The sequence below is a fragment of the Monodelphis domestica genome, chromosome 5 (genome assembly GCF_027887165.1).
Source record: "Monodelphis domestica isolate mMonDom1 chromosome 5, mMonDom1.pri, whole genome shotgun sequence".
Classification (NCBI taxonomy): Eukaryota; Metazoa; Chordata; class Mammalia; order Didelphimorphia; family Didelphidae; genus Monodelphis; species Monodelphis domestica.
In genome coordinates this window covers 125,640,229-125,712,317 of record NC_077231.1, presented here as the reverse complement: position 1 = coordinate 125,712,317, position 72,089 = coordinate 125,640,229, and the positions used below count along the sequence as shown (strand labels likewise).

General features: G+C 37.0%; 2 protein-coding genes across 3 annotated transcripts in view; one reads left to right on the top strand and one right to left on the bottom strand.

The window, feature by feature from the left end:
- The window catches only part of PDE6H (phosphodiesterase 6H), an 18,993-nt gene extending 12,594 nt beyond the window's left edge, over positions 1 to 6,399 (bottom strand). Inside the window, exon 1 of the mRNA XM_001363864.4 lies at positions 6,262 to 6,399. The gene's annotated coding sequence lies outside the window, so the exon portion shown is untranslated. The remainder of the gene's footprint in view (positions 1 to 6,261) is intronic.
- Positions 6,400 to 36,850: 30,451 nt separating this feature from the next.
- Positions 36,851 to 66,503, top strand: ARHGDIB (Rho GDP dissociation inhibitor beta). 2 transcript variants are annotated; one of them, XM_001363951.4, is made up of 8 exons: positions 36,851 to 36,930; positions 38,562 to 38,621; positions 46,003 to 46,090; positions 52,125 to 52,311; positions 53,073 to 53,156; positions 56,846 to 56,922; positions 64,741 to 64,804; positions 65,683 to 66,503. In XM_001363951.4, the coding sequence occupies exons 3-8, from the start codon at positions 46,082 to 46,084 to the stop codon at positions 65,880 to 65,882; spliced, it is 621 nt and encodes a 206-aa protein (XP_001363988.2). In that variant the 5' UTR covers positions 36,851 to 36,930; positions 38,562 to 38,621; positions 46,003 to 46,081; the 3' UTR covers positions 65,883 to 66,503. The 2 variants fall into 2 exon arrangements, with proteins under 2 accessions (XP_001363988.2, XP_007503669.1); XM_007503607.2 differs by lacking the exon at positions 46,003 to 46,090.
- Positions 66,504 to 72,089: the final 5,586 nt, after the last annotated feature.

Below are 72,089 nucleotides of genomic sequence, written 5' to 3'. Positions count from 1 at the left end.
CTAATCCAAGAAAATTCCAGCACCTAAAATACAGATTCAGTTATGACATAATTTTTTTCCCCTTTTTGGTCCAGATTTTTAATTTCATTGATATGAAATTGCTGGTCAGGAAATTTCCTTTACTAATGCAGATCAGCAGCTATTCTGTGACATATTGTCTTAAAGAGTTGTCTGGGTTACCAAAAAGTTAGGTGTTATGTCTATAATCATATAGCCAGTATTTAGTAGGGGTAGGACTTGAGCACAGGGTTTCCTGACTCCAGTTTGTTCTTTATGTATTATTCTATACTGTCTCTCAAGATGAAACTTAATAGGGACAAGTATAAAGTCTTACACTTGGTAAAATTTCATGCTAAAGATTAAAATATAAGGGTGTGATTTTCGATAGCATTTTATTTAAAAATTTTTTTTAATTAAATAGATTATGCACTTCATATTAGTCAATAACAAGATAGAGCACCTAACTAAATAAGCTCTTACACTACATTATGAGATGTAAAATTTTTAGAGCTAGTGAAATAGTAGAGTAGTTTTTCTCTTCACTGCCCTGGAAAGTCCATGTCAGTTGTGTCTAATTTAGAGAAGTATGCTTTGAGAAGGGAAAATGATCAACATTATAGCATACGAAAGAAAATGATCAAGATGGTGACATATCTTAAAATCATGCCAGGTGAGGATTGATTGAAATTGAGGAGTTTAAGATGGAGGAGACAGGGGGGACATGAGAGCTGAACTAAAATATTTGAAGGGCCATCATGCGCAAGAGGCTCCACATTTGTTCTCCTTGGCTCCAAGAGGGAAAACATTCTATCTCTATGTTCATAGAAAATTGCTTCTAGAAAATAAAAACCATGCAAGACCATCCTCTTCAACACTGTCTACATCTTCTCTCATATACCATATTACTTCTTGTTTTGTGCTGCCAGGAATAGAATCTTTGGCACCATCTGTAAACAACCTCTCCTCTTCTTTACTCTGCCAAATTTATCAACCAATATGAATTAGGGTGGTTTTTGTGTACTGGCCTCCAAATAATTCTCCTTTCTTTTTCTAGTTCAGTTCCTGACTTCTCCTTTTCAACTCCTACCTTTATATGAGGAGATTTGAACATCTATGCTATTGCTCCCTCAACCCTCCTAGTTCTTTTAGGCTCCTTAATTCCCACAACCTATTTCTGCAAGTCCATTTTGGCTATCACAGGCTTGGTCATAGTCTCAAATCTTGCTATCAACCTCACATGTTCTACTTCCATAGTTAAAAAAAAAAAAGTAAACCACACCCAGACATATTCCTTTATTGGATCATGACCTTCCAACTCTTTATACCTTACCCCTCCTAAAAGTCTTTTTCATCCTCATCATGATTTCCAATCACTTTCCCCCTCCATATGTTCCCAGGGCATTAGCCCTGTTCTAATTTCACTTTCCTTCTTTTCCAACCAAAATCAGTTTTTTTCTCTCTACTTTGAAACCTTCTGGCACCTTTTCCTTTTTATAACTTGCCAAAATCCACTCCTGGATTGCTTTTATCTTATACCTCCTCTACTTCTACTCACATGGAAGAAGTAATGCAACCAAGTTTACTGAGGTCATTACAGATTTGTTATTTGCCTTATTGGGTATTCCCTGCAGCAAGGAAATCCTTTTATTCCTCCCTAATCTATTGCCCTAAACAAAACTCACTTTCTCTGAACATTTTCTCTGAACGTTCTGCTGAACATTCCTATTTCTGTCAAGGATACCACCATTCCAGCCTCTCAGAGTCATAAAGTTGGTGTTATCCTCAATTCCTCACTCTCAAATCTTGCCATTTCTATCTCTATAACTTCTCTCACTCATTCAATTTTCACTGTGTGGACAGTCATCACTTTAGCTCAAGTTCCCACCACCTCTCTCCTAGACAAGGACAACTCTTTCCTTGAACTCCCTGCCTCCTGTGTCTCCTGACCCTAGTCCATCTTCCTCATAACTGCCAAAGTGATCTTTCTTTAAGAATAGATCTGATTATATTATTCTATTCAGTAAACTTCAGTAGTTTCCCATTACCTTTAGAATCAAAAGCAACCTCTTTAGTTGGACTTCCAAAGCAATTCACCACCTGTTCTGGGATCATGATATTTTAATACCCTTTTTTTTTCATTCTTAAAGCCCAGTCAGGTTGGCTAACTTTCTGTTCTTCCCATAAGTACTCCCTTGCCCATCTCTGTGCCTTTAAAAATGATATCCATAATGCCTGGAATGCATTCCTTCCTCATCTCTGAATCCCTTGTGTCCCTTAAGACTCAATTCAAGCAGTACCTTCCATAAACCTTTTTCTGGTTCTCCTAACTGCTAATGCCTTCCCTCTCTAACTACCTTGTATTTGTTTTGCTTTTATTCTCTCCACATTTATTCCATATAAATACACACATATTTGCCTCATTTGAATGTAAACACCTTGAGAGCAGAGCTGTTTCCATTTTTTTCTTTGACAATCTTTCCTGTCCATAGCACAGTATCTGTCACATATCATTATATTAATAAATGTTTGCTTTATTGACATTTGCAATGTGTGGAAAATTAAGATAGGCTTATTTAAGTTTAATGTAAGGAAAAACTTCCTAAAAATTAGAATTGTCTACAGGTGAAATGGGTCAGCTTGAAGAATAGTAAACTCTTCTTTTTGAAGGTGTGTGTTGTGACTGCAATTTATGTAGGGATACGAGAGCAGAAAGGATATTGGACCCTCTTCTTAGTACTGCTGTTCTCACCACATAGTAAATACTAGCATGACATGACCAAAGGAGAGATAGATGGAAGATAAAATTCTGTCTAGTGGAAAGCCATGGATCACAGCACTTGAGTGTTTCTCTTGATTCCTATTTTCAAAAGGCAATGCCTTAGTTGGGAAATGAGAGAAGCACCGAGGAACCAAACGCAGGGTCTGTATCTCAGCTCTAAATCAGGGGTCACAAGACTAGATTCTTCTTATACCTGAACCCTTCTGCAAAGATTTCCTGACCCTATCACCTTAAGACACAAAGTTATAAAACCACAGATTGACTCTGGTAAATGCTTCAGGGAGCAAGCCCATTTCTTGTACTGCTGAAAAAAATGGGAACTCCAATTCCTCTCCTAACCAAGTATCATCATTTTGCTCACCACATCACTAGACAAAACTCTTGTTTTCAGCAGCTCTGTTGTAGGAATGAACAAAGACATGAGAAACAGCAATGGTAGCACAGGGCAGCTTGGTGACCATACATCCTAAGAACAATACTTGTGACAGAGCCATCACTTGAGTCTATCTCCAATTTGATAAAAATCCAAAGGAAATCTAGGAACTCCCAGATCTTTGAGGGAAATTTGATTTTAATTCCTTCAATCCTTTCAGAATGGCAGAGAATTTTTCAACTACTCCAGCCCTTCTGAGAGTTCTGAAATATGGAGAGGCCCCTAGTCAGACTTGTTAGCCTAAACTACATCAGTGACTCCAAGATACTCTAAACAGGGGGATATGGGACAAGAGCATAAGCCAGAATCCTCCTTAATTGTTCACAACAGGATGCCATTGCTAAGAGGCCCTACCTAGTTAAACACATAAAGAGTTAAGAGTCAAGACATGATCATCAACTATCTATCAAAAAAGATAATTTCTACTTTCTTCCTCTTCTCTAAATTCTATTTCCGTTGGCTCTTCAAATAGTGACCATGATGTTATTGTTTTTTTACTTTATAATTATACTTCCCCATTTTCTTATGTTTTAAAATTTTGCTATAAAACTTGGATGGTGAACCTTCCTGGATATGAATTTGACATCTCCATTTCATAAGGCAATTCATTAATTACTATTGAAAGAATTAGGTTTGGAGACTCAGGAGCAGAGCCAAATTAATCTCTGAATCTTCTCTCAAGGTAAAAGGCAGTCACCTGGGGTGGTCAAGTAATCTCTTAATCCACTGATGTCAAATTGAACTGCTGATCTTCTTTGGAAAATCTTTTTTCAAGGAAGAGCCAATGTACAATGTAATCTTCTCTGCCTTATGATTCAGGTCTATCAGTCAGAGGCATCAGGGAACAATTGAGATTTCTTGTCATGCAATGCTCCCTTGGTCATGCCCCCAAATCATCTTAAAGATTCTGGAGCAACTCCCTATATAATAAGCATCAAAACTGGCAATAGCACTTCAAATAGAAATATAACTATGCTTTCTAGCTAATTAACCTCATTTCCTCATGAAGCCACAAAGAGTTCTCTATTGCCTGCTTTGAACAATGACTACCCAAGTTGTCACTCCTCTTTCCTTTTCTGAGATAAATTAGGTATAGAAAAAAAATAATAACACATGGGAAGGGGGGAAGGGGGACATCAGCACAGAGTCACTATATACTCAGCTAAGGAATAGAATTTTATATTTTGCAAACCACAATGTAAGGGAAGTTGATTTTTTAAATAGTGTAATGTAGAGACAAAGAATTGCTCTTGTATAATTCTAATAATCCTGGGTACCAGTTTCTATTCCTGGTACCATAAATGCAGAGATAGATTCAAGATTCTCTTACGTTCTCAATGAGGAAAAGAGGAATGTAGGAGGAGAGGTAAAATCTTGTCCATTGAAGGGTGGTAGGGAGCTGAAAATGTCACTTGGGGTTATTATACTCACTTTGTGAGAACCAAACACACTCAATAAATAACTGGAGAAAAGTCCCAAACCAATAGCCACTAAACAAAAACAAACAAAATCAGGAAGAAACTGACTCTAGAAGGGAACAAGCAAACCTTTTAAATTCAGAGAGAGAAAGTTCAGCCCCACCATAATGTATTCCATTTCATTTCTCCTCTCTCTTCCTTTCCATACTCACTTCAGACTCTTAAACAACCATTCTGATGGTAATAGGAAAGTTCAGCCATATAATGATATGATTTACTATAGAACAGAAGTGAGAAAAAAGGCAAGTTATCCTTCATTCTACCTAAGTTTGGTAAGTTAGGCAATAAAAGGTCCTCATGAGGAACTCAAATAAACATGGGGAGACTTATGTGAACTGATGTGGAATGAAGCAAAACAGATCCAATGCTTCAATTATAATAGCCAAAGATTAATCCAAACACAAGATGAGAAAATAATTGCAATAAACATTTATTAAGTACCTACTATGTGCCAGGCCCTATGCCAAGTACCAGGGATACAAAAAGAAGCAAAAAAACAGACCCTGCCTCCAAGAAGCTTACTATCTTCCATTGGTCTTTACAGAAGAGACAGAACATGAGCATAGAGTTTTTCATGTCAGCTTTGATTAATATGTTGGTTAGTTTTGCTAAAATTTTTCTCTTTTTCATCTTTGCATTACAATTTGGATAAGGGAAGGAGACTGATATATTTGGAAATGAAGGTAATATGAAAGGAAATTCTATAAATAACATTAAGTATATGTATATGTATGTATATATATACATATATATATATATATATATATACTTGGATATATACACAGTAGCTACAATTGTGTACATGAAAAGAACATTAAAATCAAGCTGCTTATAAATGAATGAAACAAACAATTTGGGCCCCAGAGAAGATTGAGGAAGTACTTCCTTCCTTTTGATAAAGACTATCAGAGGATTCCACACACTAGCAGAAAGTAATTTAATAAGCATATATTAAAGGCTTACTATATGCCAGGTACTTTGTTAAAACACTGGACATAAAGCCACTTTATAAATGACTTTTCTAATTCACATGGGGAAGGGATATAATAAGCATTTGACATACATAGTACTTACTCTATACTGAGCGAAGTGCCTTATAAATATCATCTTATTTGATCCATATAACAATTTTGAGAGATGTTGTTATTCCCATTTTACAGTTGAAAAAACTGAGACAAATGGAGGTTAAGGGACTTGCCCAAGTTCACATCACTAGTAAGTGTCTGAGGCCAAATTTAAACTCAGATCTCCAGCTGCCATTTTACTACTAGAAGAGTTCATTTGGTTGGTGGGAAGCAGGATTTGGAAATCACTATGATATAGAAACAAAAGACCTCAATAAAAGTAAAGGAATGAAAAAGACGAAAATAAAATTTCCTTATTATCAAGCAAGAAAAGATGGTAGAGATACACTTTAAGGATATATTTTCATAATACTGAGGACAAAATGGTCCCATTTTTCACAGATTGTCTTTGTTTTTCTATAAGGTTTTTAAACCATCTCCCTCTCTATTTCCTCCAAATCCTGTTCAAGCAAATACTCTAAAGCTTCATTCCTGAGAGATACTCACAATACTAAATGGTGTTCCTGGAAGTCATCTGATTGCTTCTTCCCTCTGAATGTGAAAAGGCTATTTGAGACCAGCTTCATCCGATTGAAATACCCTCATGCTTGCTGCCTAATCAGTACATCATAGGCTCAGAGCCCTGTGGCCAGCTGTTGAGTAGAATCAAGAAGTGGGATCCTAATTCAGCCTGAAATAGGTTTAGGGGATTACAGATAATACTCTTGCCTAAATGAGTTCTTTCCCTAAAAGGGAATATTTATTGATTCCATGTAAGAACATGAACATATCACCTCTGTTTCATGTTGGTTCATTAGTAACCAAAGGACAGATTTTGCTTCTAGAGCCTTCCTTTCTTCCCTCCCCTTCTTTTCAGAAAGTCTAGGGAGAGAGATCTGGAGCAGGGCATGCTCTGACAGCCAAAGAATTTAGGCATTGAGTCAAGGACAGGCATTGAGTCAAGGACAGTGGAGAGTTTGATTTTTCTTTCTCCTTCTCAACTTAACTCAGCAAACACATATCAACCTTCCATTTTGTCCAAGGCACTAATCAATAAGGCATGAGTTTGTTTTGTAAATCACAAGGGCAAAGCCAAAAACACTACCTCCTACCAGACCAAGACAACAAAAAATCAGGAGATATACCTCAGGAGGAGAATCCTCTGAGAACTGATAAATAAGTAACTGGTTTGTTTGCCGATTATTGCTGGCTCCTCCAAAACTCAAGAGATGATGGGAAAACATCCAGGCAAAGATTCCCTAGCTTCTAAGGTCTGTTACATAAGCCTAAAGTACTTCCAGCTGAAAAAAAAAGATCCTAGTTTCATTTGAACATACTTTTATATTTTTCCAAGTGTTTTTACATGCATTTTCTCATTGGAGTCCCACAATGGTTCCATGAATGAGATCATCATCATCATAGAGCTACTCTATAATGGAAATCAAATAAGTCTTTTTTTCCCTTCATGCACTAGGGGCTTTATAGATAAGAAGTGAAATACTTTGGTATATGACTGATAACACAAAATATAAGGAAAGATAAATATACAGGGCCTGTGCACAAGGACCTACGGAGAGGGTTGTTCTTAAGGCTGCACTGTAATAGTCTTTCATGCCTCTTTATATGTTCCATCTCTCCCTTCCCTTTTTTCTCAATGCAAGCCTCTTTTTTACCCCTTAATTTTTTTGCATATTATATCCTAATCAGCTTATTTTCACACCCTCTATGTATACTTCTCATAACTGCTCTAATACTAATTTTAAGAATAACAAATATCTTTCAATGTAGGAATATACATGGTTTGACCTTATTGAATCCCTTCAGTTCTCTCTTTCTTATTTACCATTTTTGGCTTCTCTTGGGTCTTGTGTTTGGGCATCAGATTTTCTGTTTAGGTCCAGTCTTTTCATCAGAAATACTTAGAAATCTTCTATTTTATTAAATGACTGTTTTTCCCCCTGAAAGAAGATTCTCAGTTTTGCTGGGTAGGCGATTCTGGGTTGTAAACCTAGTTCTTTTGCCTTTTGGAATATCATATTCCAAGCCTTCCAATTCTTTAATGTGGAGGCTGCTAAGACCTATGTTATTCTGATTGTAGCTCTACAGTATTTGAATTGTTTCTTTTTTACTCTTGCATCATTTTATCCTTGACTTGGAACCTCTTAAATTTAGCTATAATATTCCTGAGAGTTGTCATTTGCAGATTTATTTCAGAAGATGATCTATGGATTTTTAAAATTTCTATTTTTACCTTCTTATTCAAGAATATCAGAATAACTTTTCTTTGATAATTTCTTGTATTATAATATCCAGAGAGTTTTGGTTGTTTTTGTCTTTGTTTTTTTATCAAGGCTTTCAGGTAGTTCAATTATTCTTAAATTATCTCTCCTTGATCTATTTTCTATATTGATTGTTTTTGCAGTAACATATTCCACTTTTTCTTTTCTTTTTTTCCTTCTTTTAATTTTTTTATTGTTTTTTGATGTCTTATGAAAATCATTAACTTCCAGTTGTCCAATTCTAATTTTTAAGGAATGATTTTCTTACACGAGCTTTTGAATCTTTTTTTTTTTAATTTGGTTAATTCTGCTGTTATTTTGTTCTACCATTGCATTCATTTCTCTTCCCCATTTTCCCTCTCTTAATTGGATTTTGAAATCCATTTTGAGTTCTTCCTGAGCCTGAAACCAATTTATATTTTTCTTTGAATTTTTGTGTGCAGCTGCTTTGTTTTCACTGTTCCCTTCAACATCTGTACCTTATTCTTCTTTGTCTCCATAAAAATTTTCTATGGTTTAGTGTTTTTTTAATGTTTGTTCATTTTCCAAGCCAAGCCTTTCCTTGACTTTCACTTTTATCTTAAAGGTAGTTTAATAAAGTGTCCCTTTTACTCTGAGAGCACAGCCTTAGCTCTATTTATGGGTTTCTGCAAGCTTCAGTTCTTCCAAGGTGGTATGATGGCCTGTGGTCTAGGAGCTCTGAAAGCCATCCCCACCCACTACTGATTCAATCACCACTGGAACTGCTTACAGAGCTCAGAGCTACCCTCTGTGGGGCTCAATGTAGCATTAAGAACAGACAGGGACTTTTGGTCTCACTATGAGTCTGATCAGGTCAGCTACCCTATGGACTGCTTTGAACTGGGGCTCTGGGCCTCTCTCTGGGCTTATATGGCCCTGACTTTCCATGGACTACTTCACACTAGAGTTTAAATCCTCCCTCCAGACTTGGGCTAGGGCTCCCAACTTCACTCTGGGCTTACACAGACCAAGCATGCCTAGTACTGCCTTGTGCTGAGCTTCAAGTCCTAACTAAAGGTTTGAGCTTGGGCTCTGGGCCTCCATCTAGGCTTATACAGACCAGGTATGCCATGTGGACTGCCTCATACTGGGATTCAGGACCTTATGGCAGGCGTGGGTGGGCCTCCAAACATTAAGGAGTGGGCCTGGGGTACACTGCTATTAGCTTAGACAGGGTCTCAGGGTCTCTTCATTGGCTTGGGCCCAGGTGATGGGGTAGGGCTTGCTGTTGGCTTGCACTGGTATTCCTTGGTATGGCCTTCTGTGGGCTGCACCCCATTCTCACTCCAAGGAACCAGACTTTCTCTGCCTAACTTTCAAGTTCTCTGCATGAAAGTTGCCTCACTTTGTCTTTTTGATAGTTCTTTCATCCCAATATTCATTGTGAGACATTATTTTAAGGTTGGTTGGAGAAGATTCTCATAGTGATTCTAGCTTTCCCTGCTTCTCCATTATCTTGACTCAACCCCCCCCCCCAAATGAAATTCCAAAATATGGTTATTTAAGTAATATGAAGGGCAATTTATATTTTTGTAAGTATTCTTCCATTTCACTTAAATTGTCAGTTTTACTGTCATGTAATTAGGCAAGATAACTCCTAATAATTGCTTTAATATCATCATCATTGGAAACATATTCATCTTTTTTATATAAGTAATTTGATTTTCTTCTTTCTTGTTTAAAATAAAAATAACCAGTGATTTATCTATCTTTTTTGTGTTTTGAAGAATAAAACTAGCTCCTAGAAACTTGAATTAAGAAGAAAAATAGAGTAAATTATACCACATAAAGAGGTACATGGTGCAGTGGGGGAGGAGGGGGTAAGAATACTACTATAAGAAGGGAAGGAAGAAAGTGCTAATAGGTAATACTTTAACCTTACTTTCAGTGGAACCAGTCCTGAGAGGGAAGAGCAGTCAGATCTATTGGGGTATAGAATTCTATCTTAACCTACAGAGAAGTTAAGAGGAAAAACCAAGGGGGGATAGGGCAAGGAATATTAAAAGGGAGGGAAATATAGGGGGGAATTTAATAGACCTTAAAGAAAAATAATAAGGGAATAAGAAGGGAGGGGGTAATAAGGAATGTAAAATAAGGGTAGGGATTAGGGGAACTGATTAAAAGCAAAATGCTGGTATAGAAGGAAATAGTGAAAGAAGAAAGGACAGGACTAAAAGAAGAAATCAAAATGATGAGGAATACACAGGCAGTAATCATAACTTTGAATGCGAACAGGATGAATTCACCCGTAAAATGGAAGTAGATAGCAGAGTGGATTAGAAATAAAATCCTACTCTGTTGTCTACAAGAAACACACATGATGCAGGTAGACACACAGGGTAAGGTAAGAGGCTGGAGAAAAATTTATTGGGTGTTAACTGAGAATAAGAAGGCAGGAGTCTCAATCATGATATCTGACAAAGTCAAAGTAAAAATAGATCTGATTAAAAGAGGTAGAGAAGGTAAAAAAAAACAACTCCTAGTTTTATTAGTTCATTTTTAAAATTTTTAATTGTATTACTCTCTCCTTTGATTTTCAGGATTTCCATTTTAGAATTTAATTGAGGATTTAAAATTTTATTCTTTCTCTATATTCCCCCCCCCCCCATTGCTTGTTTAATTAACTGATCTGTTCTTTCTGTCTTTTACTGATGTACACATTCAGACTTATAAATTTTCTCCTTAATATTGCTTTGGCTGCATCCTACAAATTTTGGTATGTTGTCTCATTGTTATCATTACCTTTAATGAAATGATTGTTTCTTTGATTTGTTCTTTGGTTCACTCATTATTTAGGATTTGATGACTTACTTTCCAATTAATTTTTTTAACCCTTATCTTCCATCTTCAGATCAATACCAAGAACTGATTCTAAGGCAAAAGAATGGTATGGGCTAAGCAATAAGGGTTAAGTGACTTGCCCAGGATCACATAGGTGGGAAATTTTTGAGGCTAGATTTGAACTCAGGACCTCCTATCTCTAGATCCAACTACCTCTTCCAAATAATTTTTAATCTATGCTTCCTTGGATCATTATTTAATGTAATTTTATTTTACTATTATCTGAACAGGACACATTTAATATTTCTTCTTTCTTGCATTTCATTGTAAGGATTTTATGCTCTTTCCCTTCACGTCTCAGTAAAAGTCCAACCCTTTGCAAGAAGCCTTTCTCAATCCTCCTTAATCTTAGTGCCTTCCATCTGAGACTTCCTCCAATTTATCCTGCACGTTTTCTTATTTGTACATAGTTTTGTGTGTTATCTCTCCCATTAGACTATGAGCTCCTTATGAGCAAGGATTTTTTTTCTCTGTTCTTTGTACCCCCTGCCCTGAACATGCTACTTGGCTTAAAGTAAATATTTAAAGATTAGCTGACTGGCTAACAACTTCATATTTCAAATAATTAACACTTTGCATTAGGAAGCCATTGTAGCCACCCTCCATAAATAAAGAGTAGATTGTACTGATTTACTAAAATGAGAAATCAGAGTTACATGGCAGGCTATAAAAACCTGGACAATAATCAGACATTTTGATCTCTTAAATATTTCTGTCAATATCTTCTTGCAGTCATTGTGTCATAGGTCAAGAGCTGGAAAGGATTTTAGAGGCCCTCTAGTCCAAACTCCTCATTTTACAGATGAAAGAACTGAGGCCAAGGAGGCTAAAGGGCACAGATAACAAGCAACAAAGGCGGAATTTGAGCCAAGGTCTTCTGACTCCAAGACTCAGTGCTCTTTTCCTCATGCCTTTTTTAAACAAGTATCTTCAATTTCCCTACCCCTCTATATGCTTCTAAATGAAATTTCCTGATATGCCAGTCTTCATGGAAATGTTGGTACTGTATTTTCCCAGACCACAATTTTCTCTAGCATAAACCTCCAGACAATACCACCATCCCCTAAAGGTTAGTGTGGAGTTACTTCTTTCCCACTTGGAAAGAATCTTGTATGAGAGATGAGAAGATCTGGGTTCTAGTTCAGGCTCTGCAACTAATGTCTTTGACTTTGGGCTTTCTTATCTATGAAGTGAGTGGCTCAGACTTAATAATATCTAGAGTCCTCTGAATTTAAAGTTGGATGATCTATCACTTAATCAACAAGCATTTTTTAAACAACTATTTGGCAGGCATTATGATGGGCTCTGGGGACACAAATGAAAAATGAGACAGTCCCAGAAATCAAGGAGTTTATATATTCTGCTAAAATTTTGTCCATTTTTATCTACAGAACAAAATATTGTGTAAAGGGGTCACTAAAATTGGTCAGTAAAATTTTAAATAAGGTGGCACTGGAACTGAAGCTCAAAGGACTCAATCAATCAACAATCAAATCAATAAGCATTAAATAATGCTCATTGGGCTAGGCTCTGGGAGCACAGATGGAAAAGTGGAGTCCCTGCCCACAAGGAGCTTATATTCTACTAAAATATTATGCATTTTAATCATATACCAAACAAAATAAGTCATATTTGAAGGAGAGAGGACTAAAAAAAACAACAACAGGAAAATCAGAGAAGACCTCTTGAATAAGGTGGCATTTGAACTAGGATTTGAAGGAATCAATTCAATAAGTATTTGCTAAGGAAGTCAGGTTGCCCAGTGGATAAAGCCAGTCTTAGAGGGGAGTTCTGGATTCATATATGACCTCAAGACCCTTCCTAACTATATGATCTTGGACAAGTCACTTAAGCCCCATGTGCCTAGCCTTTTATTGCTCTTCTGCCTTGGAATGGATATTTAGCATCAATTCTCAAGACAGAAAGTAAGGGTTTAAAATGCCAGGCATTTTGCTAAACATTCAAGATACAAAGAAGAGAACAAAATAGTTACTGCCCTCAATGAACTTACCTTTTCAGGTACTCTATGTTCTTCTCTTAATATGTATGTTTTGTTGCCTGGCAGCCCATTTGCCTGTCAAGGTAAGAGCCAGGTACAGGCCTAGAGACGGGAGGTCCTAGGTTCAAATCTGGCTTCAGCCACTTCCTAGCTGTGTCACCCTGGGCAAGTCACTTGACCCCCATTGCCTAAGCCCTTACTGCTCTTCTGCCTTGGAGCCAATACACAGTATTGACTCCAAGACGGAAGGTAAGGGTTTAAAAAAAAAAAGTAAGAGCCAGGTAAATTCCAACTCAGATGTGATTTGTGTAGTTCTGGACAAATCGTGGTATCACTTTGCTTTAATTCACTTATCTCCAAAATCAGGCATGTCTGCTTTGTGATAAACACGATGCCAAGTTTCAGGGACAAATGCCAAAGTGAAAGTCCTAAATCTCAAGCACCTTATGTTGTCCTGGGGGTGACACAACATGTTCACAGAGAAGTACACACAATCAGTACAAAGTGAATGGGAGAGGGTGCACTCTTTGGGGGAGATCAAGAAATGCTTCTTACTACAGAAGGTCACCTAAGGGGCAGAGGGAGAAAGGAGAGATTGAATTCTAGGCAGGAGGCACATAGCCTGAGCATAAACACAAACGTCAGAAGTGGAATGCTATTTACAGAGAATAGCAAGTAATCTACTTGGAAGATAGAGTGCATGCAGGGCTGTGTCATTTATAATAAACCTGAAAAAGTCTGGATCCAAATTGTAAAAGGCTTAAATTCCAAAAATAGGAGTTTGTATTTTCTTCCAGAGGCAAGAGGGACCAACCAGTAATTCTTTACAATAGTAACAATAATAAGAATTAATCTTTATATAGAGCTTTAAAGTTTTGCAAAATACTTTATGTGTGTTATTTCACTTAATACTCACAACAATGCTATTATTATCTCCATTTTAGGAAACTGAGGTTCAGTGATTTGCCCAGGGTCATACACCTAATAAATTTCAGAGCTAGGGTTTTCATATCAGTGCTTCCTGACTTGTAGTCCAACACTAATTCTTCACCCCATATACTGACTAAAAGAAAATATATTGAGTTCCATTTTTAAAACATTGTGTTTGAGATATCTATGAGCTATGCAGAGGAAGATATTCATCATGAAGAACTGGAGGTCAAAAGAGAGTGAAGGAAAAGTTATCTCGATGGAGACAAGAGTTAGATCCATAAGCATTGATGAGATCCCAGGAGAAACAGAAAGAAAAGAAAAGACTTTCTGGACCATTTGGCGGAGGGCAGATCCTAGTAGTACATCATGAATAAGAAAGAGAGTACAGTTGTTTTGCCTATAAAAGAGAATAAGAAAACTCTTTCTGGAAAGATTTCTGAGAAATTTCAGAAATTAAGAGAAAAGAAAGTATCCTGAAAGAGAGACTTATCAAATATAAAAGATAGGGAAGGATGAAGATTGAATTCGGGATCTATGTTCTTCCATTTAGTTAGGAAAACAGAATTAACTAGCTAAGGGAAAGAAGTCAGTTGGGGCCAGGAATTAAGTTATTAGCACATTAGATGTTTTAGAAGCTTCTTAGACAGGTGGTAAATCTCCAGGCTTCTCTCAGTGTTTCAGAAAAGCCAACAATGTATTCTTAAAACACCAGGAAGAAGAAAAGCAGCGTCACATTTTGTTCAGACCTTGAACTCAAACTGAACTGACCTACTCAAATTTACCAGTGCAAAATGTAGTTTGGAGAAGATCATCAAGTGGAAATTTTTGGGAGCAAATAAATGTTAAATAATGAAGCTTGGTTCAAAAGAAAGAGGAGAAAATATGTTCCCCTCCTTTCTTTTCAGTGATGGAGAACCATGGGTGGTGGAACTTTGCATATACTGTCAATTTCAGGTTGACAATCTGTTGGTTAGTTGTACTGTACTGACTTTTTTCCCTTTCTTTTTTTGATCTTTCAAGGGACTGCTTTTATGAGGAAAGGAAAGAAAGGGACATGTTTAGAAATGAAGGTAATGTAAAAAAGATTATCAATATGTTTAAAAGAGTTAATGAAACGTGTGAAGATGTTTAAACTGTTTCCAATCTCATTTATTTCTTTCTTTAACCACTCTTAATTCCACCATGAAACTTAGAGAAGATAAAATATCTTATACATCGATGGTTATTAAATGTTCAGTGGACATATCCCCAGGCTAACAGACCTATCTGAATCTATGTGCAAAAACTTAATATAGACCAGCATAAATATCCTTAATGTCTAATACAGTAAACACATACAAATATGGAAACTTGTAACAATTATCTTTAATTTCTTTTCCTCTTAGAATTGATGAACTGATCTTCCCTTTCCACTTACTTATCTCTTTAGGCAAATTATGTCAATTAGAGAAAGGCGAGAGTGGGAGAGAGGGTTTAAGAAGGCAGGGAGATAGAGAATGTGGAAATAAGGCTCTGAGGGAGACTCAACAAGAGAAGAAAGAAGAGTCAATGACCCACTTTGAATGTCAGGCCAAAAACCAGGTTTTAGATTTTTTTTGTTTCTTTGGTAGCTCTCAGTTGGTTTCATTTTCATCTTCTCCCACCATGCATTTCCTTAGTATGTAAATGCTCATACATTTATGTCTAATTTAAGTGTCTATTTCTCAATGTGGGCGGAGAGAGTTTCCATACTATAAGTCCCTGACACTCATAAAATCAGTCTCTACTGCAGAAAAATGATTTATTACTATGTGCCTAAAGCTATCCCCAGCACTGTAAGAAGCACAGCAATGGTTCTTGCCTTCCAGAAAACTATCATCTAGTATAGGAGATACTTGAAATAATCAGTGAATAACATAAGACAGACTTTCATGCTAGATTTTGTGATAGAAATTCAAAGGGGAGGAAGAGCAATATAAGCTGGAGTAGCCATAGAAGGATATTGAGTAGCCAAGGATGAGATGGGATCTGAACTCTGTAGTTGTTTTAAATTCAGTTCAGTCAGGGCACTCTAAAACTTCATCGCCTTAAGGAACGAGGAATGATTGAAGGGGCATTTTTTTCATTCCTCCATGATTTCATCATCCATTGATACAAGTTGCAACTCCTCTATACTTTAATAGGCAGTCTTTATGAGTTACTACAACTGGGAGAAGCTGTCATGAATCAGCCAAACATGTGGTATATATCTGCTTTGAGTTTAGCATTTGATGCTCTGACTTTGTTTACTGCTTATTTCAAGTATATTGCTATAATTGGACAATAGACCTGTTGCCCATCCTCAGGCCTTTCTATCTTGCTATGACTTTCCAGAATTGTATTCTGTGGCTTCTAAGTCCTGAATATCATCTCTTAACCCAATGAATCATGTGCCCTGAATTAATTCAAATCACACACCTCAGATGAACTATATCCAAGAGGACCAAATTAGCAATCATGGTGACTGAGTCACTGTTATCACAACTGCATGATAATGAAGAATGGGAGAAATACTGCAGGTTGGAGAATACTACATGTTGTCTTTTTCCCCCCAAAGAAAGGAAGAGAATAGTCTGCTAATAAACTTATCTTTGATTCCTATAAAAAATCTAGGACATTCTATTTAAGGACTGATTAGTGTACATTGATAAAAGACAACAGTGATCACAAAGACCCAGCATCATTTCATCAAGGACAGGTTCTGCAGCAGTAATCTTATTTAAGGGCCATGAAGTAGCCAGCTCCTACTGTCTTGTCAAAGCCAATTATTACATTTTCAGTGTGAGCATTTACATCTAAATCACCAAACTATCAGGGCTTAATTTATTGTTTGTTTGATTGTCTAGTCTTGAGAACATAATGGAGAAAATTTAGTAATGGAGAAATAAACTTTAAAGTTTCTTTCAAGTTTTCAGAGATCCAGTCGTAAAACACTGACTAGATGCTTGCCTTATTTACTTTTTTTCTCTTTTTACCACTTGTCTAGACAAGTGAATCAGGGAAATGTTCTAGTTAGCTTACCTACATTTTAGCAAAACATTTAATAAAGTATTTCATACTACTCTTGTGAAAAGATGAATAGATGGAGCATAGATAATATTAAAACTAGATGTATCTGGAAATGGTTGAATAGGAAAACTCAGAGGTATCAATTGTTTAATATCAGCTCAAAAGATATTCAGTGGAGTGCTCTAGGAATCTGTATTCATCTCTTCATTATTTAAATATGTTATCAATGACTTGGACAAAGGTTTTGATGCCATGTTAATCAAGGGCTTACATTACACAAAGCTAGAAGGGATCATTAATATACTGGATGGCAGAATTTGCAGCAGCAGCAGCAGCAGTATTTGAATACCTAACTATTCCGGATCCTTTGTATTAACTCACAGTTATTCATTCTCAAAACAAAATTGGCTTCCATAGTTTTATGGCTATAACAATGGACTAATCAGTAGGTTACTACATCAAAATGCACAAGGAAAATTCAGGGAAAGATTGATTGCCCTAAAAATTGGATTATCTGATAACTGTCACTTGCAATCCATTCTATAATAATCTAACCAAAGACATGACCCACATACAAGGGCTATACAGAATAAATCAGCCATATTTATATAAACACTCAAGGCATCTTCACCATTCTTTCAATTGCAATGATAAAACTTAACAACTCAGAACAGGAGTCTGTTCCCAGGAAGAACTTTCCTACAACTTCACATCCGTAAAGATCTGGTTCTTGATAAAATCCTTCTTTTAGAAATATTTATTCTTATTAACATATGGACTCAACAACATAACATAGCAACACTGTACCAGTATTAGGTGGGCTGTTATACAAATATATGCCATTTGGGGGCAAGACAGTCTCTCTTCTGTAATCAGTATCATCTCAGGATAATTATATCCCATTAGAATGGCATTCTTCAACCTCCATTTCACTTATAAGGTGAAAAGCTCATCTACCAACTGGATACCAATTTTCCTATAACAATACAATAGCAAAAGTAGCAGAAATATTGTTTGAAGAATGACTCATGTATGTCTACTCCCTGAAAAAAACTATTTTAAAAATATAGCAAAATATAGTTTTATGTATATGCATATCTTTTTGTTAAATAATGTTTTCTCTAATACAGAGAGGGGGGAGGGTAGGAGATACCTGGGAATTTTAATGTAACAAATTGATTCTTTTTAAAAGAATATTTGGGAGATCAGAGCCTTAGAAATGTCTGAGTGAAAACAATGGGTTATATTGTTGAGTTCTGATTCCTTCAATTAACATCGACATATACCCACAAGACCTCCCCTCTTCTGAAATTTCCTATTACCATAGAGGGTGCCATCATTGTCCCAGTCACCCAGGATTTCAATTTAGGAGTCATCCTCAATCTTTCACTCTCTTTAACCATCAAAGTAGACAACTTCTTTCCAGGTCCTATTGATTTGACCTTCATAACAACTCTCTGGAGATCCACCTTTTCTCCTCTGACATTTGCACCATTCTGGGATGGAACTTTATCGCCTTGCACTTAGTCTCGACTCTCAATAGATTGCTCCTGTTCTCTCTGTTTTTCTCTCCTCACTCCAATCCATCCTCCACTCACTTCTCACACTGATGCTCCTAAATTGCAAGTCTGATTTTGTTGTCCTCTATTCAACCAACACCGGGGACTATTACATCCAGGATAAAATGTAATATGGCCTCTTTCTACCTTTCCAGTCTTCTTCGCCTTACTCTACCTACCACCTACTCCCTACTCCTCTGCTTTCTGCTGACATTGGCTTTCTTGCTGTTCCTCACAAAAGCATTCAATCTCTTCACTCTGGATATTTTCCTGGCTACTCCCTGTCCCTCCTCCCTTTACCCCCCCCTACCATATTTGGAATTCTTTTAGATACAAATTCTAATTTGTATCTCCTAACCTCCCTGGCTTTCTTCAAATCCAGCTAAAACTTGCTTTCTATAGGAAATTTTCCTGATTCCCCTTAATTTTAATTCTTCTTTCTAACTTAAGTAGTATTTATCTTTTTTTTTGTATCTACTTGTTTGCTTGTCTTTCTCTGTCCTCAACATTCTAATGAAATTGTTTTATTTTTGTTTTCTGCCTTTCTTTGAATCCCCAAGGCTTGGCACAGTGTGTAGTAGATTTATTGTTGTTCAGTCATTTTCAGTCATATTTGACTTTACCTAATACCATTTAGGGTTTTCTTGGCAAAGATGATGGAGGGGTTTCTCATGTCCTCCTCCTTTTTATTTTATAGATGAAGAAGCTAAGGCAATCAAGTTAAATGCATGCGCAGAGACACATAGGTATAAAATGTCTAATGACAGATTTGAACTCAGATCTTTTTGACAAGTCCAGCACTCTATCTAATGTGTCACCTAGCTGCCCCAAATTGGCAAAATGGGTTTTTAATACATGCTTGGTGACTGTATGTAGAATTGTAGACATTTATTAAAAATGAAGTTCTATAAATGTTCTTATCAGTTGTAAAAGAGAGAATATACATGCATGCAAAGGACATCATCTGTCAGTCAAAATGAACATTCCTTTTGGAATGTTACCAGGAAAACTGTTGGAGTCAAGCCAATGGTGAACTGGGTTTCTAAGCTTTTGGGCTTTGGCTGGTGGCTGATGGTGGAGAAGAACCTATTTCTATCTCTGATACTTATCTGGCTGATTGTATGTGTGTATAAATATATATAATTTAATGTGTATATATAATTACATATATATAATTTTATATGTATGTGTGTATAAATATACAAATTTTATATATTTATATATGCTGTTAGATGTATACTGCCCTGCCAATCCCCATCTTGGTTTGGAGTAAGATGGCACATTTTATAGGAAGTGATTGGAGCAAAGTGTGATCTATGAAGTTGGTAATCTCTGTGTGGTAATATGGACCCAAACACAGGCTTCTTCACCCTAGACTAGAAGCCTAGAGCTGTTTTCAATGAATCAAGCTCTAATTTTACAAGCATAATAAATACCAGAAAATGTCAGGAGTATTCTGTCTGATACATCAAAGGATATTTGTGGATGCCTGATGGGTCAAATTCTGTTTATAGGAAACATATGACCTCTCTGATGTCAAATTGAAAAAGTTAATATTATCCAAACATTCCTGATTTCTCTTAATGGCCCATTATGAATGAATTAAACATAAATCTGTCCAAACTTTTCTTAAAATTTCAGCTGAAAATTACTGAAGGATGTGCCAAAAGGGCTCAGAAATGACATAGTATATGCCTGTGTGGGAACTTTAGGAGAAGATGGAAATGACAAAAATGGACATTAGGATGGAGATGGCCCATTTCTAGTCCTGTGGACAGTCAATCAATCAATCATTCAGTACACATTATGCTAAGGATTGTATGAGGAGCCAGGTCCGTGTCCTCAAGGACACATATAAGCAGGAATATGCTGGTAAATATTTAGCAGTTAGCTCTCAAAGAATGTACCCAAAACACCCTTTTAATTTTAATCTGCATTATTAACATTTTCTCCATCACTTTCTGAATCATAATCAACAAAATAATAACTCAAGCCCTGACTTGTAGCATTTGCTGATTTCTGAGGTGCAAATATTTATAATGAAAATTTAACAAGTGACAGTCCTAAACCAGCTGGAGATAGCACAAACTTATATCTTTGGATATGTTTATTTATTTATTTATTTATTTATCTATTTGTTTGTTTGTTTATTTATTTATTTAATATATATATATTTTTTTTATAATAAAATATTTATTATTTATACAAAATAATTCCAAGACCATTGTGAGACTGGGGAGGCACTAGAAGTTGGGGGATGAGAAATAAGAGAATCTTCATGTAGGATATGACAAGAAGTGAACCTTGTAAAAAATTAAGATTCTACATTGTCCAGGGGATGCAGAGGGGTAATAAGATTGAGGTGTGGTAGGTAGGATGAGACAAAACACCTGCGCAGGGTCAGGAGGGCTAGAGGTGCTGATAGCAACCAAAAGCACTTTATTGAAAGTTATATCTACTTTTAAAGGGGGAGAAAGCAAGCTGGGGATTTTGCACATTTCCATTTACACAATGAAGGTAAATAATTGGTAAAGTGATACAATGAATCCATTTACCTCATCAGGTCTACTCAGTGATTTCTATAACAAGTCTAGTTTAGATAACAGTGCATTCATCAGTGATTTTGTAGTTACATCCAGGACAAGCAGGAGGGGAGAAAAGGAAAGGTTTGTGGCCTCAGGGTGAGCAGTGAGCTACATGCCTAATTTCAGCTGGTTTTGTGGCCTCAGTTTTACTGAGGGTCTGTGCCCCCAGAGCTTTGCTCAATGAGTTCTCAAGCTTTGCCCTCCTATACTACATCATGTGAAAATTAGCTGGAACAAAATAAAATAATTAAGCATTGTTAGATTTAAAATAGTTTTGAGCATTAAATTGTTGTAGATAAGAGAGTGGGAGCCATAAACTGTGATAATTAAATGTTTGGGAGCAAGGGAAATATATATATATATCAATTATGACCACTGAAATATGTTTTCTACTGTGTCTTGGGATTATATAAATATAAGATGGTCGCCAGGGAATATATTCCCAATTTATGAATATGCCCAAGCCAACTGGGTTTTATAGAGAAATTTAATTTATAATACACTGATTAATCAATAGAAAAAGAGAGAAAGTAAGAAAGGAATAAGAATGAATAAATCAGTCAGTTGGTTTTATCACTCACCCAAGATCTCTCTAGGTAAGGCTTCTCATGCCAACCTCAGGCTCCACCTTCAAGAGAGCCTTCTTTCAAGAAATGTTTCTGGAGAATTCTCCTCCTGACTCCTCCTGAGTTCTCCTTCCACAGCCTCCTTCAAGACCTCTCCAGGAGCTCTCCCTCCAGGAGCTCTCTCCTCTCAGACCTCCTTCAGAGCATCCTCCTCAGAGCAAAACCTCCTCCTCCTCTCTGTCCTCAGACCCCGCTATCTTTAAGGAAACCATCTCAGTTCCCTCCCCTCAGTTCTCACATCTACCAATCACTGTCGATCTCTCCCCTGTGCCAATGGTGGCTCTAGCTTAACCCAGGACCGCCCAGAGGTCTGGCCCCTTTGCACATGTCTGTCGAAGGTCATATTCTCAAATAATTAAATCTTGATCTTTGCTGCAGCCCTTCCTAAATCCTGTTACTCTGAGTAGGGTGGAGATTGTAGTTTCCAAGACCTGGTTCTGTCATTCCAAGTATCTCTATTGTATCAATTCTAAAATCAATCATGACTCAAAGAGCTTCCTGTTCTATGTTTAAGCATAGGTCAAAGCCCTTTCCGTTGTTTAGCAAAAGGTTTCTGTCCTAAAGTAGTCTTAAGTAGGGAGGAGAAGGATCCTCCCATGCCAAGGAGTTTCACATTCTAATAGAGTTCTTACTATCAGTAGGAAATTTTTCAAGTATGAAATTTCCCAATGGGGAAATTTCCAAATTCATAGGTCTAAGAAATTTTAAGGTTTACAGCATTGACTTATGTAATAATCTTTATAAGTATTTAGAACTTTGTAAAACTTTTAGTGTGTAATATATCATCATTTTACCATAATCCCTTGTTATACATAACTTGGCACTGAATTGATAAGATTTTGATAAATACATATATAATTGTTAATTCTTTAGCACAAAACACACTTTATCACAATGAAAATTAAGTATACATTTAAGGAATAATTTGTTTTTTCAGGTCTCATCTTGATTAAAGCCCATTTGTTATAACTGAGGTTTAAATAAGTTGTGTTTCAGATCATTAAAGCATATTTATCTCCTGTTGGCTATATTTGTCAATTTTTTGGTATGCAATATGGCATAAGGATATGTTGAAGTATTCTACTTTTATTTAGCAATTTATTCCATTCTGAAAATTTTTTGCTTCTCAATATTTCAACATTTTTATCAGAGTTCATCACCCTTTCAGTGGGGTCAAGATTTCCAATTCCAGTGGAAATAAATATCGCCAGAATACTCTTTTGTAAGTATGTTTTCCAGTCTAATGAAGAGGCCCAGATTTTAGAGACTCACCAGGACTTTATCTGAGAATAGAATTTATATAGCCTTGAATGAAAAGAGAGTTTCTTTAGTTTAAATTATCTTTTCCCAATCCTGAGTACTTAGTCTTTTTATTGAATTGCCTGTAACAAACATTTTTTTCATCATAGAAATACTCTATAGCTTTTCTCTTCCTATGCTTACATTGTAGTGGAATCAATAACCATCCTCCTAATTGCCACATTCCTCTAAATATCTTTTCTTATTTTAAAAGGATTAATTAGATGATTCCACAATAATTGTTCATATGTTTGGGACATCGTTTATCATTTTTAGCCACATTTTACTTCTTTTAAAAATTAAAAAAATGTCTTTCAATTACATATAGAAATAAAATTTAACAATTGTTATCTGACATTTTGTGATTTAGATTATCTTCCTTCCTCATTTCTTCCCTTTCCTTCTTTGTTCCTTCAAGCAATAAATAGTCTGATATAGGTTATGCCAGGGCTGTCATGCAATGCATATTTCCTTATTCCTTGTACTGTGAAAGAAGAAAAACATCATACATACAAGAAAAAAATAATGAAAGAAATAAAGTAAGATTTGTCTGCAATCAGACTCCAATAGTTCCTTCTTTGTTTATGGATAACATTTTTTATCACAAGTTCTGAGGGGTTACTTTGGAACCTTGTATTGCTGATAATAGTTTAGTCCTTCAAGGTTGATGATTGAACAATATTTCTGATACTGTATCTGGTATTATCCTGGTCCTACATCAGTTTATGGTAGTCTTTCCAGGTTTTTCTGAACTTATCCTATTCATTTATTATGGTACAATAGTATTCCATTACAACTATATGCCATATGATGGACATCCCCTCTATTTCCAATTCTTTGGCTCTACAAAAAGAGCTACCTACCATAAATACTTTTGTAAAAGTGAGCCCTTTCCTCCTTTATTTAATCTCTTTGAACTATAGATTGAGTAGTGGTATTACTGGGTCAAATGGTATACATTGTTTTACAGTCTTTGGGCTTACATACTTCTAATAATCATCAAACTGTGCTCATGAAGTTGTGATTTTTGCATATTTCTTTGGACTCCAAACCCACAGAATTAAAAACAGAACAAAAGCAAACCATGAAACATGTGAATAACACAAAATTCATAATTCAACTGAGAAAGAACTAATTAAAGATATAGAAATCAGCTCACTCTCCGTTTATCTGGATAAGGTAAAGTATTCTGAATCAGTCTATTGTTGGTAGTGTTAAATTTAATTGTGGTTGGACTCTGAATATTTATATAGGTGGTCACCATGGATTTAATTTCTAAATCCCAAAATGAATTATTAAAGTAAATGGAATTTATGGTAGTTTATTTATAATAAAGGGAAGATATTAAGAAATAGAGAAAGGGGAAGAGAGGGAGAGGGAGAGAGAGCTCCGGCTTCCTCTGATACCAGTTAGAAATTCTAAGCCCCAGCCAGGGGAAGAGAGTCTCTAGACTATGGGCCTTTCCTGGAGGCTTCACACCTACAGAAAGGCTAGATCACTAAGTAGTCTTTCGCTTACCACCGGTGACCATCTAAAAGGAAAAGCAGTCTAAGTTCTCCTGCACAAGTTCCTCCAGGGGTCAAGTTCCTTCAGTCCAACTCTGAGTTAGAGATCTCTTTGATCTCCTGGAATTAAATATATATTCTTCTGGCCTCTGGTCCTCTTTTTAAAGATCTTTTTCTCTTGTGTCACCTCCCCTAAATTTCACATCTACCAATCATAGCAGATGCTCATCTCCAGGACTGCCCACTCTTTAGTTCACACCTTCTTTTGTTAGATTATACTTTTTGGGTTACTTAACTTTTTTTGGTTAGTTCACCTTTTGCAGTTACTTAACATCTTTTTGTAGTTAAAATTTATGTTTATTTATGTTAATTTTTTAAATTTATGTTAATAAAAAGGGTAGATCTACTTAAAATACTGATTTATGACCTTTTGGGGAATAAAATTTAAAAATGGATTATGGATTACAATTTAATCATCAAAATAAAGGGGATTACAATTTAATCATCAAAATACAGGAAGAGCTAAGTGTCTTCATTGTTCCAATCAGGAGATAGCTAAATCCAGTATACACAGTAGCTAAACATTTCATGTCCACTGCTTGTCATAAAATGAAACCATGTCAAATTATTGCTGGTTCCAAAAATTTATGTACCACTTTAAAAAGCAGAAGTTAGGAGAAAGTATTTTCACTATATGGGAGATAGTATATACAGTGGCAAAGAAATGAGAAAAGAAATGATGTATGTAAGAAATATTAAGAAGTCCAATTAGGCTAGATTGAAGAATGTATGCAAAGAAAATATAATATATGTTGTCTTGGGAAAAGGTTAAAGTGAAATTGAGGAGATCTAACCCCAGACGTGTTCATAGTTAATCTTAGAAATAATTAGGAGCCATTGGAATTTATTGAATAGAAGAATGGCATGGAAGACTTCCGGTCAAGATGGCGGCTTAGAGAAAGCTAAAGTTCAGATCTCCGGAAACCCTTCCCTACCGAACTCAAACTATATGCTTCTAAGGCACCGAAATTCAAAACAAACAACAGCATAGACCCTGGGAATCCTCCTCCTGGACCTGGACCTGGATCAAAAGGTATGGCCCCCCCAAAAGCCAGAACACAAGATCACTCAGACCTAAGGGGTAGGCAGAAGGAAGGTCCCAGGACCCATCCCCCCAACCCAGAGCGCTAAGTCCGAGGCAGCAGAGGGAACCTCAGAGCCTCAGGGCCGGCTATCCTGAAGGCCTCACCCTGAAAAAAACCTGACCCAGTCGAGGGGGCACCCAGACAGCAGGGAAACAGAGAGAGACAGGAGGAGCCTGTAGCCCCCTGACCAGATCCTTCCATCTGAGTTTCACCAAAGGTCCCTGCCTCAGGACATACTCAGTCTGAAGTTAATCCTATCACCAGCCCTCAGAGCTCCAGGAAACCACGGCCCCTCACCCCTCAGAGAGCAGGGTCCTCTGAAACAACAGTAAACCTCAGGACTGGCAAAAGGGCCTCAGGAGCCAGCTATTCTGAAGGCCACATCCTGAAAACAACCTGACCCAGTCACAGGAGCACCCAGACAACAGGGAAACAGAAAGAGACAGGGGGAGCCTGCAGCTCCCTGGCTAGATCCTTCCATCCAAGTCTCAAGGTCCATGCCTCAAAGCATACTCAGTTCAACCCAGAGAAAGTTAATCTTATCAGGAGCCTCGGAGATCTGGGAAGCCGCGGCCCCTCCCCCCTCAGAGTGCTGGCTCTCGTGGCCAGCTAAGGCACAGAAACAAACACCCTGAGGAAAGGGCCGAGCCAGGCTCAGAGCGTGGAAGTAAGGCAACAGAGAAGCATCAGGAGGGAATTGAGGAGGGCAGTAACACAGAAACACCAACAATTCCTGGCTTCCCGGGGAAGACAGAACAACAACTGCATCGAACGGACAATCTGCCTAAAGATAAAACCTCTGAACACCAGACAGAGATAAGAAAAGCTAGTCCTCCTCATTCAGATAGAGATGGAAAACTCCACAGAAGCACAAAAGCCCCGAAATTCCAAGAAAAACAAGAAGAAGGGGGTGACTTTAGACACATTTTATGGAGCAAAAATACAAAATACAGAGGAGATAGAAGAGGAAACACAAGCAAATGCTCCGAAACCTTCCAAAGGAAATGTAAACTCTCCACAAACCCATGAAGAATTTGAATCGGAAAGGATCAAAAAGATGGAAGCCTTCTGGGAGGAAAAGTGGGAAATAATGCAAAAGAAATTCACACATCTACAAAACCAGTTTGACCAAACTGAAAAGGAAAACCAGGCTTGAAAGGTCAGAATTAGGCAATTCGAAGACAACGAGCAAGTAAAAGAGCAAGAATCAATAAAGCAAAGCCAAAAGATCAAGAAATTAGAAGAGAACATAAAATATCTCACTGACAAGGTGACAGACTTGGAAAATAGAGGAAGAAGAGATAATTTAAGATCAATTGGACTTCCAGAAAAGCCAGAAATAAACAGCAAACTCGACATCGTAATACAAGATATAATCAAAGAAAATTGCCCAGAGATTCTAGAACTAGGGGGCAATACAGACACTGACAGAGCTCACAGAACACCCTCTACACTAAATCCCCAAAAGACAACTCCCAGGAATATAATTGCCAAATTCCAAAGCTTTGAAGCAAAAGAAAAAATCCTACAAGAAGCCAGAAAAAGACAATTTAGATATAAAGGAATGCCAATCAGGGTCACACAAGACCTTGCAAGTTCCACTCTGAATGATCGTAAGGCATGGAACATGATTTTCAGAAAGGCAAGAGAGCTGGGTCTTCAACCAAGAATCAGCTATCCAGCAAAACTGACTATATACTTATATACTTCCAAGGGAAAGTATGGGCATTCCACAAAATAGAAGATTTCCAAGTTTTTGCAAAGAAAAGACCAGAGCTCTGTGGAAAGTTCGATATCAAAAAACAAAGAGCATGGAATACCTGGAAAGGTAAATATGAAGTAAAGGGAAAAGGAGAAAAATGTTATCTTTTTCTCTTACCCAAACTCTCTTCTATAAGGACTACATTTATATCAATCTATGTATACAAACATGTGGGAAAAATGTAATGTGTAAATAGGGGGGGAAAGAAAGACCAAATAGAATAATCTTTCTCACACAAAGATTCACACGGGAAGGGGAGGGGAAGAAAACTCCTATAAGAAGGAGAGGAAGAGAGTTTTTACTTATACCTTACTCTCAGTGAAATCAACTCTGAGAGGGAAGAACATCCAGATCCATTGGGATCGTGAATTCTATCTTACCCAACAAGGGAAGGGAGAAGGGAAAACCAAGGGGGGAGGGGGGAGGGAACACAAAAAATGGAGGGAAGAAGAGGGGGTAGGGGGAGGGAACAAAAAGAGAGGGACTAGAAAGGGAAACATATCAAGGGAGGGGACTAGGGGGACTGATTTAAAGTAAATCACTGGCTTAAAAGGTAGAGCTGAAGAAGAAAGGTTAGAATTAGGGAAGGATATCAAAATGCCAGGGAGTCCACCAGTGACAGTCATAACTTTGAACGTGAATAGGATGAACTCACCCATAAAACGTAGACGAACAGCAGAATGGATTAGAATCCAAAACCCTACCATATGTTGTCTTCAAGAAACACACATGAGGCGGGTAGACACCCACAAGGTCAGAATTAAAGGATGGAGTAAGACCTTCTGGGCCTCAACTGACAGAAAGAAGGCAGGAGTGGCAATCATGATATCTGATAAAGTCAAAGCAAAAATAGACCTGATCAAAAGGGATAGGGAAGGTAATTATATTTTGTTAAAAGGGACCTTAGATAACGAGGAAATATCATTAATCAACATGTATGCACCAAATAATATAGCACCCAAAATTTTAATGGAGAAACTAGGAGAATTGAAGGAAGAAATAGACAGTAAAACCATATTAGTGGGAGACTTAAACCAACCATTATCAAATTTAGATAAATAAAATAAAAAAATAAATAAGAAAGAGGTAAAAGAAGTGAATGAAATCTTAGAAAAATTAGAATTAATAGACATATGGGGAAAAATAAATAGGGATAAAAAGGAATACACCTTCTTCTTAGCACCACATGGCACATTCACAAAGATTGACCATACATTAGATCACAGAAACATGGCACACAAATGCAGAAAAGCAGAAATAATAAATGCAGCCTTTTCAGATCACAAGGCAATAAAAATAATGATCAGTAATGGTACATGGAAAACCAAATCAAAAGCTAATTGGAAATTAAACAATATGATACTCCAAAATCATTTAGTTATAGAAGAAATCATAGAAACAATTAATAATTTCACCAAGGAAAATGACAATGGCAAGACATCCTTTCAGACCTTTTGGGATGCAGCCAAAGCAGTAATCAGAGATAAATTCATATCCCTGCGTGCATACATTAACAAACTAGGGAGAGCAGAGATCAATCAATTGGAAATGCAAATAAAAAAACTCGAAAGCCATCAAATTAAAACCCCCCAGCAGAAAACCAAACTAGAAATCCTAAAAATTAAGGGAGAAATTAATAAAATCGAAAGTGATAGAACTATTGATTTAATAAATAAGACAAGAAGCTGGTACTTTGAAAAAACAGACAAAATAGACTGGTCAATCTAATTAAAAAAAGGAAAGAAGAAAAGCAAATTAACAGCATCAAAGACGAAAAGGGGGACATCACCTCCAATGAAGAGGAAATTAAGGCAATCATAAAAATTACTTTGCCCAATTATATGGCAATAAATACACCACTTTAGGTGATATGGATGAATATATACAAAAATGCAAACTGCCTAGACTAACAGAAGAAGAAATAGAATTCTTAAATAATCCCATATCAGAAAATGAAATCCAACAGGCCATCAAAAAACTTCCTAAGAAAAAATCCCCAGGGCCCGATGGATTCACCAGTGAATTCTATCAAACATTCAGAGAACAGAGTTAATCCCAATACGAGTTCTACCAAACTCCTTTTATGACACAAACATGGTACTGATTCCAAAACCAGGCAGGTCAAAAACAGAGAAAGAAAACTATAGACCAATCTCCCTAATGAATATAGATGCAAAAATCTTAAATAGGATACTAGCAAAAAGACTCCAGCAAGTGATCAGAAGGGTCATCCACCATGATCAAGTAGGATTTATATCAGGGATGCAGGGCTGGTTCAATAGTAGGAAAACCATCCACATAATTGACCACATCAACAAGCAAACCAACAAGAATCACATGATTATCTCAATAGATGCAGAAAAGGCATTTGATGAAATACAACACCCATTCCTATTAAAAACACTAGAAAGCATAGGAATAGAAGGGTCATTCCTAAAAATAATAAACAGTATATATCTAAAACCATCAGCTAATATCATCTGCAATGGGGATAAACTAGATGCATTCCCAATAAGATCAGGAGTGAAACAAGGATGCCATTATCACCTCTACTATTTGAGATTGTACTAGAAACACTAGCAGTAGCAATTAGAGAAGAAAAAGAAATTGAAGGCATCAAAATAGGCAAGGAGGAGACCAAGTTATCACTCTTTGCAGATGACATGATGGTCTACTTAAAGAATCCTAGAGATTCAACCAAAAAGCTAATTGAAATAATCAACAACTTTAGCAAAGTTGCAGGATACAAAATAAACCCACATAAGTCATCAGCATCTCTATATATCTCCAACACAGCTCAGCAGCAAAAACTAGAAAGAGAAATCCCATTCAAAATCACCTTAGATAAAATAAAATACCTAGGAATCTATCTCCTGAGACAAACACAGGAACTATATGAACACAACTACAAAACACTCTCCACACAACTAAAACTAGACTTGAGCAACTGGAAAAACATTAACTGCTCATGGATAGGTTGAGCCAATATAATAAAAATAACCATCCTACCCAAACTTATTTATCTATTTAGTGCCATACCCATGGAACTCCCAAAATATTTCTTTACTGATTTAGAAAAAACCATAACAAAGTTCATTTGGAATAACAAAGGATCAAGGATATCCAGGGAAATAATGGAAAGAAAAACACAAATGATGGGGGCCTTGCAGTCCCAGACCTCAAACTATATTACAAAGCAGCAGTCATCAAAACAATTTGGTACTGGATAAGAGACAGAAAGGAGGATCAGTGGAATAGACTGGGGGCAAGAGACCTCAGCAAGACAGTATACGATAAACCCAAAGATCCCAGCTTTTGGAACAAAAACCCACTATTCGATAAAAACCACTGGGAAAATTGGAAGACAGTGTGGGAGAGATTAGGAATTGATCAACACCTTACACCCTACACCAACATAAATTCAAAATGGGTTAATGACTTAAACATAAAGAAGGAAACCATAAGTAAATTGGGTAAACACGGAATAATATACATGTCACACCTTTCGGAGGGGAAAGACTTTAAAACCAAGCAAGACATAGAAAGAGTCACAAAATGTAAAATAAATAATTTTGACTACATCAAATTAAAAAGCTTTTGTACAAACAAAACCAATGTAACTAAAATCAGAAGGGAAACAACAAATTGGGAAAAAATCTTCATAAAAACCTCTGACAAAGGTTTAATTACTCAAATTTATAAAGAGCTAAATCTATTGTACAAAAATCCAAGCCATTCTCCAATTGATAAATGGGCAAGGGACATGGATAGGCAGTTTTCAGATAAAGAAATCAAAACTATTAATAAGCACATGAAGAAGTGTTCTAAATCTCTTATAATCAGAGAGATGCAAATCAAAATAACTCTGAGGTATCACCTCACACCCAGCAGATTGGCTAACATGACAGCTATGGAAAGTAATGAATGCTGGAGGGGATGTGGCAAAGTAGGGACATTAATTCATTGCTGGTGGAGTTGTAAACTGATCCAACCATTCTGGAGGGCAATTTGGAACTATGCCCAAAGGACGATAAAAGAATATCTACCCTTTGATCCAGCCATAGCACTGCTGGGTCTGTACCCCAAAGAGATAATGGACAAAAAGACTTGTACAAAAATATTCATAACTGCACTCTTTGTGGTGGCCAAAAATTGGAAAACGAGGGGATGCCCTTCAGTGGGGAATGGCTGAAAAAATTGTGGTATATGTTGGTGATGGAATACTATTGTGCTAAAAGGAATAATAAAGTGGAGGAATTCCATGGAGACTGGAACAACCTCCAGGAAGTGATGCAGAGTGAAAGGAGCAGAAGCAGGAGAACATTTACACAGAGACTAATACACTGTGGTATAATCAAACGTAATGGACTTCTCCATTAGTGGCGGTGTAATGTCCCTGAACAATCTGCAGGGATCTAGGAGAAAAAACACTATTCATAAGCAGAGGACAAACTGTGGGAGTAGAAACACCTAGGAAAAGCAACTGCCCAACTACAGCGGTTGAGGGGACATGACAGAGGAGAGACTCTAAACTAACACTCTAATGCAAATACTAACAACATGACAATGGTTTCGAATCAAGAACACATGTGATACCCAGTGGAATCACGCATCAGCTATGGAGGGTCGGGGGTGGTGGAAAAGAAAATGATCTTTGTCTTTAATGAATAATGCTTGGAAATGATCAAGTAAAATATTATTTAAAAAAAAAAGAATGGAATGAGAAGAATTGTTCTTTGGGAATATTGCTTTGACAATTGTGTAGAAGATGGATTAAAGAGGATAGAGACTTCAGGCAAGAGAAACCATTTAGGATAGTGTTGCAAAAAGTCCAGCAGGGAGAAAATGAAGACCTGAACTAGCATGGTAGCTGTGTGAGTAAAGAGAAGTTCTCTGATATGAGATGTTGTGAAGGCAAAACCAATGAGTCTTAGTAATTGATTAAGGGAGTTGGGTGAGGGTAAATAACAAGTCAGGAATTCCTCTAAAGAAGGGTGTCAAACTTAGATAGAAATGGAACCTCTAAACCATACATAAGGATCCTTGAAGACCTTATTTTGACTTAGAAAACCATGCATCTTCATATATTTCTATTTTTGTTAATTTATTTTGTTAAATATTTCCCAATTACATTTTAATTGGGTTTGGATTGCACTCTGAATCATGGACCACATAAGCTGGTAGGCTAAGTGTTTGACCCCTCTACTTTAATGCAACCCTGTGAGTGACAGGAAAAATGATGGTTCACTCTTCTGTAAAAAGTGCCAAGAAGGTTGTCAAGTAGAAGTCCCTATGGCTGATTCTGAGCAAAGGACCCTAGCATAAAGTGACTAATCTGCTTGGAGATAATAATATTAGTTCTAGAGGGATCTATGAAGAGGTCTAGTGGCTTCTTTTCTAGGCAAAACTAGGAAAACAAAAATGAAAAGTTTTAAACGTCAATTGTAAATAAAATTTATGTTGTGTTAAGCCTTCAGTAGTCTATTGATTATAAAGTTAAAATAGTCATCACCAGGCTAGTAAAATTTAGCAAATCAAAAAAATACACAGGTTTTCCTTACCTCTCACATTTCCTATAGCAAAAAAACAGAAATTCTTAATGTCAACAAAATTATCTTTATCTAGCAAATAATTGTTCAAAAAAAGTAAATAACAGGTAAGTAAAACATTTCAATATCAAAGCAATCTTTAGTAATTAACTGTGCCACCCCTTATTTGATACCATATAATGAATGAGAGAAAGGGAGAGTGGAGCAGAATTTCCTTGTTCCACCACTAGAATTCCATTTCTCTTAGTAAGATTCTCTGAATAAACAACAGAGATGTTGCAAAGGGAGAACCAGTGAAACTTAGAAACAGATTATATACACATATATAGCAAAGTTGTATTGGGGAAAACAACAGGAAGGTAAAAGAATGATATATGGCCAGTCTGAACTCATAAACATCCAGAATTATAGAGCATTGATACTTTAGCACATTTTTTGAAAAAGAATTATAGAACTTTTTAAAAGTAGAGTTGGAAAATTTGTAACAAAGTAGTTTTTAAAGTAGCAGTTGCATTGGATCTGCTTCAATGAATTCTGTACTGCCAGTCCTAGAAAGCAATAGAACCATTGGGGCAGCAAAGTGACCCAGTAAATAGAAAAAACAGGACTGGACACAGGAGGTCCTAGGCTCAACTCTTACTTCAGACACTTCCTACCTATGGGACCAGGGGCAAATCACTTAGCCCCAACTGCCTACCCCACTAATGCCTCTTCTGCCTTGAAACTATTACTTAAAGAAAGAAACATAACTGAATATAAAGTTCATTAGAAGGAAATAAGATTAGAAGTGGAAAAGTGATAAAGAAATTGCTAATTTTGAGCTAATTCTCACTAACAGGGAGAAAAGGTTCCCAAAGGAGAAATGATGGGAGCCTTGGGAGAAACTAACCAACTGTTCCATTTTAAAGTCTATGATAAAGAAGAAGACTGAGCATAGTCTGGCATATTCCCAGGTTTTGGCAGAGTGAATTTCAAAAAGCTCAGAGAAAAGATAGGTAGGATCCCATAGCCTCAATTTCTGCTGTGGAAATCAGGCCAAGAGGGAGGGGAAGTAATCTAGAATGAAATTCTAATAGCACAAAATCGAACAACTCTAGGGAAGAAGAAAATTGTGAGTGAAAATTTCTGAAGTGTGGTCCTCTGGGCACTCTCCCCAAATGTTGCTATCTTTTACTGATTTGATACTGCCCCAGGATTGTTCTTTGCCTCCTCTGACTTTCTTTAATTCTACTCTCATTTCCTTCTTGTCTCTACTCTGTGTTGCTCATAGTTGCTCCATGGGGCAACTAGACCCTACTCTGCATCTTGTCACATATTTAGACCAACAAAGTGCCAAAGAATCTTTCCTTCCCCAGAATGACAGGATAACTCTGAGTCCCCTTATGTGGCCCCCTAAAACTTGGGCTTTAGCCCACTAAAATAAAAAACCAGAGTTCTCCTGCCAGGCACAATCTAGCTCAACAAGTTTCTATGATCCCAGGGAGATTTCCCAAAGTCTCCATGACAACTTATCTTGGGGAAGGAGAGAGAAGATGGCCCTAACTGGGGTTATAAAAGGAAAGGAGCGGTGTCAGTAAGCAATAAGCTTCAATTAATGGCAAAATGCAAAAGGATGGATTGTAGAACAGCAAGTAAGCCATTATTGACCAGTGTGCCTGGCAAGGAATTATGTATATCATAAACCTGAGAAGAAAGTCTGGAGGCAAGTTGACAAGGACTTTAGATGCTAAATAGAGCCATTTATATTTTGTCCTAGAAGTAATATGGAGGTCCTGGACCTTTAACACTTGGGGACTAACATGGTCAGGTCTATGCTTTGGGAATGTTACTTTAGCAACTGTGTGGAGGATCATTTGTCAGGGAAAACAATTAGAGAGTCATGATACTAGTCTATGAAAGAGGTGATGAAGGCCTGTACAGGGGTGGGGGCAGTAGGCCTGCTATTAGAGGGAAAGGGAGAGAAGCAAGAGATGCTATGGATGTAAAATTCACAATTTTTTCTACCTCATTTGATAGGAAATTTGAGTGAGACTGAAGAGTCTGAAATGACTCTGAGATTATCAACCTAAGAGACTAGAAGGAAAGTAATGTCTTCAGCAGACACAAGGAAATTCAGAAGAGAGGCTGGTTTATAGAGAAAGATGATGAATTGTTTTGCATTTGTTAACTTTGAGGGATTTAGGAGATATCCAGTGGGAAATACTCAAGAAGCCTTTCTTAGTGCAGGACTGAAGCTCAAGAAAGAGAATAGAACTGGATACCTAGGTGTCACTTCCACAGACTAACTAACTAACTCACAAACTAACCCTTGGGAATTGGTAAGATAGCAAATAGAAAAGAGAATGAAATTAAAGGGGTTCCGAATAGAGCCTTAAGGCACACTACAGTTGGGGATGAGAGGAAGGATTGATTCATCAAAAGAGAGTGAGAAGGAAAGAACAATTATACCATTCTAGACAAAGGGGACATAGAACATTATAACTCTTTCCCCTTTAAGTTTCAAGTTTTTATTATCTTCACTGAGCAGAAGTAATGAAATCAGTTTAATTTTATTTTTGCTTTAATTAGTTTTTTTAAACATCCAAATTAGATTTGTAACTTAAAATTTTGATATCAAAACAGTTTCTAAAGATATCTCTAAAATTGTTCGTATACATTAGCAGCAACTTAAGGAGTTAGCAACCTATGATACGTAGATTTAAGCAAGGACAAAAGAATAAGGGTGGCTTCTTCTCAAAGAGAAAAATAGAATAAGAAAACAAAAGAAATGTAGAGGCAATAAACTTCAATACTGCTAAAAATGAGGAACTAGACAGTGAGGGTTCAGTACTTAGAGCATGTTCAGATTGTACTGATGGGTTATACAGAGCATGTGCAGATATTTTATTCCAATATCCAATCTGATTCCAATTCAGTGAATGGACTTTGGGGAACCTATTTCCATCCATTAGTTATTGAAGGGCTGATACAGTATTACAATGAAATCTACTAATGATGACTTGGGATGTGCTGAGCTAGAACTCAGTTCACATAAAAGAGAAAAAAAGGAATGATGCTAATCTCTTAAATACTTTTGACCCCTTCCTGTACTCAAGAGGGTCAGAGCCACTATGAACTGCTATGTAGGTGCAGTAGCAAGTTGGGTTCCTCCATCTGGCTGCCATGTATCTGTGAGCACATGATACTTCTGTTTCTTTTGTAAACACAGAATAAACAGGATAGTGCGTTCCCCCTCATCAAATGCCTTCCAGCAGAAATTGAATGACGTTGGCCAGGAGATGCCTAAAGATGATTCCTGTTCAGGTACAAGTTGTACCAGATGACCTCAAGATTTCTTTCTGCTCTGATATGCTTTGATATACTCTATGTTTCAATAGGATCTGTACACTGGTAATTAACATCTGTTCACTTTGCACACAATAAATATGATTGAATCCTTACTTCCAATTTAAGCATGGTTCTTAGGTCACTATGTTAGTGTGCTTAGTGAATGTGTTCTTCACACATGATATGAATTAATAATCATTAGAGTTAGAACTGAAAGGGATCTGAAGATTATCTAGCCCATGGAAGTTAATAACTCACCTAAATTCACACAGGTAGTAAACAGCAGAGCTGTCTGAATTTTGAAAACTACTCCACCCTAATCAGACCATACTTTAGAAGATCTGATTTAGCTATTTCCTGATCAATAACAATGAAGATACTTGGTTTAACAGAATCAAGTCTTGGGAACTCTACATTTCTCCACCTTACTCAGTTTAACAAGCTCAGGATTCCTGCACCATACTCAAAGAATTATTTATCTGAGGAAATGGCCTTCAACAGACATGTATGGAAAAAGTGGACAGACCCCTGGGCTGTCCTAAGTCAAGCTAAGCTATCATTGGTACAGATGAGATGCAGGAAAGTGACATAAAACTGTCTATATAAGGCACATCACTGGCTCTCTTCACCCTCTTTCCCTGGAGAGGCAACTCTGCCTGGCAGCGTACTAGGCGTTCCGACATCTTGGAATGGTGGCAGTTATTTTTCTAGGTTTGGCGGTGAGTTTGCCCTTGAGCTGATTCAGGTTAGGGCATCTCAGTTGATCCCTTTTTGGAGTTCAGGCTGATTCCTTCTTCCTTCACACTCCAAAACCTTACTTTCTAGATTTTCTGATCTTCCTGCCCAGTACTAGCCAGGCGGGAGAAAATGCTACTCCTTTTTCTTCTTCCTTATCCTTAATCTCCTCCACTATCAATTAAATCACCATAAAATTTCCAGCTGACTTGGGTATTTTATTATTTGGGATTTTCCCTGGCGACCAATTAAATTTAGATTTAAGTTACAACACTAAAATTATCTTTACCAGACCCTTGAACTCCAAATATAGTGTTCTTTCTACTGTATTCTTATTAGTATCTAAGTTGAAGAATCAGAAATTCTAAATTAGTAGACTGAATTAGTGTATTTTTAATTTGTTTCAGAGAAGTTCAATATAATAAATATTTATTAAAGCCCTACTATGTTCAAGGACCCATGGGATTCAAAGACAAAAACAATACTGTACCCTTTCCTCCTATCACTTCAATTCTACTTGAGAATGGAGCTACAGGGATAGCAAAAATTATGTACGGGATAGGTGAGGTGGGGTGTGATAAAGATGAGACCCAGACAAATGGATCTATATGTATTTGAAAAAGAATAGGGAACATTTTCATAGAAGGGTGTGGAGGGGAGAGTAAGGGAGAGAAACCAGCCCTAGAGCTGAGGAAGATGAGGATTGTAAAAGGAGGAGATGAAGAGGAGTACATTCTGGATATATAAGACAAAATGACATGTGCAAGTAGACAGAGGTGAGAGATGAAATTTCAAGTTCCAGGAACATAACAGTTGGTAATCCTGGTTCGCTAGAGTAACAGAGAGTAAAGGAGAGTAAAGAGAAATTAGACCACAAAGGTATCTGAAACTTAGACTGTTGAGGGGGATTTCCTATTGATTCTAGGGAAATGAAATGGTCAGATCTGTGCCTTAGGAAGGCTATTTTGCTGTCTGGGTAGAAGAAGAATTAATTGTGCCTTCAGGAGCATAAATAATATGACATTCATCCAATTAAAAATATTTAACTTTCTATTTCACAGAAAATTGCATGGTGATTATATCCCAGTTACTGGTAATTCTGACACTTGTTGGCACCAGAGCAAACTAAAAGATTGAGATTTATAGACATGTGTGATTATCACTGACATTTTCATAGCCAACATTTATTTACAACACTTATGTGTCAGAGATCTCTTTCCAAGTTAGACTTTGTTGTTTCCATCTTGTGGATTATAAACCAGGTGGGAGTCAAGATTATAGAATGAGTTATTGACAAAAGTAGAGTACTAGAAAAACTCACAGACTCTATAAACCTACATGCATAGACTCTTCTACATATCTAAATATAAACATATACATTCATCTGTTCACACAATAATTGTCACACAAATGCACATTTCCACATGAACAATCATTTTATCAAATGCAGGATTTATTTAAAAGGCTCTTGTTCAGTCTGTTTATCAAAAGATAGACCCTGATATAGAGCTCACTGCAAAGCAACAGGATTTGAGGCAGCTCGGGGTTTCCTCTTCAAGTAGGTTTAAAACTTTTTTTTCTTCTAATCAACTTCCTTCCTTTTTATAACTGCCAGAACTGAGAAGCAAGAGCTGAGAGGCAGAGGCACCCCAGAGGGAGAAAAGAACGGCTGCACGTAAGTTCAAATACCACAGGGAGATCGGAAAGCCCAAGGGTGGGGGAGAAAGTGAGGAATCTCTGGATCTAAGTGGCCCTTTATTTTTCCTGGGAGAGGGTCAGGATACCTTATTTACTGACCTATGGAAAGGAGTGTTGGGGGAACAGCAAGGATGGCTTTGCTGTAGTAGAAAGGGGAGTCAAAAGGAGATAGCCCTGAAGAGAGAAGGAAGGGGGCAGACACCTGCCACCAACAGCCCAGATTCCTAAATGATGGTCAAAGGTGGAGGCTATCTGTGTATATGTGTGTGGATCCAGGGAAGGGTCCCCAACTGAGATAAAAGCAGGCATCAGGCCAAATTGAGGAGTGGTTGGAAAACTGTAAGTCAAATCTGCTATGGAAGGTCTCAGTGGATGGCGGGTTGGGGTGGAGAAATGTGGTTTCCTGTTTTTAAGCAGACTTTAAGAGTAGAGAAAAAAGACTCAATGTTGTGCACCAAATTTAAATTATTCTCATAAATGGATTTTTTGGTGACTTATCTGGAATCTTTATAAACTACAACCTCCACAGAGTACAATGGAGTTTAACAATACAAGGAGAAAGTGCTGGTAGGAAACATTGCTATTTATTAATCAAGCGTGCCTGCCTAGTATTTCTAAAGAGAACATCATAAAATGAAATCCTATAGTGAGCTGAGCACAGACACTAACCCCTATTCTTGCCATGATTTTATTACTTTACAAAAGGAAGCAATTGCAAACAGATCGAATATGAAAATAAACAAGAAAACACACACAAACAATCTATTAAATCTCAGTCTTCTAAAACTATTGGTGTGGCCTTAGGTAAGTCAATCATCCTCTGAGTCTTAATTTTCTCATTTTTAAGAAAGGAATAATAATGACCCCTTACTGTTCTGAGGATGCCAGCCATTCCTGTCACTAGCATTGTCTATTACTTTATGAACTTTTAAGGGCTTATAGAACCGCTTCCTCAACCCTCCATCTTTTCCATACACTCCCTTTTTATATCCTAATCTAGCCTGTAATGAATCTCTAGATTTGGTTAAGGCTGGGTGTTGCACTGGCAACTTCTTGTGATGGGCATAATTTTTCCTGAGAACCCCCCTCCCCCCAGGTAACAGTAGAGTAGAGTGAGGTAGCCTTATCTCATACTCTATTTCCTTTGGTTCAAATTGCTCACAGTGAAGAGGGTTTAAGAGACATTGTGAGTTATTCTGTTTTTTCAAAGAAGAGAATATGGTTATGTGCTGGGAAGAAATCAGCAGGGAAAAGAGTTATTTATTTTTATATATTTTATTCAATGATTTTGCCAATTTTGCCATAGAATTCCTGCTATACATACATGTACATCATAGAAACAAACATATTGCAAAATATGAACTCTTCGATGGGTATAGACTTTAAGGAGTCTAATCCCCATTCTTGATGTTCGATGGATGTGTCTTATTCACAGAAGCAAGGTCAGAAGTAAAATTGCCTGGAATCCAGCAGGCTGCTCCAATGCTGGTACTTGGCTTTAGCTGGCAGAGATTTATTGCTAGGAAAGTGGACCCTGGTTTGAAGGAGTTATTTACCATTAAGCTGCCTAGGAAAGGAACTCTGTAAAAGGAGAAGTGTCTTGCAGGATTCTTCAAGAAGCAAGCCGCCTTGAACAGTGAAGCCAGCAGAGAGAAAGTGGCTAAGATAGAGAAAGGCAGGACCAAAAATGAAGTAAGGGAAATTATTACCTGGGAAGGCATTTTCTGAAGTAGTCATTGGGCAAGTGTTTTTCAGTCCCATGACTTGGGCAGCTGTTCTATTGATGCTAAGTCCTCACTGCTGTCACAATGAACTACATTTCTCAGTGCTTCAGAAACTCCTGTCATCTTTGAGCTCTACATCCAGAAATCAGTGAGGTTAAACATTTTACTCACTTGAAGGATTTTCTTTTTTTAAACCCTTACCTTCCATCTTGGAATCAATACTGTGCATTGGTTCCAAGGCAGAAGAGTAGTAAGAGCTAGGCAATGGGGATTAAGTGACTTGCCCAGGGTCACAGCTGGGAAGTGTCTGAGGCCAGACTTGAACCTAGGACCTCACATCTCTAGGCTTGACTCTCAATCCACTGAGCTACCCAGCTGCCCCTGAAGGGTCTTCTTTTCTAAACCCACATAATCATTAAAAATATATTGTGTTCTTTTCACATGTTTATACTTAATGTATATTCTATCTACTTTTTAAAGAATACATTGTTGATATTATTATTATTACTGTTTAGCTGGTGTTGATCTAGGCAGCTCTTTGATACATGATTTCTCTTTCCTATGATTCTTCTTGCCCCTTACATATAATATGCTGATTAAAAAAGCATTAGTCAGCAAAAGACACTTGGTACCATCAAGAGGTGGTGAGACTAGAACTCTACCAAAGTTACATTATAAAGTCAAAAGATTTTATTTTCTGACAAAGTATCCTGCCCCTCACACCTGAATTTGATGATTCTGGCTTAGCTCTGACCCTTAGGTGTCAACCCTCTTTATAGGGAGGGGAGAGGGAGCAGTTGGGGAGACTCCCTTGTCTAGCATAACCCTGAAACCAGATTATAACTGGATTTGAGAATCAATGTAGGAATACTATTCAAGAAATAATTTAAGGTGATTTAAGAATACTGAAAGCAAGCCCCACTCCTCAGGCCTACTTAGGAGCAGAAGAACTCAACAGGTTCTAGACTTGCAGGGATTCTCAGCCATTTGGGGGTCATAGACCCCTTTTGGCAGTTGGGCAAACCATATGGCAGTCTGCTGAAGCCTGACCTTCTCAGAATAATATTTTTAAGTTTGCAAAATAAAATACATAAGATTGTAAAGGAAACCAATTATATTGAAATAGAACTATTAGAATATTTTTTAAAACAAGTTCACAGACCCCAATGATAAGAAGTCTTGCCTGGAGCCTCAACGGTCTACCAGGGATAAGCCATTAGAGCAGTTGATCCAAACTCGTGTCTTGCCAAACCTCCTGAGGTGTGCCAGAAAATTGTTTACCATGCTCTGAAATGTACACATTCCATGGCTTTTGTTCCCAGCTGGAGTTAACTATCTGCTCTCCTCTGCTTGAATTTAGGAAGGCTGCCATAGCCTTTGGAGGAGCAAAGCCTTCTCAACCTGAAAGTCCTGAGAAAGTCAGGAGAAAGGACTGGAAGGGGGTTGGAGAAAGGAAGGGGAATGGGGATGAAGGATCCCCAAACCTTGGTAATGCAACTGGAGGCCCCACCACCTTGGGGACCTTGCTCGGTTAGCCACTTTAAACATTCTTCACCACCAATAATACTGTGCCACGAGCAAAATAAGAATAATACTATTACGAGAATTTCTGCCATGTCCTGGCCTAGAGCTGTATCCCCAGAGCTGAGCCTAAAATGATCCTGTCTTTGGTAGTCTTCGGTGTCTTTAGGGCTGGGAAGAATAGAACTGGCAAGAGAGTAAAATGAGCACATTTACTTAGACATACATCCTGCAGTTTACCTCCCACACATCCGCATTCTCAACTTGTACTCAAGAGGAAATTAGTTCTTCTGCCCAGCAACACTCCTCCCTCTCCCTAACAGCTTCTCTGTCAAAAACATTCGGTATCATTCAATACACTCTAGCAAGCTTAGCTTCTGGGATTCAGTTTGGCCTCCACAAATTACAATACTGCTCATCAGGATTTCCTCCCTTGGCTATTGCTTTGTCCTCTCTGCTGACATTTCTCAGCATCCACAGCTGACCTTTGACTCCAATGGGAGAAAGAGAACAGCAAATGGAATCTAAAATTAAACTGTTTGTGAAGGAGTTTAAAAAAAAAAAGAAATGTAATAGTTATACCCCTACTTTTAAGATTTGTTCAGAGTATAAACAATTCTCAAAAGTCTCAGAACTTCTTGTCCCTTTATACTCCTCAAAGAAATAAGCTTTATTTTTGTGGAGGAAACACTGACCCATCCAGAGAGTACAATGTAGATCTTGTGGGAATAAAGATGTAATTCCCATTCAGTCAACCCCCAACATTTATTGAGGCCGTGCCTATACCACCACCACCACCAATACAATTACAACAACAAAATAAATGAAACAGTGGGAAAGTGAGGGAATAGACTAAAACAGTGGTCATCTTACACTGAATTAACCATATGATATAAGCCTTTACCAAAATGGCCAGGGTAACGAATTCTTTCTCTCAGTCTATTTGATTTCAGGTATATTAAAGTTATTTTAATCAAGTCGCCAAATTCAAAAGGAACTTGTAAGGTTTCATGTAAATCCCATAGTCACCCTGGTCAATGCAATGAAGCCTTCAGCTTGGTAGGACCCAGAACTTCAGTTTTTCTCTTCTGACTTCCTGAATTTGCACAGCAAAAGTATGGAAATATCCTACATTGCCTAACCAAGATTATATTGCAATAAAGCCATTATTACCATATTTACAACTAACCCTATTGGAAAAGAGAAGCTGTTCTCTGGCATTGTTTTTCTTAATAACATTTTTTTTTCAAGGAACCAAGTAATAAACTTAAACAGGATGTGTTTATTTACATAATAGTCTATGCTAAACCAAACTTGTGCACAGCTAAGCTTACGTTTATTTGGTCTCTGTGTCTAACCTGAGTGGTACAAGTCAGAATCTCAGCACTCTCTCAATGTTTAGCAGTGTTTTCTTGGGTAAAGATTTTTTTTTTAATTAGGAAAGTGTTGTGAACAAAGTTGTGTTTATGAGAACCAAGAGCAGAAAAAAATGGAGACAGTTTTAAAAATACATTCCTTCACTAAAGATAAGGAGAACTTTGGTGCCTGACTTTTCTAGATTGGGAGGCATTCGTGTAATTCTCTCAATACTTTAGAAAATTGCTATGCATGGAAGAGTAGGTGAGTTGGATGGGATAAAATGAAGAAAAGATGAAGTTTTAAAATTATATGCTGGGAGCATCTGGGTAGCTCAGTGGATTGAGAGCCAGGCCTAGAGATGGGAGGTCCTAGGTTCAAATCTGGCCTCAGACACTTCCCAGCTGTGTGACTCTGGGGAAGTCACTTGACCCCTGTTCCCTAGCCCTTACCACTCTTCTGCCTTGGAACCAATACCCAGTATTGATTCCAAGATGGAAGGTAAGGTTTTAAAAAAATGAATAAAATTATATGCTTCTGATACTACATTCTCTTCTTCCTCTTTTATTTTCACAATCATTTGTTTGAAATTGGTCACAGAGGGCTAGAGGAAGGTGAGGCAGGAAATAGAGCAATTAGAACATGATATAATTCTGAGTATGAGGGAACTTCCCTCACTTCAGCTTGACTCCAGAATTTGTGAAGAGAGAAAGCTTTGTGAGACTATGTATGTTCAATAAAAGCAAAGAATATGTTGAGAGGTAGCGGGGTATACGAAAGAAAAGACCAAAGTTGGAGTCGAGATATGGGTCCTAATCTCAGACTTGACTTGATGAATTATAGGACATTTGACAAATCACTTGACCTCCAAGAACTTTCGTGTTTATCTGTAAAATACTGATAATAAGACTTCTACTATTTTCATCATTAGGTTGTTGTGAGGTTGATGTGAGGTAATATGCATCAAAGTACTTTGTAAAGAGAAATTGTAAAGTTAAAGAGTATTGCTATTTCTCTTATATCCTCAACAGAGCCTAGCACAATGCCTTGTATACAGTAGTATTCTTAATGAATATAACCCAATAAATTAATTCAAGAATGATATAAATGAGTGTATGCAATATATTTATATCCTTATACAAACCCATAGATTGTGTATATGAATATATTTAAATTGCATGGCTTAGAGAGCTGACCTTAGAACTAGGAGCACTTGAGTCCAACTCTCACTTGTGACACATGCTAACACACTGTGGGACTGCAGGCAAATTATCCTCTCAGCACTCTAGACATCTTTCGAAGATTGGAAAAATGTGCAGGTCTTCATTAATAGATGTTCTTTACTGGGAAGGAAATCATTGATTTAGCCCTGATCCATGTATGTATGTATGTGTGTAAACAAACATAATATATACACACAGATGTGCTCATTTATGTACACATGTATACATAATGTATATATGCATTGAACATGTATGTGTTTAATATGAAATGTAGAGCATAGTTCTGGCTGAGGTTTTGGGTAGAAGTTGAGATTATATTCAAAAGGAACTCCTATAGTGACATATAAGCATCTATATATACTGAACCATGAATATATGGGTATTTGTTTCACAAAAAAATAACTTAATTTCTAAATATTTAGACTTAGAGATGATACAATAGAATTCTGAGAAAAATAAGTAGAGCCAAAAAAGGAACTCTGGACACTGACTAAATCAATCCTCTCATTTTATTTGTCATTGTTTTGGTGTGGTTTTTTAAAAAATATAAATTAGTAGTTCTCTAAGTCTTGACTACTTATAACCTATAGGGCTATCAGTTATTTCTTTTCTTTTGGGGCTATCTGTTTTCTGTAATCTTTTCTTTAAAAAAACATTTTTTCACATAGCAGGCATTTCCTAATAGGCATATAAATATATATGTAAATATATAAATCCCCTTGCAAAAAACATTCCATGAAAAAACAATTTACAAATTAACAGAAAGGAGATATGTACTCTTTAATTTTGACAGTATACTTCTGTTTTGACTACTAAATTTTGGCCACAGTTTTATTGTTCTCTCTGTTGATAATATTTATATTGTTATAGTATTTGAGCATATTGTCCTTTCAACTCTGCTTTCTTCAAGTTATCTCATTTTTCTTTGAAATTTTCATATGTATATGTAATTAAGAAAACAGGTCCAGAAAATTCCAGTGATTTGTATAAAGTCACATAGGTGGGAAGTGACAAAATCAGGACTTGAACTCAGGTCTTCTAATTGTCAATTCAATGAAAAGAACAACCCCGAATGAAAGAGATGGGAAACCAGGTACTTTACAATGAATGCATTGTTCACATTACAAATAGGCCTTTTCCCCCCATGTCAGTTTCTGTCATGCTTTCTTTTCCTCCTCTAAGAACTCCTCATATCTTTAATATCTGAAAATGTTGTAGAGATGAACAAGTTCCTTGGCCCCAAGCTGGTAATCTGAGTTACTGTTTTATCAAAGGCTTGTAAAGTAGAATAGTTCCTTTCACTTCCCAAATGTGACTCATTGGACTGTAAAAACTCAGCCTTGGATCCAGCTGTCAGAGTCTAAAGGGATTTGGTAAGAGGAGGGAGGATTTGCAGGATTTGTCCTCCCTTTAACTGTGACTTAACTATTAAGCCATATAAGCATATTGCCTTGCACACTTTGTACACTGGTAAGTCCTGAGCTTTCCTTAACTTCTTAATTACTATATTGATTTTTCTCCTGTCCCCACTTAGTTCTGTGTAGACATCAGAAGATTTCACAGAATCAAAATCTTAAACTAGAAGGGAACCTTAGACAGCATCTGGTCTGCAGATGAGGAAGGTGAGAACCACACAGGTCAAGTGTATTTCTTATGATAACATATAGTAAATAACTCATGCAGGACTTGGACCCAGGTGTCCTGAAAAGCATTCTCATGCGGATAGAGACCTGGCATCTCTGACATAGGAGCTGTGACTCTGGATGGGTAATATATAACCTCTCAGTGCAGTAGAGCATTCTCAGGGATTGTAAACTATAGATAAAGTGTTTAAAGTTGCTTTGACAGAGGGAGTTGTTCCCTACATAACTAAAATCACCAAACTGTTTCCTCTTTCTTTTCTTCTGATCCCAATTCAGTTTTGGCTTTCTACCACACCAAGCTCCCTGCCTGGTCCATGAAGCTTACTATCTTTTTTTTTTCTTTTCTAATAAGAAGAAGCTAATTTTCTGTGATGTACATTCTCTGACACATGTCTACATCACACATTTCTCCTCCAAATAAACCTCTGACCTTCATATCCATTTAATGATAAACATTAAGCTTATTGCACTATTTGGTCAAAACGAATAGTCATTTAGACACTTAGAGATGAAGGACACATGAAATCACCTGTAGCCCCCTATCTTGGCTCTCTAGCAATTGGAAGGGGACCCCAGCAGCTCCTTTGGATCGTCCCTTTTAAGAACTTTCTCGCAAAGCCGTTATTCTAGAGTACTGTAACACACCCAGAAATGTCACTTAAATAAAAATGAAACAAGTTTTTTAAGGAAAAAACTCATTGTGGGCTTTCTACCACACCCCTGGTGAGCTTTCCCTTATTAAAAATAAGCTTTTAAGGAAATGAAACAAAGGCAGTTCACCAAAACTAAACAACATAATAAATGCAACTGACAGTATATGCAGTATTCCATACCCATGCTTGCCTCGGTTGGCCATTAGCAAAGAAAAATGGATTTTCTCAACTCTTCACCAGGATTAAGCTTGGTCATTATAATTATATAACATTCAGTTTTAATTTTTTGTTGTTCATTCTATTTATATTAATAGCCATTTTACTTTATTTATTTTACAAACTTTTACCTTCTTCTTAGAATCAATCATGTGAATTGGTTCTAAGGCAGAAGAGTGGCAAAGGCTAGGAAATGGGGGTTAAATGACTTGTCCAGGGTTACACAGCTAGGAAGTGTCTGAGGTCACATTCAAACCCAGAACCTCCCATCTCTGAGCCTGGCTCAATCCACTGAGCCACCTAGCTTTACTCTCCAATCATTTTATATGCTACTTTCCTGGATCTGTTTATTTCACTCCGTATTTATATGAGGCAGCTAAGTGACAGAGTGGATAGAGGTCAGGAAGACTCATCTTCATGTGTTCAAATCCAGCCTCAGACACTCACTAGCTGTATGACCCTCAGCAAGACACAGTCTCGTTTGCCTCAGTTTCCTGAGTTAGAAAAAATGGCAAATACTTATTATCTTTGCCAAGAAAACTCCAACAAGGGGTCATGAAGAGTTGAACATGACTGGAAAACAACTGAATAATTAAAACAATTTCTTCTAAGTTTTCCTATGTTTCTGACTTCTTTTTAGTAGCATCTTAAGCCACAAAAATATACTATTACATTTATTTACTATAATGTGTTTAGCCATTCTCTTACCATTGGGCATCTACTTTGTTTCTAATTCTTTGCTTTTACAAAAAAAAAATTGTTGCTATGAATATTTTGGTTTAAAGGATAATTTTTTTTTAGTTTTTTATTTCCTTGGAGATCACTGCTTAGCAATAGAATGTCTCAAAGAGGAATATTTTAATCACTTTTAGCATTAATTCTAAATTGACTTCTAAAATTGTTAGACTAATACATAACTTTAATGATAATGTATTAGTGTGCCTGTCTTCCTGCCCCCCTCCAAAATTTACTCTTCCCATTTTTATTAGTTTTATCCATTTTCTAGGTATGAGGTAAAATCTTGGCATTTTTATTTGCATATTCCTTATTATTATTAATTTGTAACATTCCTTTATTGGGCTCTTCATAGTTTGAAAGTCTTCTGAGAATTATTCATTTTTTATCATTTATTCATTGTGGAATGATCTTTTGTCATATGTTTTTATTAATTCCATATACATCTTACACATCGGACTTTAGAAATATTTGATGCAAAGATGTTTTCCCCCAAACAGTTTCCATTTGTGTTCAAAATATATTGACTTTATCCATGTAAAAAGCTCATGGCTGAATTATTTCAGTACTCTGCTGGTCCCTCTACCTGGCTCAAATATCCCCTTAGTTTAATCCATCCTCCATTCAGCCACAAAAATACAGATGCAAGCATGTGACTCTCAATCCCACCATGGCTTCCACCCTCCAACCTACCATTTCAGGAAACTCCAGTGACTCCCCATTGCCTCCAGGATCAAATACAAAAATGCTCAGTTTGGCATTCAAAGGTCTTCATAAGCTGGCCTCCTTTCTTTCTAATCTTATACCTAACTCTGCCCTAGTTCCCCATACAATCATATACCTTTTTAAAACCCTTACCTTTTGTCTTAAATTGATATTAAGTAGTGGTTCCCAAGGTCATACAACCAGAAAGTGACTGAGGATCTCTATCTACTGAGCCACCTAGCTCACCACCCATGCACTCTTAAATTTAGGGACTCTGACCTCCTTGTTTTTAAGTCCAGGGACCCTGACTTCCTTGCTGTTCCAGGAACAAAACATTCCATTTCTCTGCTCCACGCATTTTTTTCTAGCTATTCCCCAGTGTCTAGAGTGCTCTCCCTCTTCAACTCTGCCTACTGACTTCCCTGGTTTATTTAAGTCCCAACTAAAATCCTGTCTTTCACAGGAAGCCCTTCCCAATGCTTCTTAAGTCTAATGTTTCCCCTTTGTTAATTATTTCTTATTTAGCCTGTATCTAGCTTGGTTGTATATATTTACATATTTACATTTTGATTTTAAGCTCCTTAAGGTCAGGGACTTTTGCTTCTTTTTGTGTTTCTAGTGCTTAATATAGTACCTGGCATATAGTAGCCACTGAATTAATGTTAAATGACTTATTTACAAAAAGAAGATTTGAGAAGACACTACACTTTTGTGGAAGTGGGGGTTCATAGGTGTAGAATACTGCATATATTTCCAGAATTTTTTTGATGTACTAATAATACATTTTTATGATTTTTTTCTCCTCTTTTTTTTTCTTTAAAAACATCTGTTATATGGGATGACTTTATGGCAGGAGGTATGTAAAGGTGAAATTTAGGCAATGTAAAGACAAAAGATGGCAATAAAAATTATTTTAAAACAAAGAATTATCTCCCTAGAAAAAGCTATGGATACAGGATCTAATTCCCTTCTATTTTTTAATGACCTTTTATATTTAGATTGCAAAATCCTTTTGAGCTAATTCTGGTATATTTAGACCTAAGCATTAGTCTAAACCTACTTGCTGCTAAACTACTTTTTTGTTTTTTCAGTAATTCTTATTAAATAGATAGGGAATTTTTCATCAAATGGTTTGTGTAAACATTGGGTTAATTTAGATTGTTTGTGGTTCTGTTGCATTGATCTAGTTTTCTAGTTTTGAACTAGTACCAATAATTTGGATGATTACTGCTTTAAGATGTATTTTAAGATCCCAAAGTTCTGTTCCTCCTTCATTTCCTCCTTTTTTATTTGATTACAATTCCAGACCTTTTATAACTCCAAATAAAGTTTGTCATTATTTTATTTAGCTTTTAAGGCATTTTTTGATAACTTAATTGGGATAGCACCAAATTTGTAAATTAATTTGGTAACATCATTTTTATCCTATTGGAGTGGCTGAACCATGAGCAACTATTTGTTTTTATTATTTATTTGTGTTTTATAATTATGTTTATAGGTTTTGAATGTGCTTTGGTAAGTAATAACCAAATAGTTTGTATTTGTTTTAAGTGGGATTTCTGCTTTATTATTTTCTCTAAGATTTTGTGATTCCTATATTCAAATAATAATGTCGATTTTGAGGATTTGTTTTGTATACTGTTACTTAAAAGAAGCTATGGTCTCAATCAGTCTCTTTCCTTGTTTTCTTGTGTTTTCGAAGTTTTCTGCAAATAATAACAATTATCTGCTTTTTTGCTAGTGTTTATTCCTTTAATTTCATTCTCTTGTCATTACTATTGATAGAATATTTGGAGTTATATTAAATAATAGTGAAGAAAAGGAGCATCCTTGTTTTAATCTTGAATTTATTATAAAATCTTCTAATGTTGCAAATAGTGCTAGATTTTGCTACACACATATAAATGTATGTGTATATAATTTATCAATAAAATAACTCTTCCATATAGGGTCTGAGACATGAATAAATGTGTTTTGAGTCTATTTTAGATTTAATATAATCCTAGTTTTGTTTTTTATGTGACTAATTTTGTATTATTGAAACAAACTTGCATCCTTAACATAAATCCAGTTTGGTTATGATAACAACTTTCTTAGGTAGGAAATTATTTGACATTTTTGCATCAATACTCATCAATATATCAATTAGCAATATTGGTCCATAGTTCTTTTTGGTTCCACGGATTCACTATTAAAAATATATTTGTCTAGAAATGAATTTTGTATGATGCTTTCCCAATTTTGTGAATAATTTATGAAGCAGAGATTTTTAGGTGATCTTTTCATATTTGATAGAATTTGCCTTTTACATCTATCTTGGACCAGATTGTTTTGTTCGTTGGTATCTCCTTTATGGCTAGTTATATTTAATTTTCTGTGATTTTATTGTTTAAGGTAGCTTTTTCTATTAAGTTGCAAAAGCTCTGAGTGGTACTCAAGCCAAGGAAAGAGTTGCCACAGGAACAAGCCACATACTTCCTTCCTGTACAGGAAACAGACCTGTGCACAGCAATGAGCTGTTTTCTGAATTATGAAACACTGACATTTTATTGTCCTTGTAATTTAACTGAAAAGGAATTGTTGAGCCAAGACATGTAGGTGGAGGATGTTTTTAAAGAATTTATTTTGTTAAAATGTCCTTCAAGCCTGAGGTTAGGTTTAGTTTCCAAATTATTTCCCAAACTTTGTTTCTGGCAATAGAAGCCAAAAGTCATGTAGTGATTGGCAATGAATCAACTCAACAAACCTCCTATGTATCTATTCTTATAAATTGTCATTGCTTCCACCCTTGTTCGGGTTTTTATTATTTACCTTGCCATTATCTGATGGCTAACGTCATAGAGATATAAAGATTTTTGTTGTTCGGTTGTTTCAGTCATGCCCAACTCTTCACCCATTTGGGGTTTTCTAGGTAAAAATCCTCTAATGGTTTGCTATTTTCTTCTCTAGCTCAGTTTTACAAATGAGGAAATTGAGGGAAACAAAGTTATAGGTAGTGTGAGGCCAGATTCAAATGCCAGGTCTATCTCTAGCCACAGCACCACCACACTGCTGTCATTAAATTTGCTTACATAGGACAGAAATCTAAGTTAGCAGTATTTTACCCTCTAGATTAGTCATTCCTACACTATCACATCCTCTCCCCTATCCACTGCCTTTAGAATAAAGCTCTAATTATTCAGTTTGGTCCTGAACACCCTTTACAAGTTAATTCCAACCTATCTTACCTGATTTCAAGTTATTCCTTCCTATTATACCCTCCATGTTTCAGCCAGACAAGCCTGCTTTCTCTTCTCTGTAGAAAGCATCCAGTCTCCCACCTTTGCATCTCAGTCTTGGAATATCCTCTTTCCTTACCTCCTCATCTTGGTATTATCTCCTTTTAAAGTTTAGTTAAGGCCCTTCCTGACCATTCCAGTTGTTACTGCTCCCCTGCCCCCCACTTTGTATTTATTTTGTATATATCTTCCATTAATTTGTATATGTGTTCTTCCTCGCCCATCTCCATCCCTACAACGCCAACATAGAATGTAACCTCCTTGAGGACAGTGCCAAATAATTTTCGTGTTACATAGCACAACTTAAATTCCAGTCAAATTGAACTGAATTCTCTTATTGAATCAGGCCTTGAATTATAGAACACAGATCCTTCACATCTACTGACTCTCTCCTCTGGCTAACCATTATTTTTCTCACCTGTGAAGGAGATCACAATGACAGAAAAGGAACCAGAAACACACCTGGAGCAGGAGGAGGATGAATTGGATGGGAAGCTTAATTACAAGCCCCCACCTCAGAAGTCCCTAAAGGAGCTGCAGGAGATGGACAAAGATGATGAGAGCCTTGCCAAGTACAAGAAAACCTTACTAGGAGATGGGCCTGTGGTAGAAGGTATATGGTGGGGATGGGATGTTTGGTGAGGAATTATCGCTATCATTTTGAGCAAAGGAGCACCTAATAAACAGAGGTCCATAGGGAAACGTGCCCCCTGCACTAAACAATGTGGCATAACTAGCTGGCATAGAAAGAGTCTTTAGTATCATAAGCAAACTGGAGCTCCACTTAGAAATAAAACTTTCCCTCTTTTTCTCTACCTTCCCTCAACTTCTCCGCTTCCCCCCCCCCCAAGTATTCAGGTGAAACTTCTTCTCATAACCCTCACACCTAAGACATTTGGTTGATGAAGTGGTCTTTATGGTTTTTTTCTGCCTATTTCACATTTCTTCTCTTCTATTCAGACTAGTTTGCTAGTTAGCTGTTTCCTGAACATGACATTCCATCTCCTGCCTCCATAATTTGCACATGTAGTCTTGCACAAATGAACTCCCTCATTTCCACTTAATAGAGTCCTTAGCTTCCTTCAAAGCCCAGTGTGGCTGCCAAAGGGGGCATTACTAATTTTATACTTTGTAATTATTTTTTCATATGTTTTTCATATGTTATACTCCAGTTGAATAGAAGTTCCTTGAAGCAAAGACTGATTCATTTTTATCACTGTCATTGGCTCCAGGACCCAGCAAAACATTTCGTGCTTGTCAAATTGAACTCTTTTCACAGAAGAATATTCTCCCTCTCTGTCTCCCACGTACATATACATATTTCCCATCCTTTTTCTTTAAGCAATACTTATTATCCTTATTCGTATTCTGCAGACCCAACTGCTCCCAATGTAATTGTCACTCGCCTCACCCTGGTCTGTAACACTGCCCCAGGACCAATCACTATGGACCTTACAGGTAAGTAAATAAATTTGGCTTCTTCTAGTGAATTTGTTGACAGTCTGGGGAGGTCTTTACACAAGAAACAGGGCATCAGTGAATTTTCTAAAGTGAAGAAGCCAGAGAAGTAGCTTTGTGATATAGGTACTCTTGGGAATAACTTGGCAATCCTCCACAGAATGCATATTACATCAAACTCAAAAAAGACCCCTGTGGTGACTCACTTCTGTCTATTTAAATAATTGCTAGAATTGGAGCAGTAAAGCCATTTGTACCTTTCCATTGCCTTCATTCTGTTATTTTCAGAGAAAAATCAGAATAGAATTTATTTTGGGGTAGCAGGGTTGTTGATAAGAGAATGTAGGTAATTCTCCAACCTCTTGAGCATGTGCTCTGGGAATATAGACTTTATTAAGAATAAAAACTTGTGAAAACTTAAGGAAAGCAATGCACTTGAATGAAGACACATAATACAGACCTTATACATCTTATATGAACTTGATGGGAGTAATGATATGATTTCCGGTGTGAGAATAACTCCCCCAAAACTCCACCACCTCTTAGTGATGCTACAGCTTTCACTAAGCTACGTATTTTCCATTAACTTTAGACTTTGGGTCTTGGACAGATGCAGATTCCTTCCCTCTACTGCCTCTTGGGACAAGTAATAAAATCCTCAGCCTAGCCCATGGTTATTTCATTGTACTCCTTCTCCCACCCCTACCCGCACTGTTTCTGCCAGTCAAATTGGCCCAGTAGCTAGCTCTATGAGCCATTTCTGATCTCCTGCCTTCAAAAGTTTGCACCAGTGGTTTCCCCAAGTTTGTATATAGTCTTCTTTCACATTGATCTTATTAGAATCCTTTGGTTTCATGAAAATACATATCAGGTACTTCTTAGTCCAGGAGGCTGTTCCTCTTTCCCCCAGTTATTACTACTCTATCCCTCTTGGAATTAATCTTAATATACATTTTACTTGCCTGGCTGCATGTTGTGTCCCTCTTCCTAGAGAATGCAAGATTATTCAGGGAAGGAACTGTTTTGTTCTTGTCTGTTTGGCCACAAATACCATTCCCTGTTCATAATAGATGCTTAATTGTTTGGGTTTTTTTTTTGTTTGTTTAATTGAATGGAACAGAATGGATTAGAATTAGAAGGATTTTAGAGGTCATAAAGTCTAAACTAGAAATGAAATTGAGAGTAGTTACCATTTAAGATTATTAGCATAAGACTGTGAATGAGTTTAAGGTTTTTTTGAGTCTTAGGAGTTTTTCTTTGTGTTTTAAGAAATGGAGGTTGAGGGGGCAGCTGGGTGGCTCAGTGGATTGAGAGCCAGGTCCAGAGATAGAAAGTCCTGGATTCAAATTTGACCTCAGACATTTCCTAGTTGTGTGACCCCCATTGCCTAGCTCTTACCACTCTTCTGCCTTGGAACCAATACACAGTATCAATTCTAAGATGGAAGGCAAGGGTTTAAAAAAAAAAAAGGTAGAGGAAGTTGAGAACATAAAGACTCTATGCCTGCCTAAAGGAGGAACATAAAGATAAAGAAGCAAGAAGGCTAGGGGCACAGAAAATAAACATTGCATATTTCTTACGGCCAATAGTGGGGCCATGTCTTAGCATCAAATCAAGTCTGATTCTTATGAGACAAACAGACAATTCTGGAACAATAGATTTGGTGGAGATGTAAGGAGCTAAGTTGTAAAGATCCACACTTTACCATATATGGACTTTTTGCCAAAGAGAGGAAATAAGAAATTGAGCAGATAGACTTCCTGTTCAACTGAAATCACCAGAGCAAGCAACAGTACTGCAAACTCAACTGGTCCAAAATGCTGTGTGTATCTCCCAGAAAGAAATTCTCTAACTAGGACTGTAACCTCTTCCTGTGTGAAATATTCAACTGTTATCAGGTGCAGCTTTCACTCTCCCCCCCCCCAAGAAGGATAAACCTAAAACCAGAATGAAGTTAAGGGAAATGCATAATAACTAGAAATACATAATTCAGCCTACATGGTAGGTTTTATTTCATGCAGCCAAAAGCACTTATGTTGGTCAAAGATATGAAAGAATACATTCACTGTTAACCTATATTACAGAGAAGAACAATTAATAGTTATCCATTTCTGTTTTAACTACAAAAAGGAAAGAAAAAGAAAATAGTGTTTTTCTTACCAGGTTGCAACTTGGGCATATTAATAACTAATAATAAGTTCTGCCATATTTGCATTTTGTAAATCATTGAAATTCACAGATTTATTAGAGTCTTTCTTGTTCCAAATTTCTCTTTCTCACACCTGCCAAATTAGTAATTCCAAAAGCACGTCTGACCATACCACTCCCTTGTTCAAGCTTCAGTGGCTATCTATCCCTTGCCTTCAGGATAAACTCTGAACTCCTGTTCAGCATTCAAAATATGGCTCCAACCTATTTTTTCCAAAAGGATTCACTTCCCTTCCTTTCCCATATCCTATATGCCACCCACACTGAACTACTTACTATCACCTATTAATGGTTATCAATCTTCCTCCTTGTTATCCTTGTTGGGCACGACCCAATGTTTGGAATGTTCTCCCTCCTCACTTTCTTCTCTTGGCTTGCTTTTAGTCTCAGCTAAGATACCACCTCCTTCTTGAGATCTTTCCTGGTCCAACATTCTGGTACCACTCCCTGCCCCAGCCCAGCTATTAGTTTTGTCTTTTTCCTTACTCCAAAATTATTTAATTATCTATTCTGCATTTGTATGTATACATACGTGGAATTATGTATTATCTAGATACTTATTATACCTACACACATATGCATTATGTGTGAATCCTGATAACTTCCTAGAGAGAGAATGTAGTGGAAAGAGCGCCAGTGGAACCAGAAGAGAACTGGTTTTGACATCTGTTTTTGCCCCTTACTAACTATATGACTAAAAGGATATTATTTAATGTCTCCAAGCCTGATTTCCTTATTTCTAAAATGGAGATGATAATAACAATGGTGTTATGGTGGAAATTGTGGGGGGTCATATGAGATAAGTCAGCAAGCATTTATTTAAAACCATTTATTATATAGGTTTGGGGAACACAAAGGAGGATAAAAAACCCGTTTTTGCCTTCAAGGAGTTCACATTCTAATAGGGGAGACAACAGGCAAACAATTATATCCAAACCAGATACATATAGGCTAAATTGGAGACGATCACAGAGGGAGGTAACTCATAACATTAAGGAAAACTGAAGAAGGCTTATTGTAGAAGATGGGATTTTAGCTAAGTCTTAAAGGAAACCAGAGAAGCCAGGAAGTAGAAATGAGAAGAGAATTCTAGGAATGAAGGAATATCAGTGAAAAAGCAACTCCGGGAGGGGTGAGGAAAGAAGGGAGACAATATGAATCATATAACTTTTTGAAAACTTATGTAGAAATTTGTTATTAAAATAAAATATTTTTAAAAGTTAGTGCTAGGTGATGGACATTCTTGTTCAAGAAACAAAAAGATTGTATATGTAAAATGTTTTTTTTGAAAACCATAAAGCTATATAAATGTTAACTATATTATGTATGTATGTATGACCTTAGGCAAATCATTTGTTCTTTATAGGCAATAGTTTTCTCATTTGTAAAAAGAGGTGACCAGAATAGATAGATGATTTCTGAGGTGAGTCCCAGCTCTAAATTCTGTAATGTAAATTATCATTCTGTATCTACCACCACAGGGGATCTTGAAGCTCTCAAAAAAGAGAACTTTGTGTTAAAGGAAGGAACTGAATATCGAGTCAAAATTAATTTCAAAGTAAGTAGTTTTAAGTCTGGGTGTTGCTATTACATATGTATAAATGTAAGTATCTCTATATCTTGTCTTGCCCTGCATGTGTCTAGAAAGGTGTCCTTCACCCCTACTTCAGAAACCTCTGCCTTTAGAAATCCTATTCATCAAGAATTATATAAAGTCAGGTATGTGCAGGAGCCAGTTCCAACTGACTCACAGAAGCCAATTGTTAAATTTCCCTGTGAGCATTTTACACCTTGGAAACTGACAAGCATCATAAACCAGGGCGTGATTTGCCATTTTGTTGATCGACTAGATTTAAGAAAGCTTTAAGAAAGCTTTTTTTTTTTTAAAGAAAGATTTAAGAAAGAAAGATTTAAGAAAGATGGATAAAAGTTCATAACAAAGATTAAACTTAAAAGTGTGTTTTGTATTTATTTCCCTTCTCCCCCAGAGATCTGAATATTAAATATTTACCACACACACAATTAGTTGTTGGTAGAGTTGTGAATTGGTCTGGCCATTCTGGAAAGCAATTGACAATTCCAAGGAAAAAAATTACTAAAATGCCCTCATCCTTTTATCCAAAGATGCCATTGATAGGGATATAAGCCAGGAAGATAAAAGGTAGACAAAAAAGGTTCATATACACAAAAATATTTGACACTTTTTGTATTAGCAAAGAATTAGAAGCAAGGTAGTTATTACCAATTTGACGATGACTAAACAAATTGTGTTACATAAACATCTTTGGATATTACTGTGTTTTTAAGAAACAATGGCTATAAAGAATGCAAAAAAGAATGGAAAGAATTACATGAAATGATGCCAGGTAATGAAAGCAGAACCAGGAAAACAATATATTTAATGACTATAGCAATATAAATGGAAACAACAACAAAAAAAAACCCACAGCTTAATTCTATACAATTATACTGAGTAATCTTAGCTCTTAAAAAGAAAGGAGAAGATGAATCTTTATACTTTCTTTGATGAGCTAGGGGACAGTGAATGTATGTACTGTCAAACTCTGTTGCTGTGTTGGTTAATTTTCCCAAACTCCTTCCCCCCCCCCCCTTCTTGTTCTTTTTTGCATGGAGTAGCTCTTGGAGATATGGAGGTTTCGTTTTCAAATTTGGAAACAAAGGTGATGTAAAAACAAAAGGCATGAATATAATTTTAAATAATAATAATAAATGAAATCCCATCCCTCCTTCAAATGTTCCCTCTGATAAAAAGGCTTTACTGCTTTATCCACACAAGATGATCACTAACTTTTCTGAATCTCTATGGCATAATGATTTGTACCACTAGTGCAGCACATTTCACATACTGCCAACCTTTGATTTGTATATATGTAACTGCTTGTATTTGTGTAGTTTCTCTAATCTGATTGGGAGAAGGGCACTTTGAACTTATACATGGAGTGCACTCCAGTAGACTATGAACTCCTTGAAGTCAGGAAATATTTAATTTTATTTTTTGTTTAATTTTTATCTTTAACATCTAGCACAATATCTGGCACACAGTAGGAGTTTAATAAGCCTGGCTGAATCAAATTAACTGAAAGTATCATACAAAATCTTTCCAAGCGGAAGTACTAATAACTAAGGGCATCAGCAAAAGTCTGTAGGAGCTGGTACCTGAGCTATGATTTCAAAAAAGATAAAGATACTCTGAGAGAGAAGTAAAGAGTCAGGGCATTCAAGATTTGGGGGACCACTTGTGTAAAGGCATTCTGCTTCCATTGGAAGATGGATTGTCACATATGAGGGACCAATAACAAACCAATTTGGTGCAAAAATAAGGTAGTTAGGATTGAGAATGTGGAGGGCTTTAAATGCCAGGTTGAGGATTCTATATTTTATACTAGAGGCATCAGGTAGTCACTGAAGGTTCTGGAGTAGAGGGGTTGCATGTATCATAGAATCCTAGATTTGGAGCTAAAAGGAACCTAGACTCCCTGATTTTAAAGATGAGGAGGCTGAAGGCCAGAAAAGCAAGGTGATTTGTCTAATATAATACAGATAGTAAGCAGAAGACCTGGGATTTGAACCCTGGTTCTCTGGCTCCAAATCCAGAATACTTTTCACTGTATCACCCTGCCTCAGGAATGTCAATTTAATAGTTGCATAGAGGGTCAGTTGGGTCAGCTAGGTAGCACAGTGGACAGAGTTCTGGGCCTGGAGTCAGGAAGACTCAGCTTTCTGAGTTCAAATCTGGCCCTAGACACTTATTATCTATTGGACCCTGGGCAAATCTATTAACCTGTTTGCCTCAGTTTCCTTATCTGTAAATGAGCTAGAGAAGGAAATGACAAATCACTCCAGTAACTCTTCCAGGAAAACACCAAACTGGGGCACAAAAAGTCAGACACTTCTGAAAAATGACTGAACAACAACAACAGAGGGGCAATTGAAGTGAGGAAAAAAACCTGGAAGCAGAGACCAATAAGGAGACTTTTAAAGTAGTTCAAGAAAGAGTCCTAAACTAAGCTAGAGGTTGTGTAAGTGGAAGGAAGGGGGCCCATTCAAGAGACAAAGAATTCATAGAAGTTGGGAACTACTTGGGGTAGAGGAGGGAGAATGATAGAAAAACCAAGGCTAACTCAAAGATTACAACAAGGTGACCTGAAGTATGGTTGAGTCATCATTATTTGGGGAACTTGAATAGTGACCAGCATGTACAGATAATTCATGCTTCTATATACAACCATTCTCTGTAGTGAAAATAATTGAAGGTCTGAATAGAAGCAATGTGATGATACAATGGAAAGTGCTGCCTAGTGGGATTCATTTAAATTCTGAAAATTAGATAATATGGTACAATGCAATAAATTTGAAGTTAGAACACCTAGGTTTAAGTCCTAATTCTGTCACTTATTAGCTGAGTGATGTTGAGAAAGTCATAAAATCTCTGTTGCTTGGTTTCCTCATCTGTAAAATGAGGGCAATGGACTAGATGCACTTTAAGGTCCTTCTCATCTCTAAGATCCTTTGATCATGTGATATGATACCACATTGAATAGTTGTCATTTGAGTTTTCAGACATTTGATCAATGAAATCTAGATGATCAAACTAACAAAAGCACATAAGATGATAAAACTTAATTGAAGAGATTGTGACAAATGAGGTTTAAAAAATGAAATTTTAATGAATCTCTTGGAGGTGGCTTCCAGGAATGAGTAGCATGTTCTGTATGAGGATGTGGTCTAGGGAGGAAGAAAGAGAAAAGAATAAATCAGTGAGACCTTTCTCTTCACTTCCAGAGATTCATCAGGTCCCCTCAAATCCCCTTGAGAGGCCCATTTCAAGTATTGATGCTTGAAGAACATAGTCTCCTGTCTGAAAGATGTACAGAGGCAGAACCAAGAGAAAGGGAAAATTCTGAAATAAGTGTAATTTATTTTTCCTTTTGTAGTTTTGTCATTTCTTTATAAACCTTTTTTGAACCTATCTTGCTCTGATGGTACCATATGGTCACCTTTCCTTCCCTGAATTAAAATGGATCTAAGGATCACCTTGGTAGCTAGCTGGTCTGATGAAGCAACAGAATGGTTGATGAATGGGATAATGCATCATCCCTACCAGGAATATTCATATTTTTAAAGGGCCATTTAACAATGACCTTAAACATACACAATAAATCTCTGATGAGAAATTATGGGGCACTAGACTAGTAAGTCAATTCAGTACTCATAGAGCTACTCAGCCAACTTAGTACTCAGAGTAGGTGCTTAATAATTAATTTGGGAAGTTTTTATTAATTTTTAAATTTTTTAAATAAAATTAAAATTTTAATTAATTTTTAAAGAAGATATTTTTGGAAGAATAGGAAGAGTGGAAGGAAGGTAAAAAAAATAAATCAAAAGCATTTAGATCCATTTGCTAATAAGGTTTGGACCTGGATATAAATCAATAACAACAATGCTTTTTTTAATGACTCAGATGTTACTATGGATGTTTTTGTACAAATAAAACTTTATTTGAATAACATCATTGCATATATGGCCCTAGTAACATTATAGCTTTTTGTTTGTTTGTTTTATAATATTGTTTTCTAAAATGTTTATACTTAAATTATTTCAACAAGCATTTATTAAGTGTTTATTACAGGTCAAGCACTGTGCTGAGTACTAGCCATACAAAGAAAGTCAAATCCATAGTCCCTCACCTTAAGGAACTCCTATTCTAGTGGAGAAGACAATTAGTAGGTCCATATAAAATTTACCCAGAGAAGATGGAAAGTGAAGTCCTTAGCAGCTGAGAGAACTAGGGAAAGTCTCAAAGAAGTCAGGGAAACCAAAGAACAGAGATGAAGAGGGAGAACATTCCAGGCATGGGAAATAGTCAAAGGCATAAATTGGGAGATGGAATATGGTGTTTGGGGAACACTAAGAAGGTCAAGGTTACTGGATCATAGAGTACATAGAGGTGAGTTAGGGGTCAAAAAAAAGTTAGAAAGGAACCACATTACTGTCTTTTCTCTTATATCATACCTTCTCACCTAGAATCCCTCAGGACTCACAGTCCCTTCTTTGAGAATAAGCAGTTTAATTTCTCTTGACTTCAGTATTCGCATCAGCAAAATAGGGATAATACCTGGACCACTTCTGTACTCCCTCACAGAATTATTTAGTTCAAGTGAAATATGTACAGAAAGAGCTTTACAAATGTTAAGATCAGGGGACAGCTAGGTAGCACAGTGGACAGAGCACCAGGTTTGAAGTCAGGATAACCTGGGTTCAAATCAGACCTCAGACACTTCCTAATTGTGTGACCTTGAGCAAGACAATTAACCCCAATCTTGCCTTTTTTCTGTTTTAGAAGACAGAAGAACAACTTTTAAGAAGAAGGGGTAAAAAAAGAAGGAAAGAAAGAGAAGCTGAGTGAAAGTGGAAAATATAGGAGGAAATGGGAAATAGGGAAAAGTAGAGCCTAAATCCATAAGATTCGCAACAATCCTTTATTTACAGGGAAGGCTCGTATTCCCCATGCTAACCTTAGCTCCAAGCTCCATACTCAAATTTAAGTACACAATAACTTTCTTATCTCCTCCCCTTTTAGAGTAACGCTCCTTATAATTATAAAATTAACTAGTGTAAAGGAGACTTTCTAACTGGCCACTTTTAAAGTGTTTCCTAAAACTGAGATTCTTAACTTTTTTGTGTTGGGAGACCTTTTGGCAGTCCATTGAAGCCTAAGCCTGGGAACCTCTTTAGAGAATAATATGTTTAAACGCATAAAGCAAAATACATAGGACTATGAAGAAAACCAATTATATTACTCAACCCTTCCTAATTCTTTTTTTTTTAACCCTTACCTTCCATCTTGGAATCAATACTGGGTATTGGTTCCAAGGCAGAAGAGTGGTAAGGGCTAGGCAACAGGGGTCAAGTGACTTCCCCAGGGTCACACAGATGGGAAGTATGTGAGGCCAGATTTAAACCCAGGACCTCCCATCTCTAGGCCTGGCTCTTAATCCACTGAGCTACCCAGCTGCCCCCAACCCTTCCTAATTCTAAGTGCAACCCCCTCCTAACTTAGCTACTTAATAGCAAATTTGTTATAGAACAAATTCCTGTATGAATGGAAAGGATTCCCCTCCCCAGGAGTTCCTTATTCTCATGAAATCACAGGTCTAGAATAGAAAGGGGAAAAACCAAAACACCTTAAAATCTGGGACAGAGTGAACATTTGACAAATGCTAGTCAAAAAGAGCAGAGCTCCAGAGAACCAGAGGTAGAACCTCAAACTGATATGAAAAACATTCCATATTACTTCAGGGTCCAATAATGGTTAAAAATGGCTCTTTGCTTATATCTTTTGCTTTTATGCCATGTTAATTTTCAAATAAACCTTAATTACCTTCCCCTCCCCAGTATTGCCATCCTTTGTATTATAAATTTTAAGAGAAAGAAAGAATAAAATTAGCATGTTTCCTGTTTCTGACAATATGAGCAATATTTTATATCCCTATAGTCTCTTACCTCTTCAATGACAGGTATGGGAGAGATGCCCTGGTCAAGCAGACAAAAGTTCAGAAATATGACTGGAGGAAAATATTTAAGTTCTTTTGGACTTGAATTGAGATGACTATTGGACTTCTGGTTTAAAATGTCCAATGAATATTTGATGATGTGATGCTAATGCTCAGGAGAGAGACTAGGCCTGGATATTATCTTATCTTAAGGGCATCTGCATAGAAATGATAATTGAGTGTGTGGAAGCTTACTATAAGAGGACACCAAGTAAGAGACTATAGAAATTTTGTCTCCAATTCTTTGTGTCACTTTTAGTCTAGCAAAGTCTGTCTCACAAAGGAACTCCAGCCCTGGGTTTAAGTAAACTCAGTTTAGTCGTGTGTGGTTGTGTGTGTGTGTGTGTGTGTGTGTGTGTGTGTGTATAAGCTCTTCCAAAGACTTTTCCTGCATTCTTTAGCTCATTGCTTCCATTCTACAACCCCAGAAAAAGTCTCTACAGCAAAGTTTAGGTATGGTTTATGTCTAGAGTATTCCCTAAAAGGGATTATTGGTATCCTTTCTTGCAAAAGTCCCTATAGTGCACAGTAGGTATGTTTTAGTATAGCTCTTAAATTCTACTAAAAAAGGACTTAAAATATAAAAGGTTCATATGTGAGCATTAGATATTTAAAATGTGAAACAGTAATCTACACAGTTATCATGCCTTCCTTATAAGTAAGAACAATTTTGTAGGACAGGTTAACAGAGAACTGCATTCACCTCAAATCTGTGGTGTTATGGAGCAACTCACATATCCAAATCTGCCAAACCAATTTATGAATTGGGCTTTCTTAGTCTTTTCATTGCAGCATTCTCCTGGCTGGCGCAATCTTCTACCCCAAAAAAGATATACTTTCAGGAAGTACCTCCCACTGACCTCTCAAACTCACCTAAAGTAACTATTTAGGCGAGAAACGTACATCTCATTTTTAAAAATACATATTTACTTCCAATTCTTTTCCAGGTTGAAGAATAAATTAAAAACTCTCATAACAAACATATAAGTCAGCAAAACAAATAATTCCCACATTGGTTATGTCCAGAAATGTGTGTCTCATTCAATATTTTAAGTCCATTACCTTTCTGGCAAGAACTGGGTGGAAGTTTTCATCTTCAGTTCTCTATAAATATGGTTTATTGATCAGTGTTCTAAAGTTTTTCAAAGTTGTTTTTCTTGCAATGTTGTCATTGTATAAATTATTCTCCCAGTTCTTCTCACTTTGCCACACATCTGTTCATAAAGGTCTTTCCAGTTTTCTCTAAAATTATCAATTCTGTTAATTTTTATTACACAATATTTCATTATTTTCATATGCCATAATTTGTTTAGCCATTCCCCAATAGATGAATACCCACTTAATTTCCACTTTAGGGCTGCTAGGTAAAAAGCTGCTATCTGTGTTTTAATACACATGGATCCCTTCCCTCCTCATTTGATCTCTTTGATCTCTAGGTCAAGTAGAGATATAGATAAGTCAAAATATAGGCACTGTTTAGTAACCTGTGGGACACAGTTTGAAATTTTTCGTAGAATGGCTAAACCATTTCACAGATCTACCATCAGTGAATTGGTAAACCTATATTCCCTCAATCTTTCCAACATTTATCATTTTCCTCTTCAAAACAGTTGGGTTTTGTATCCTCTATGCCTTAGTGTTCATCTTCCTACCCTTTCAATTCACTTTTATCTAAAGCTCAATCCCTTTCATCCTAAAACACTAAAGAGAAAAAAGCTTCTGCTGCTCAAAATTGATAAAGAGAATAAAATCTGAAAGAACACTCTCTGTTTGACTTACTTGGGATCACTTCCTTCTTGTAGGTGAACAAGGATATCGTGTCAGGGCTGAAATATGTGCAGCATACCTACAGGACTGGGGCTAAAGGTAAGAGATCCCACATTTTCCAATCCCCCATCAAAATGTAAATATTATCTAGTGAAAAGAACACTGGGCTAGTCTCTTCCTTAATCATTAATACTTAGGTCAATCATTAAATTTCTTTGGTCCTCAGTTGCTTCATATATGAACTAAAATTATTGTGAAGAAAAGTGAATATAAGACATGGGACATGAACCCAGATATCCCCAATATGTCTAGCTATCTCTAACTGCTACTGCACATTACCTCTGTGAAGAGAAGACAAAATGAGAGAATGCATGTGAAAGCATTTGAAATATAAAAATCCCTTTCTACATGCAGGGGGCAGTAATAATATTATACAGGTCCCATCTATACTAGAACACTTAGGAACGTTGAGATTCCCTGGTGAATCTGGAAATCAAAGGAAATCAATGATTAGTCAAGTCCCAAAGAGGATATGTTTTGTCCTTAATAATCTGGATTGACTTCCTTCAGAGCCCAGTCTCCCCCAAAAATAAACAGGTGAATAAGTGAATGGATAGATGATAGATAGAAAAATAAATAAAAAATAAGCCTTGTGCCTTCCTTGACTCTGTATGGATAGATAGCATAATGCCAGATATACAGGAGGAAAATGAATTATTGCTACACTGGATTTACAATTACTCCTCCAGACCTATTAATAGCACCTGGAAAATTTGCCCAAAGACATTTAACCTTGTTAGTAGTAGCCAAGGAGTTCTAGACATTCATTCTATTACTTGTCCAGGGTTCTCCCTCTACCATGCTACTCAACCTTGGTCTCCAACAGTCTAGACTTTGGGCTTTGAACATTCTCTGGTATGGAGGTTCTGCTGTCTTTCCGAATGATGATTTTCCTAATGTCTTTTTCTTTCTTTTAGTGGACAAAGCTATGTTCATGGTTGGCAGCTATGGGCCTCGGGCAGATGAGTATGAGTTCTTGACACCAATTGAGGAGGCCCCCAAGGGGTTGCTGGCTCGAGGCACTTACCACAACAAGTCCTTCTTTACTGATGATGACAAGCATAACCACCTCACCTGGGAGTGGAATCTGTCCATTAAAAAAGAGTGGACAGAATGAGCTCTTTACTCTACATTCCCTTCCCATCTCCCTTGCCTGTCATCCTGCTGGTAAATTAATGTGTTCTAGAACCCCATAGTTATTTCCCCTTTCCTATGTGTACCTCCCTACTCCCCCAGGGTCTCTAAAGCTCTCCAACTCTTCTTGTTTTTACATGGCACCATGGTATATATATGGTACAATTTTAGAGGTAGCCTGTGGCTTCCTTTCCTGCTCTGCCGAAAACAACACATTCAGTTTCACCACAGAGGCACAAAAGTTAAAAACCAAATTCCTTTTCTAACTCTTTCCTCCTCAGAATCAGATCTTTGGAAAGTCCTTACTTGACCAACACGAACATTTCCTTTAGGTGTCATTTGCTTGTCTCAGGAGCTAGCAAACTTAGAGCGAAAGAGAAAGCCAGGCACAGAAAGAGGAATCTCCCACTAATGGTTCACTCTCCAGATATTCATAATACATTGTCACTGAAGTATCCTATTATGGTTGCTGCTGTCCTGATGAAGGGCCCTCATCTGCCTTAATTTGCCTTTGTGAATAAAGCCAACTTTGGGAGGTCTTCTATTTGTGAGCAAAAGTGCAAACAATTCCATGCTTTATGAATAAAACCATTGCTATCCATCATGTCTGAGCCTTTCATTTTCCCAGTCTCTCTCCTTAAACACAACCAGAGACCTTACCCTAAGTGCTAGGGTACATGTGTGTACCTATGTGCTGAGATCTCACAGCCCTGAAACAAGCCCATTTCATTGGTCACAGCACAATGCAGAGTGAGCTCCCATGATCTGTATGGCAGAGACTGAAAGCTTTCCCTAGGGAAGTTTCTTTTGTTCATTGCTTTGGATTTAAGTGAAGAAAATGTAGCTGGCTGGCCTGTAAAAAGGAGGGCTATTCTTTGGCTTCATTTTTGAGTTGGATATTTTATTTCAGAAGCTTAAAATATCCTAAGTAAAAGTTCTCAACTTGGGGTGTAGGAACTTGATTTTTAAAAATAAGTATTTCAATGTAATTTATTCCTTTTGTAATCAATCTTTTGTGTTTTACATTATACATTTAAGAACATTATTCTGAGAAAGGGTACCTAGATTGACAAGACTGTCAAAAGGGTACATGACAAAAAAAGAAGTCCTGCCCTAGAGCCAGCTGCTGAATTCCCATGGCTCTGAGATCACTTCAGCCAATTAACAACGGAGCACATTAGGATCAGTTTCCCAAGCAATACCCTAAGCTCAACATTTGAAATAGGACAAGAACAAGGCAGACATTGGAAACAATCCAATCTGGCTGATTCTTTCTCTTCCTCTTAATGCAGAGACCGCCTCTAGAATTTGTAGTTGAAAGTCAGCCATCCCAGGGTAAAAGAAAAAATTACAAACTCGGTTTATCTAAGTAGAAATGAAGAGGCAAGGATAAATGGTAAAATTTCCCTTCCTTTCCACAAATGGAAAACTCATCATGAAATGATGAAAAGAAAACTATACCCTTAACAGAAAATATAGTGTCTTGGATTATAATGCATAAAGAACCAGGAAGAGGAACCATTCCCAAATCATTAATAAGATCTTGGAGAGCGATTGGGGGGAATTAGTACTGAAATAGAATAGATATATAGATTACAGATTCCTTTGAGATGCCTTTTCTCCCAGCTGAATCATTGACCAATCCCATTTTTTCCTTTGTGCCTTGGTAGTGCCAGTGATGCTTAGGAATCTGTGCTACTTCTAGTTATCAGTGGCCAAGACTGTCTTTGCTACAGCTAAATTGGCTGTTGAAGGGTTCTTAAAGGTTTTTCTAGATCATTTCTTAAGTTTTCAAAAGCCTAAAGTTTTACCTGCTATTTCCCTAAGGCCTTTCAGACATAATCATGGGAATATAATAGCCCATCCTTAGAAAAATGATGCTGAATTAGAAACAGAAGGTGAGAGTAAAGGGACCAAGGCTGAATGAACTAGCTCTATTATCAATTAAAAACAATCCCAGGCACCGTGGTTTTATTCCATGTGTTTTTGCCCTAAGTGCTGAATTTTCTGTGTACATCTTACCTTCTAAGTAAGAAGATTATACACGGCTAATAAAGGCTAGGGTCTACCATATAATATGGCAAACCAAGAATATTACTGGATCCCTGCCTTCCTAGCGAGTCTGATGGAGCTACTGGAGCTGTGGGTTTTTATCTTCAGGACCAATGGAAACTATTCAGTGGAAAGTTATTTTTTCTCTTTCTTTCATTAATTGTGCACTGCCTCTAGCAAGTCCTGGGGATACTTATGCCTTTCCCTCAAAAGTTCTTCCTCTTTTGCCCACATTTTCCCTTGGATTTCTTCTCTGCTCTAGCATATTTCATTTGATGAAAGCTTAGATTATCAGATACCCCACTATCTAACTAGTAACCATTTGATAGCGTACAGATTCCCCTATTTCTTCAATATTCTAATTCCTCTTCTTTCCTGTCTCTAGCCAACCACTCCAATTTCCCATCACCCAGCTGTCAACTCTGTGTACACAGCTGAAAATAGGCACAATAGGATATGAATAGAGGAGGAGAATTAGGAGCACATTTTTTAGTAGTGAGCCATTTACACTGCAGACAAAAACACAGACGAATAGGAAAAGGCATGAAAATGGAACTTGTAGATGTCTGCAATAATTTAAAAAGCCACTAGATATCACTTTCTTCCTAAGAAGAATAGCACACACTTGTAAAAGACATGAGGGACATCTTGAAAGAACACCTGAGCTCCCAGCTCCCACTGAGACTAGCAGAATTTCAGAAAGCCAAACCTCCACAGGGAACATCCTGACCAAGGAGAAGCACATGGGAATTTTGGGGGGGTGAAAGTGTGGGTGAGGCCTGGAATGAGAGATATGTCATGGTTTTTGAGAAGAAGACCAATTATGGTGAGGGCAAGGAATGGGGCATCTGTAACCCAAGGGAAGCTTGGACTTTCAGTATGAAGAGGGGGAAAGAGAGGAGAACCCCCTTCTTAAAGTGGGGTTCAGGGGAGATAGCAGATGTAAAGAGAATCCACTCCTGGGGCCCCTCCCCCATCAAGGTGATCAATTTCACATACTCTCCAGTCTGGCACTTTTTCTCTAGTGCCAGCCTCTGTCACAGCACCTTAATCTGAGTCACAGTATAATTTCTACCACAGGGTGCTTTCATCTGACAATGTTCCTCTCACAAATAGATAAGACATGCCCCCCCCCCACACACACACACAAAAGAAGGAGGAGAGGAAAGAGGAAAATGAGACAACATATGTGTGTTTAGCAGAGTGGCTGGTGCATAGCAGGCACTTAATAAATGTTTATTGATTGATTGAAACAACATAGAAATAGGATAAAAGAGGGAGTCCAAATATGATACTTCAGAATCTTTAATGCCATGAAGGACACAGATAATTACAAAAATCAGAAATCAGAAAATTTAAATCATAACACATTGGATAAATAGTGAGTGGGTCAAAAAAAAAAACAAAGAATCATCTGGGCAGCTAGGTGGTTCAGTGGATAGAGAGCCAGGCCAAGAGATGGGAGGTTCTACATTTAAATTTAACCTCAGAGAACACTTCCTAGCTGTGTGACCCTAGGCAAGCCACCTAACTTCAATTACCTAGTCTTTAACATTCTTCTGCTTTGGAACCAATTATTTAGTATCAAATCTAAGGCAGAAAGTAAGGATTTAAGAGAAAAAAGAAAACAGCAAAGTAAGATAAATTACTAAAACTAAGATGTTGGATGAGATAGGTAAAGATTTTTTGCCAATTATTTAAATGGGAGGTGAGAATAAACAATGAAGAAAATAGAAGAAAAATAATCATTTAAAATTAGAGAACTTGTGAAAAGGTCAGCAAATGGGAGCAGAGGAAGGGAGAGCAGCTCTGGAAATAGATTAGCATCAAAGTAGACTAAACAAAACCAACCAAAGGAGACAAAGAAATACTTTAAAAGGAGAGAGAATAAAAACAATTCTAAAGAAATTAATGGAGAAAAAAACCAATAATTTTCCAGGTGAACGAAGACAGGGTGCTAACTATGTAAATCCTGTGGCAGTTGGAGTTCTGAACTTGAACTCAAGTGGATCCAGGGACAGGATACCAGCTCTGACAAACAGAAACTGTGAAATCATGTAAATCACTAAACCTCACTGAACTTTCATCTATAAAATAAAAGATATAGTTATATTATCTACCACATAGGACTCTTATCAGGAAAGCAATAGTGTTAATTTTGTTTGGAACAGAGAGATACTTTTTTCCCCCTTTCTTTTCCTATATCACAAGGTCACTTGAGTCCTGACTAGGAAAAGGACATATGCAGACAACCTAAGAGTAGCTTGTTGCATTGGGAAACATTGTACCAGATATTCTGTGCTACAAAATGCATGCTCAGTCATGACCCATATATAGCTCTATACTTTGTTTCTCCATTAGCACCTCTTTTCAGTTGGTTTCTGCAGCATCTCAGCATTGTTGCGTGGTGGAAGAAGAGGAATTAACTTTCCCCCCTTTGCTCAAACTCCCATCACATAAACTTTTGGAGGGGTCAGTTCAATAATATTTGGTTTGTCTCAATTTTTATTTTCTCATATTTACCAGGAAGGAAACATGGTGTAATGGGGAAAACACTGGGTTGAGTCAGGAAGTCTGGATTTAAATCCTGTCTTAGTCACTAACTTGTGTGACACTGTGGGCAAGTGTCTGAGCCTCGATTGCCTCGTTTGAAAAATGAAGAAGTTGAATTCTCTCAGGTTCCCTTCAGCTCTTAATCAGGGATGTTGTGAGACTCAAATGAGGTAACTGATGAAAAGCACTTTGTAATCCTTAAAGTTTTATGTAAAATCCATTATCATTTTTATTATTGTTATTATTAGCCTACAGTGACCAGGTTTCCAAGGTGGTTATGACCTCATTCCCAGAGCTTTCTATTGCATTCCTGCTGAGTTCAAGCAATGTTTGTAAAAAGCAATTCAGAGGTGTGCTGGTAAGTACTGAACAAACTATAGGGCACAATCTTTTATATTTTTTAAACTCTTACTTTCTGTCTTAGAATTGATAAGTTCTAAGCAGCAGTTCCAAAGCAGAAGAACATTAAGGACTAGGCAACAAGGGTTATATGACTTGCCTAGGATCACACAGCTACTAAATATCTGAGGCCAGGTTTCAGCAATGTTTGAAAATTAATCTTCATTAATAAAGTAACACTTTATTAAATTTAGACAATCAACACTCTTTTATGGCTAGGCAATAATAAATCAAGTACTGTTTTATGGCACATGCTGACTTCTGAAGTATAAATACTCAAACTGAAATTTTAACATCTGTTTATAGCTGACTCCAGCATCCTAATTGTTTAAAACCATCTCTTTCATTTTGGTTTCACTTGCATTTATACATACCCAGACTGCCACTTAACTTTTGAACATCCATTACTCTAGGACCTCCCACATCCTTCCTCTCACCCAATTTTATGCCATCTATAACTTGTAAATCCATGTGTAGCCATCGCCATTTCACTATACCTGCTGTAGGGTTGCTTGGTGAAACTAAGTTAAAAAAAAAAAACAAGCTGATTTTGCCACTACTACAAATCAGTATTATATAACTTTGTTAGGTCCTCTTTTTTTAATAGTCCTCTTTTTGTTTAATAATCCTTCTACTACCCTTTTCTAATTCCTATCTCATTCCCCACATCATCTGTTACAAATATTTTCTTCTCATACTAAACTGTCTTTTTTTCTCTTTCCCCCCATCTCTAGCAGATGACTCAGGTTCCTAACTTTACTGATAAGATCACAGAACCTCAAGAATTGTAAAAGATCTCAGAGATCATACAGTTCCACTTGAACATGCGAAAAAATCCTCTCTACAACACTCTCTAGTAGGGTGAACTTCCTGAAGCAATCCATTCTGCTTTTGGCAATTCTAAAGTACCTGACATGAGTTCCTCAAGTTTCCTTCCTCTGATCCTCAAATCCCAGCAGCAGCATCCAATATGCTTTCTTTCTTATTGTCATTGAATGAGGTATCATTCTCTACTCCTCACTAACACTAACCTCTCTATCTACATCTTGCTCCTAAAATTCACGTATAGTGCACAAAACAGAATCTTATTTTTATAGCTTTCCAACATATCTCTCCCACTAGCATATCTCTGGGCAAGAAAGGGTCACTCGAATCCAAGTCACCAACTTCCCCCTGTTCATAATTT

What these genes read in the sequence shown, in the direction of transcription:
- ARHGDIB (XM_001363951.4), top strand. An exon ending in GAGTCAAAATTAATTTCAAA is followed by an intron (nt 56,923 to 64,740) that starts GTAAGTAGTTTT and finishes TCCTTCTTGTAG; the next exon opens with GTGAACAAGGATATCGTGTC. An exon ending in CTACAGGACTGGGGCTAAAG is followed by an intron (nt 64,805 to 65,682) that starts GTAAGAGATCCC and finishes TCTTTCTTTTAG; the next exon opens with TGGACAAAGCTATGTTCATG.